The sequence below is a fragment of the Talpa europaea genome, assembly GCF_964194135.1.
Source record: "Talpa europaea genome assembly, chromosome: 15".
NCBI lineage: Eukaryota > Metazoa > Chordata > Mammalia > Eulipotyphla > Talpidae > Talpa > Talpa europaea.
The window spans coordinates 3,341,451-3,401,019 of NC_140083.1; the positions used below are offsets into that span (position 1 = coordinate 3,341,451).

At 55.3% G+C, this 59,569-nt stretch overlaps 3 protein-coding genes across 3 annotated transcripts; 2 read left to right on the forward strand and 1 right to left on the reverse strand.

Annotated features, from left to right (window-relative positions):
* Positions 1-3,041: 3,041 nt before the first annotated feature.
* Positions 3,042-9,952, forward strand: POLR3H (RNA polymerase III subunit H; the record flags this gene model as incomplete). The annotated part of the gene is made up of 6 exons (XM_084255428.1): positions 3,042-3,152; positions 4,755-4,851; positions 7,001-7,087; positions 7,418-7,481; positions 8,689-8,890; positions 9,685-9,952. 6 exons carry the CDS (start codon positions 3,042-3,044, stop codon positions 9,736-9,738), a joined length of 615 nt encoding a protein of 204 aa, XP_084111554.1. The 3' UTR covers positions 9,739-9,952.
* Positions 9,953-10,560: 608 nt separating this feature from the next.
* On the reverse strand, positions 10,561-47,029 carry ACO2 (aconitase 2). The gene is made up of 18 exons (XM_084255877.1): positions 46,979-47,029; positions 31,681-31,817; positions 26,508-26,766; positions 23,429-23,521; positions 19,869-20,027; positions 19,484-19,634; positions 18,187-18,291; positions 17,304-17,395; positions 16,182-16,287; positions 15,411-15,568; positions 15,139-15,212; positions 14,553-14,664; positions 13,782-13,904; positions 13,396-13,551; positions 12,448-12,639; positions 11,967-12,099; positions 11,358-11,479; positions 10,561-11,048 (listed from the first exon to the last, which is right to left on the reverse strand). Exons 1-18 carry the CDS (start codon positions 47,012-47,014, stop codon positions 10,914-10,916), a joined length of 2,343 nt encoding a protein of 780 aa, XP_084112003.1. The 5' UTR covers positions 47,015-47,029; the 3' UTR covers positions 10,561-10,913.
* Positions 47,030-47,526: 497 nt separating this feature from the next.
* PHF5A (PHD finger protein 5A) lies at positions 47,527-53,945 on the forward strand (the record flags this gene model as incomplete). Its single annotated transcript, XM_084254631.1, has 4 exons — positions 47,527-47,578; positions 48,001-48,024; positions 48,497-48,663; positions 53,856-53,945. The coding sequence occupies 4 exons, from the start codon at positions 47,527-47,529 to the stop codon at positions 53,943-53,945; spliced, it is 333 nt and encodes a 110-aa protein (XP_084110757.1).
* Positions 53,946-59,569: the final 5,624 nt, after the last annotated feature.

Here is a 59,569-nt window from a genome sequence, read left to right on the forward strand (position 1 = left end):
CATGAGGTCACCAGGCCTGGCCCTGAGGCCCCAACACCAGCGGGGAGAAGAGGAAGGGAAGAATGCAAGTGTGGGCTCCTGGCAGGCGGGTGGCAAGTGCTCTGGGCGAGGAGGGCGTGGTCAGCCCCGCAGGCTGAGGAAGGAGGTTTGCCACCCTCGACCTGGAGCCTGGAGGCCACCGGTGACCCTGTGAAGCAGTTTGGTTGAGGGGGACAAATGCCTGCCAGGAGCAGCAAACAGGAGGGGAAGGGGCCCCAGAGAAGATTTTTTTAAGATGTGAAAAAAAACTTAATGGTTTTTAACATTTTGATTTCATTCATCTTTGGACAAGTACACGAGTCGCAAGCCTCCAAGCATGAGCCCTCAGGGCTTTGCTAACAGGTTCTGCCTCTGGTCTCCCCTCCCTCTTTACCCCGCAGACACCCAGTGCCCCGAGGCTTGTGCCCCCTCCCAGAGCTATTTTATGCATAAACTGGCACAGGCTGTGCCCACGCAGTGGCAGTGTTTTCTCTTTTTTACACTAATGGGGACGTCCTGCGTGCGCGCATTCTGCACCTCGTCTTATCCATGTTTCCCCAACACCATTCCATAAGCAGTGCAGTGTTCTCGTGCCTTTTTAATGATGTCGTGGGGTCTCCCTGGTGGTGCAAGGGGTTAAGACGCAACCTATGAAGCTGTCCGCAGCCACTGCAGCATGAGTTCGATCCCCGGCCAGGGAGCAACCCACATGGCGCAGCAGACCTCTCCTGTCTCGCCTGCTGCTCCCCTCAGCAGTGTATTTCAGTCAGTCCTCCTGTTCTGCTCCCTACTCTGTCTCTGGTGAGTCCTCTCGCCCCCCCCACACCTCTGGCCTGCACCCCAGCTCTTGTATGCATAAATAAATAAATCTTTAATGACGTCATGTCATCCCACTGTACGGCACGCCATATACATGTAATTTCTCTTATCCATCCCTCCACTGATGGACAGTCTTGGCGGCTCCATTTTAACCTCCATTTTCCAGCGAGGCGCCCTGGCCGGCGGCGCAGCCAGTGTGCTCTCGCGCGGGAGCTTGTCCTTCATACCCGCTCCACAGCCGCCTCTGGCCCTCATTAGTTTCCAACCCTCGTTCCCCCTCACTGCTACCCTCTTAGCCATCGTTCTGCAAGCCTTTGTCTATTCAAATGACACACATTCACAAGCCCTGACCATGCGCCAGGTGGGGTCGGACCACAGCATGTGGAGAGAGGGACTGAGCCCTCTGCTGTCACAGACTCGCAGACCAAGTGCCCTGTGTGCTTTTGCGAGTCACCCCAAATTGTCCATGGAAAGACGTGGAGAGTGAATAAAAAGGCCTGGTCCCTGCTTTCACCAGTGAGTGAACCAAACGTGCCAACAAATCCCTGCAGGCTGAATACTGTGCAGGGGGCCTGGGAACCGGAACACTAACCCTGCAGAGCTGCCCCCCCCCCTTCCACCTCCCCACCCCCAGCCTGGCCTTCCTCCAGTTTCCCCTCTCAGGCAAGGCCTACCACCCCACCCAGCCGCTGCCCAGTGCCTTCAGGCTTGCATCTACCAACTTCCGTCCCCAGGTGGTCCACCCTGGGGCTGAGCCCACCCTTTCCACCCCTGAAGACAGCTGGCTTCCGCCCAGATTGGCTCAACAGGGCTACCAGCCTTGCTCAGCCATCTCTTACAGGAGCCACCCAGTAAGGTCCTCCTGGTCTCCACCCACCTGGTCCCACCCACTGATGTGTCTCGGTGTCCTTCCTCAGCTCTAACCTCCTGAGCCTTCCTGGCGAGGAGGTGACAGCCCATGGTTAGTTAGGCTGGTGGCTCTGCTGCCTGAATCCCGGCTGGCCCACCTGTTAGCTACATGACCTTGAGTGCCCTACTTAACCTCTCTGCCTTAGATGAGGAAAATGAATAATAAACGATAATATGATGAATGATACCTAAAATAGCTATTGTGAGAATATTAAGTAAATTATAATGAGAAGGCCCTTGTGGCCTGGCCCTGCCCAAGTCTCCAATCTCACCAGTTCTCATCTCCTTTATAGATGAACTGAAACGGGGCGCAGCGGCTGAGCGCTGGGCTGCGAGGCTGCCGCAGCCTCTGCAGCGCCGGTTCGTTCCCCGGCCGCCGGCGAGGGTTCCACACACACAAAAAAATAAATAAGTAAATCAACTGAAGTGCTTTTGATTCCTCGAAAGCATCACATCTTCTCTCCCCCGGCTTCTGCAGCCCCTTCTGAGATGAAGTTGGGTCAGGGCACCCAAATTTTCCCCACTGGAAAGAGGTTTTAGAGGCAGGGCGGCCGCAGTCAGACGCGCAGCTCTGAAGTGTGAGGCCGACGAGCCCGGCAGCCGCCCGCCCCTGCGGCGCCACCTCCCGAGGGCCGCGGAACGTCCTGCCCCCGGGCCGGCCCCGCCTCTCCAGACGGCCGCCCGCTTCCGGGGTGCTGCGGGGTGCTGCGGGGTGTACGCGCCCCGTGCCGCGCGCGGAGAGGCTCACTCTGGCCGCGGCGCAGAGACGGCTCGACACGGGCCAGGAGGGCGGAGGGCGGAGGGCGGAGGGCGGAGGGCGGGAGCGCGGCGCCGGTCAGACCCGCGACCCCGCGCCATTACGGCCCCGCGGTCGCCTGGCAACCAGAAAGCGCTTTCGGCGCGTGGGCGGCTCCCGGGGGAGCGGAAGTGGGAGGCCCCGCCCCGAGCCCGCCCCCGGCCCCGCCCCTCCGCAGCGGCGTTGGCCCCGCCCACGCCGCCCGCAGAGGCTCCTCATTGGTGGTCTCCCCGGAAGCGACCGGATGCGGCCTCTCGCCCCAGGTCCTGCCGCCGCCGCGGGCGGGTGCGGGGCGCGTGGCGCGCGGTCGGTCGGTCGGTCGGGCGGGCGGGGGCGCGCATCCCTGGCCTGGCCCGGGAGCCCCGCGCCCCAGCCTCGGTTTCCCCCTTCGCGGTGGCGGCGCACGCCCCACGCGGGCACCCGGGCCCTCCGCGCAGCCCCACTGCCGGCCGCGGCGCGTGACGGGCCCGACCGCCCCCAGGGCCCCAGCGCGGCCGGGATGTTCGTCCTGGTGGAGATGGTGGACACCGTGCGGATCCCGCCCTGGCAGTTCGAGAGGAAGCTCAATGACTCCATTGCCGAGGAGCTGAACAAGAAGCTGGCCAACAAGGTACCGCGCCCGGGGTGGCAGGACTTGGGGTAACCAGCCGTGGCACCCGAGGGCCCCGCACTGCCCACCGGCCGCTGCAGGCCTGGCGGGGCTTAACGCCTCAGAACTGTTTCTCCGCAGGTGTGTGTGTGGGGACTGCTTTCCAGGGTGTCGGGGGAAATCAAAAGAGAAACTGGGTTTCTCTTGTACCTGGCAAGCGCTAGACTCTGCACCTCCAAATGCCCTGGCATCTCGGGCAGACCATGTACCCCGCTGGGCCTCAGTTTCAATTTGTAAAATGAAGGTGATCTTCACTGCCCCTCCAGCCCTGCGCTCGCAGGCTCTGCGAGACGCACAGTACTGGTCGTGGAGAGCTAAGGTCGGAGGCTTATCCCTCAATCTCTGCAAAAATATTTGTGCCAGGTCTGTGCCTTGGTGCCAGCTGGTCAGAGCCCTTCTCAGTTATCCTGTGTCATCTCTCTTTTCTTCTTAGCATGTACCGCAGGTTCTTTTCTTTTTTCTTCTCTTTGGTTATTTGGTTAGTTTTCCTCTTTCCCTCTCCACGTCTTGCCTGAAGTGTGCTCGACATCTAGCCAGAGCCTAGCACAGGGTAGATGTTCCAGAATTGTCTGCTGATTGACTATGTTAACAGAGGTGGTAACTACAATTGATACATTTTCTAAAATATTATTAAAGATCACTTTCACAAGTTTGGATCAAAACCACATATATAATAAAGCTTCAAAACACATTATTGTCTATGTTGACAGAGGTTGTCTGCTGATTGAATAAGATAGGCAAGATCTTTCCTGTGGTGTGGTGGGGAAAGCCGCTGTCAGTGAGAGGGTGTGATGACAGGTTGAGATAAATTCTAGGAAGGACGAGCATTTACAAGCCTGTGGAACAAAGGAAAGAATGTGAGGGCGAGAGGGTGCTGAAGCTGAGATCTGATGGTAAAGAGGAACTAACCACAGCATTCATTTTCAGGGTGAGAGAGGGCTGTGCAGAGGAAACAGATATGCAAAGGCCCTGTGGCAGGCGGGAATATTGCACCTGTCATTGCACAGAGGAGGCCCATGTGGCCTGGGCAAGCTGGAAAGGGGGCAGGAACAAGACCACAGAGCCTGCAGGACTATGGGATATTGGTCTCATTCACTGGACAAAAGGAGCCAGAAAGAGGAAGATTGGCTGGCTTTAGAGAGGAGAAAAGTCCTTTCCGTAGAGGCTGAGGTCACAGAAGGAACTGGGGGTGTATGGATCTGGGATTTTTCTGGGGTTTCTTTTCTGAGAGTTTTTCTTCATAAGCTTTACCGATTTGCCAGTAGTTTATTATCTCCTTTATTTAACAACCCGATATTTGGTATTTCCATCTTTGCAGATGGGGAAAGTAAGGCTCAGAGAAGTGATCTCAGAGGTCACTCAGTGGTGGCGCTGGCGTTGTAACTGGGATCTGTCTGGTCACCAAAGACCTTGTTCTTTCCAGGGGTTCCTTACCCATGATTCCCTCGGGCAGCATCCCAGCTCATTTCCAGCTGTAAAACGGGCTCATCAGACCTGCCCTGTGGGGTGAGGGTGTCTGGGGGCCGGCTTCAGGGTCGCTGCGAGTGTTCATGATGCATACAGGTCGTTTACAGCGTGGGGCTCTGCATCTGCCTGTTTGACATCACCAAGCTGGAGGATGCCTATGTGTTTCCAGGGGATGGCGCATCACACACCAAAGGTGGGTGCCCCTCTTCTGGGGCATTGAGTTTCTTGGTGCTCAGGTTTCGGTGGTGGGAGTCCTGACTGGGGGGTGAGGGGCCCTGGGGTCTAGACCTGACTCTGCCAGGAATTGACTGGGTGACGATGGGCAGAATCTTTCCTCTCTTGGCCTCAGTTTCCTCATCTGTGAGGTGGACAAAGTGACCCTCCAGGCCTCTCTGAGCCTCATCTGGTCTGCTCTGCTACCAAGCTCTGCGCTTGCTCTCAGGCTGCGGGGTCCGGGGGAGGTCAGAGGGGCAGAAACCCTGCGTGTGGTCACGCCTGGATTAAAAGTGTGGGGAGCAGAGGAGAGCTGTCCCTGCTCCGGAGGCTGGAGGGGCTGGGGGACCTGCTGGCACCGTGGGACATAACGGTTAAAAGTTGGTCCTGGGTTCAGATCCCAACTCTGCCACTTCTGGCTGCACGCCCTGAGCGGAACAGGTCACCCCTTTGGGCCTGCCTCCTCACCTCTGAGATGCAGGTAACTGCGTTGATCTCAGGGCCGCAGTGAGTAGAGCCGAGTAGACTTGGGCCGAGCTCTCAGGACAAGGGGCTGATGGGTGGAGCAAGGACGGACTCTGAAACCCCAGACCAAGCAAAACAGGCCAGTCACAGAAGGCGACCGCGTGGTCTACTCTGTGAAACGTCTGGAGACGTTGCTCGAGGGAAGTCTGGAGACACTGGGCGAAGGGGACATGGAGGAGCGGAGAATGAGGCTCGGGGCGGAAACGCTCGGCCATCGGCGGGGGCGGTGAAGGGAGCGGCATGAGGATGACAGCTCACTTGAAAAACAAGAAGGAGGGCCCGGAGCAGCTGCTGGTTCACCAGCCAGGACAGGGCTGTAGTGGGGTCACCGTCCGCGAGGCTGACCTTCCAGGTCGAGCGCCCTCGCTTCCCCACCTGCCTGCTGAACGGCCCTTGGCTGCCCACCCTGGCTTCTGGCTGGGGTGGTTCCAGACCGGCGCTCCCGGGCACAGGCCCCGTGTTGTCCTGTGGGGCCTGTAAACCAGTGCCCACACTCGGCACAGACCCGGCAGAGGCCCCGTGGGCTTAGGTCATATGGGGGCAGGATTTTTACGTCCTGTGCGTCAGCGGCCCCTGGCTGCCCTCATGTGCCCCCTGCAAGGTCAGCACGAGGCTGTGCCTCTCCGTGTGGTCCAGAGGGCCAGGAGGGCCAGCTGCCCCCTCTTCCCCACACTTCTTGCCCATGGGGCCACGGGAAGCAGCCTGGCACCTCCCTGTGGGGTGGGGGAGCCCTGCTGTCCTCGGTCGGTGCTGGCTGACTGGCAGCCGAGGGCGCTGCTGGCTGAAGCCTGTGCTCAGACTAAATTGTCCAAGACAGGTCATTCCAGCCGGGACCCCATGTGGCGCTCCAGGAAGATTTGGGTCCCCCGGGACCGACAGCTGTGTGCTGTGAGCAGGGTGACCGGCCCCTCTGGGGAAGCGAGACCGCTGCCCCGGGCAGCGCGGCCGGGCAGGCAGTGGAGGTTGCGCCATCTGGGCTTTGAGCGAGGCGGGAGGGACAGGCGGTGGCTGCCAGCCCTGGGTCAGCCCACATGGGCACAGACCTCACTTCCCTGGGGTTGGGGGAGCGGGGATCCCCTCGGGCTGGTCCCGCGAACCCACAGGCTTTCTGCTGGGTTATCACTGTGTCCCCTGCCCCCATTCCGGGCATTTTTAGCTGCTGTTCCAGGTCACAGCGCTGCCTGGAGCAGACGCAGCGGGCAGGGGAGACAGGGACTGTTTTCAGACCCGGTTCCCTTGCCAGTTGCTTCTGCCCTGTTTAGAATTGAAAGGAGAGCGCCCAGAGGAAGGTTGGAACTGACTTTGGTGTCATGGATGGCCCAGAAATTGGCTCGGGGGTGGCTCAGCTGACGGGCTTGGGAGCCAGCTCTCAGTTCCACTCCGCTGGCCTCTTCTGGGGGCCAGGCTGCGGACGGGGTCACATGAAGGGCTGGTGGGGTCGTCTGGCTCAGCTGCCAGGTCTGGGCCCACAGGGCTGGCGTGGGGGCTGGCAGCGTCCTGGAGTGGCCGGGGCGGGAGAGCGAGGGTCAACCCCGGATCGCGGCCCCGGTCAGGGCAGCCATTCCGTACGGGCCTGCTCCTGAGCTCGCGCTCTCCTCCTGCAGTCCACTTCCGCTACGTGGTCTTCCATCCCTTCCTGGACGAGATTCTGATCGGCAAGATTAAAGGCTGCAGCCCGGAGGGAGTGCACGGTAGGCGGCCTCGACGCCTCAGGCCTGTACCTGGGTGGTCGCTGGGGGCAAGCGTCCAGGCCGGCCGGCAGTCAGGGGAGGGGTCAGAGAGAAGCCCTTTGTTCATGGAGCAGCACGGCCCTCAGCCGGCTGTGGGGTCCCCCCACAGCCCCCGCCTGTGATTTAGGACTCCAGGGTGGTCCTGGGCAGGCCTTGGCAGAGACGTGGGCCCAGGTGGGAGGGGGCCCAGGTTCCCAGGGGAGCACCTGCCCACGGGCAGTGCCGACCCCTGGGTGTTTGACCATCTGCCCTCAGCTCAGTCCCGTGCTGTCCCTTCTTCGTTCCTCCCAGTCTCTCTAGGGTTCTTCGACGACATTCTCATCCCCCCGGAGTCCCTGCAGCAGCCGGCCAAGTTGTATCCTCCCATGGTCTCAGAGCAGCTCAGGCCTCTCCGGATGAAGTCCCCTTTTCTGGGGTGGCCCCTGGGTCCCACATCCGACACCACTGGCTCTGTGCCTGCCCCTCTGGCCCGCAGCTCTGCTCTCCAGGTGTTGACTGCGGTGCTGCCCACACTGACCACGGTGTCCACGTCCAGTGTGCTCGCGGGGCTGCCGGGCCAGCTTGTGTCCACTTCCGGCTCACCTCACTCCTGAGGGCCGCCCGTCAGGACTCATCTCAAAGATCACTCCTCTCGAGAGGTTCCCCCTGGTGTGCCGTTGCGAGGGGCCAAGTGGTCCTGTCGCAGCCCTCACCCTGCTGCCCTGGGCTTGTCTGTCCTTGGTTCTCGCTGAGTGGGCTCCCTGGGAGGGACCCCATCCGCGTGCACTGTACCCTGCAGCCCAGCACAGAGGCCAGGCAGGGCCACTAGGGGGCAGTGTGGCTCCTCAGGGCCTGGTCTGGAGGGAGCCCTAGCCCACAGCTGACTGGGTCTGTGTGATTCCAGAACGCGTCAGAAAACCTGACTCAGCCCCGCCAGGCCTCCTGCGCTTGGGCCCTCAGGCAGGTGGCCTCCCCGCGGGCCCTTCTTGGAAACTAGGAGAGTCCTGCACTGTCCGCTTGTCGAGTGTGACTGGGGGCCAGCGCCGGGCAGAGGACAGACGGCCTCAGCCAACGCTGAGGGCCCACGTGAGGGCTCGGGGGCACTTTGTGGCTGTGATGTCGTCACCTGCCCACACAGTGCAGCCAGGAAAGGCCTTGCCACAGTCCCCGCCTGCAGATCGGGACCCTGAGCCACCGAGAGTTTGGGTCTGGCCACAGGTCACAGCCGGTGGGTGGTGAACTCAGCAGTTGGCCTCTGAGGACACACAGGCTGAGCAGACCTCACAGGGAGGGTCCCCAGGAAGCAAGAGGACGTGGTCATTGCTGCCTTGAGGGGACTCGTGCTCCATTTTGGAGCCTCCTGGTATCCTGAGGTGCGGGTACATGTCTGGCTGGGGTCCTGGTGCCCACGCCTGGCCCTGCCTGGCCTCTTGCTCCTGACCTGGGCCTGCTTTTCCTGTGACTTCCCAGACCAAGTGATCTCAGCCTGGGTTGGTTGTTCCTGGGGGTGGGTGCTATGGGAGGGTGGCCCTGCCCCCCAGGGCCCCCCATGTCTGGTTGTTGCCTTGACCTTGGCCCTGCAGCGACGAGGCGGAGCAGGTGTGGGTGTGGGAGTACGAGACGGAGGAGGGCGCGCACGACCTGTACATGGACACTGGTGAGGAGATCCGCTTCCGGGTGGTGGACGAGAGCTTTGTGGACACGTCCCCCACTGGGCCCAGCTCGGCCGAGGCCGCCTCCTCCAGTGACGAGCCGCCAAAGAAGGAGGCTCCGTACACGCTCGTGGTAAGATGTCCGATGCCAACGCGGAAACCCCAGGACCTGCGTCATGGGCGCAGCAGCGCTGAAGGGGTGGGGGCGTGGCCTTGCTGTTCTGTCCAGCAAGCCGGGGTCCAGGTTTTCCTGGGGAGCCTCAGCCTGTGTTCCGGAGGGCGGGAGAGTCAGCCCAGCCTGCACAGACAGAGCCAGAGCTGGACAGGGCACTCGCTGCCGGGGGCTCTAAGGGAGAAAGACGTAGGCGGGGCCCAGGGACTGGTCAGAGCCTGCAGCAACCAGGTCTTTGGGGGCAGCGAGGCCTCCCCCACACCACACCAGATGGGTAGAAACCCACACTTGGGTTTGTTCATGGTTTCACCCGCATGGAGCCAGTGACCCAGGGCAAAAGTGGGGCTTCAGGGGCCTGCCAGTGGAGGCTGTGGGTGCAACGCAGGTCCTGGGGGGCTTACTTTGTCCAAACAGGCGGCTCAGGGCATCCCTTCCTCATATCCTCGGAGCTGGGGTGGCTTAGGAGGGCGGGCCAGGCCCGGCATTGACCCTGTGGGGGGCCGAGGCCACGCCCTGGGCACATCAGCGCTTCCTTTGCTCTGGAGAGGCCGGGGTGGGAGAGGGGAGTCCCGGGCTCACCCAGCTGGGAACACGGGTGTGGCTCCCAGACTTCCCTAAATCCTCTTGGCTGTGGTGGGCGCCCCCACCCTCCAGGCTATGCCAGCCCTGCTGGGTGCCCAGAAGGGCCCCCTTTGTACTGTGTCCTAGCTGGCGCAGGCCCTGGGGCATGAAATGTGCCTGTTCTCCCTTGGCAGGGGTCCATCAGCGAGCCGGGGCTGGGCCTCCTCTCCTGGTGGACCAGCAGCTAGCCCTGCTGGACATCGGCCCCGCCCACGGCTGCCTCCGGAGGCAGCGAGAGCAACTGTCACAGCTGTGGACACCGAGAGGAGCGGAGCGCAGCAGGGAGCTGGGGGTGGGGGTTGCGCAGGAGAGGCCCCGGCTTGTTGCCACCCTGGGCCTGCATCCTCTGCACTTGTGACTTGGCGACAGCGGACAAGTAATAAACGGCAGCATCCGCTGGGAGGAGCCACCTGGTCTGGACTGCCATTGTCGTGATCTGAGGTCACCGAGTGGCCACAGCTCGTCTTTTCTCACCCCACATCACTTGTGGAGATGACACCCCCCCAACTGGCAGGATTGGGGGTCAAGAGATCTGGGCTTCGAGGCTGGGCTCTGGGCTGGCCGAGCTTGGTGGCACCATCGTGAGGCCGGTGCCGTGGGCCCTGCGAGCAGCCAGCTAGAGTCTGACCTTGAAGGAACCATCACCTTCCTTCCTGGGTGCAAGTGGGGTACAGGGGCAGGGGAACAGGACCAGGTGGCTGGCCTGAGCCAGACCAGCTCCACCCTCAGAGAAGTAGAGGCTTTGCCGGTTGCAGGTGAGGGCTGGTGCCAGCTGCGACCTTGGGCAGGGCACCCGTCCCTACCCTGAAGGTTCTGGAGGCTAACTCAATCCCTGGGGGACGGCCTGGCCCCCGGGGAAGCAACCCAACGATGGGGGTGGGCAGGAGTGGGCTGGGCAGGGAGGACCCGGAGTGTCCAGAGGTGTGGTCGCCCCCTCCGCCAGACACGCCCCGAGCCCCGGGCCGAGGACAGCGCAGACACAACTCACAACGTTCAACTGGTTTGGGCTCTTATTTTCCTGGGAGAGCAAAGGTTCTCTAAAATCCTTCAGCCACAAGTGAAATGATCAGACGGGAGGAAACTTTGGATGGGAGTCTCGTCATCAAAAATAAATAGTGGCGTGGCGCTGCCCGCTGCCCGCGATCCGAGCCGACTCGGAGGACGGCGGGGCCCGCAACATTCTTGTAAGAGCCCCCGGCCGCGGGTCACTTCGTGGGCTGAGGGGAGGGAGTGCAGAAGGCCGGGCGGCGTCTCAGAGCAGGGAGCCACGGGGGGTCGGAGGGAGGCCCGCCCCGGTGGCTCGCGGGCTGCACTTGGACGCGGAGCCGGGTCCGAGGAGCGGGGCGGGCAGGCGGCGGCGGCCTCACTGCTGCAGCTCCTTCATTCTGTTGAGCGCGCTGCCGGCGCGGAACCACTCGATCTGGGTCTCGTTGAAGGTGTGGTTCAGGAGGATGCTCTCCTGGGTCCCGTTGGGGTGCTTGATGACACAGGTCAGGGGCTGCAGGGAGGAGGCAGGTGTGAGCGGGATGGCGGGGCGGGGGGCAGGGCACCGCTCGGGACCTGAGTGCCAAGCCGGGGTCGGTGAGTTGAGAGCAAGGCGGCCTGACCCGGCTGCGCCCTCATCTCTGGAAAGACCCTTCCTTCCTCTCTGGGGGGACACAGGCTACAGCTGAAGCAAAGCTCATGGGCGGAGCTGCAGGCGAGACAGCTGTTAAGAGGGGAAGCAAGGTGGCTGCCCGCTACCCTCCCCTCAGGAGAGCTGGGGAACACAGGGTGTTGGGCCTCCCCCCTTCCCTGGCCCCCCGACCTTGCCAGGAGCAAAGTCCTTCAGGCCCTGGATGGTCAGCTTGTCCACAGGGTGAATCTTGTTGTAGTCAGCTGGGTCAGCAAAGGTGAGGGGCAGCAGGCCCTGCTTCTTCAGGTTGGTTTCTGGAAGGCAGAGGGGCACTCAGTCCACAGGGCGAAGGCCCAGTCTCCCCATCTCTGCATGGTCCTCACAAGCCCACAGTGCTTCCTCTTGGAAATCCAGCTGGGGCCACCCCTAGTCCTTCCTCCTGGGGACAATCCTGGGGCAGTGAACACCAGGCCAGGTCGGCTGCACCCCCACGACGCAGGGCCTCCACGAGGGCCCTACACAGAGTGTCGGGAGGCCTCTGACACATGTTCACAACTGAAAAAGCCCTGAGCGCGGGCCCTGGGTTTGGGCTGTAGGCCTCGAGTTTGGAGGTGAGACCAGCGCTGTGGGCATCAGACTCAAATCTGACAAGGGACAGAGGCTGACGGCACGGGCTGCAGTGGGAAACAGGCCATGGACATGGCCTGCCGGCCAGGCACGCAGCTCCAGGCCCAACTCGGCCACTGGCAGGCTGGTGACGGGCCAGTGAAGGGACTTGGGGGTGGGCCGGCTCCAGCTCACCGTGTATCCGTGCGAAGCTCTTGGTGATGATGGCCCGGCCCCCAAGGTGGCGAGGCTCCAGCGCCGCGTGTTCCCGGCTCGAGCCCTCGCCGTAGTTCTCATCCCCAATGACTGCCCACCGGATGCCGTGTTTCTGCCAAGCAAGTGAGGCGTGAAGTCTGGAGGCTGGCCCCTACCGAGCCCAGGCCTGGGGCTTCCTGAGGTCCCCAGGTCAAGGGTGGAGAGACCCCTCTTCCTGAGCTCCCCAAGGTGAACCAGGCCCAAACCAGTCCCCAGGGGACAAAGGTGATCAGAGAAGGGTTCTGCCTGTTTGTAGTGGGCACAGGAGGTGCCACCCACCCACATGCTCAGCTAGAGGCAGGAGGGCCCTAGGGCTAGGCTGGGCAGAACCCAGAGCACTGGGCATCCGGTCAGGGTAACAGGACATGGCTCCACTGCAGTGCCACGGCTGTGCCCACCAGAGTGCCAGAACTCCCCCCACCTTGTAGTAGCGGGCAGTGTCGGGGACGGGCCCAAACTCCTGGGTGACGGCATTGCGCACGGAGTTGGCCTTGCCATTCTCAATGTTGATGGCGCCGATGAGCAGGTTGTTGGAGATGTTGTCTAGATGCCCGCGGAACTTGAGCCAGGGGCCGGCGGCTGAGATGTGGTCGGTGGTACACTTGCCTTTGACCTGGGGTAGTAAGCAGAGGTCAGAGGTCAGGCATGGTCCGCGAGTGGTGGGTGAAAGGAGAAGCAGAGGCAGGCCTGTGTTGTAGGCCCAGGCCAAGAAGACTCAGGGGTGTCGCCCATCCCTCCATGACCTCTGGAACAGGACTCAATGGGCAGAGGCTGCCAGGAGGACAGAGAACCCTGTGTACTCAGCCTTCAGGCCAAGGCACCCAGGTAAGAAAGGCCGGGGCGGGAAGACCAGCACGGACCTCATGCCCGGCAGAGCGAGGAGCCCAAGGACGAGGCTGGGTCTCGGCTGGGGCCGGAGAGTTTCACCTGTTATGTGGGCCTTGCGCCAGCTGTCCCGGCCCACGGACCCTCAGTCAACAGCACAGATTCACGTCTGATGTCGGTCTGAGGCCCCTGGCCACACCATGAAGGCTTTGTCTGCTCAGTTCCCAAACACAGGCCATCCCCCCAGGGCCCAGCTGTGGGAACAGAGGAACCATCGCCTCTGGAGCCCGTCTGGTCAAGCGAGTGGTGCCTTCTCCTTGCCATGCCCCAGCACCATCTGAACCCACGGGGGCCGCCTCATCAGCAGGAGCACGCTGGGCCCTGCTTGCCAGGCTGCAGATGCCCTGGCTCCTCCAGGCCACACCTTCCTTCCTGTCCCCATCTTGATCCCGACACCACCTCTGGGGGTGCAAGGCAGAAGCCATGGTTTCACAGCTTCCTGCTGACCAGGGTCAGCCGGGGCTGGGCCGGCCTCAGCGCTGACCTTGATGAGGATCTGCAGGTCCTCCAGGTCTTTGCCGTCCCACTTGTCAAAAGGCTCCAGGAGCTGCAGGCGCTGGCTGGTGGGGCTGACATCCACCCGTTGGCCGCTGCTGTCCTTGGGGGGGTGCTGGTAGGTGTCCTGTCCAGGGTCGAACTCCTGCGAGCGAGGGGGGTACGAGCCCTCACTGCCCACATGCACGGGATCTCACGGAAAGCCAGCGCCCCTGAGCCCCAAGCCTTTCCCTCCCAGCGAATATCATCGCTTCCTGTCCGTTAGCCCGTCCAGGGGCCGGGGGTAATGCTGCTAACGGACAGGGCCGCACAGCCACCCGCACAGCGACCCGCATCAGCTGCAGCCAACAGCAAAAGGTGGCAGTGCCCGCTCACCGCTCGGGGAAGTTCATCGGCATCGGGGGCCTCCAGCTTGAACTTCTTGCCATCCTTGCCCGTCAGGAAGTCGGTCTCTGGGTTGAACTTGAGGGTGCCGGCAATGGCCAGCGCTGTGACAATCTGAGATGGACGTGGCAAGTCTCTCAGTTAGCACCAACCATCCCAGCAGAAGCCTCGACCAAGTGAGAGGGAGCCCAGGAAGCAGGTGTCGGGCACTGCAGGAGCCAGTGGACCACGCTGCACGGGAGAGGCCCGGGCACCGAAAACCTGGGCGGAGCCTCCCGCGCTGTTCAGCTAACACAGCGCGCCCGGGACATGCGCAGGCAAGGCCGACTGTGCCGACGGGCTGAGCCGAGGTGCCCGCTAAGTGCCTGGGTGACCATCCTAGCAGCACGGCGGCCTTCCTGGTCAGAGACTGCGGGGCCTTCCCACTTGCTCGGGTAACCCTAGTGGGGCCGGGGCTCAGGGCAGTGAGGGCCTGGCTGGGCAGAGGCCGGCTCGCATTCCTCTCGGTGGTTCGGGAGCTGCTACTCGCGCCAGTCATCACGCTGAATGTGACTCCTGGAACGTGAGGAGCCAGGCCGGGGCTCCAAGGGGTGACGCCTGGGACGGCATGGCCTGCAGCTCTTGGTTTCTGCTCCGACAACCCCTCGCCCTGCGATGCCAACCCTCCCCTGGCAGTCCCGGGGTCAAACACCTTTGCCCCCAGCCCTCTTCCCCTCCCCTGCCGGGCCAGGCCCCCAGAGGCAGTCCTGGGCTCGGGCTCACCTCAGGGGAGGTGACGAAGGCATGGGTCTCGGGGTTTGCGTCGTTGCGGCCCGTGAAGTTCCTGTTGTAGGAGGTGACGATTGTGTTCTTCTCCCCCTTCTTGATGTCCTTTCTGTCAGGCCAGAGGGAACAGGGTCAGGGATGTCTGGTCTTGTCACCTGGCCTGTCCTGAAGCCAGACCAGTGTCCTGAGATGCGTGCTTAGCTCATGACCAAGAAGGGCGGTCAGAGACCCTGAAAAAGTCACCTCCACCGGAGGACCCACACCCACGAAGCAGGAGGGAGCCTCAGGGGTCGCCACGGTTGCCAGAGGCGCCACGTAAGACAGCGCCCAAGGCCCATGTTCCCTGACCCGGTCTGATGCTTCCTCTCAAGTGCCTCAGGCAGAGCCCTGGCTGCATCCACTAGGATGGGGCCTCGTTGGCTCCCTCCCGCCAGCCAGGCCTCAGCTAAGTGGCCACCCAGAGCTGCTGCGGCCGGGGGCTCTTCCTCTCCTTACTTACAGCCCACTCTCCAGTCTAGCTGGAAAGGCTTCTGCAGTCCGTACCCCAGGATGCAGGCTGTCCTATCAAAGGGGCGCCTCTTACCTGTCCCACTGGCCAATGCAGGGGCCACAGGCGTTGGCCAGGACGACACCGCCCACATCCCTCAGAATCTGCGCCTGCAGTGGGAAGAGGGGGGCAGGGTATGGGCTGGGGGGCTAGTGGCTGATGGGAGGGAGCGGGGGCAGCAGCCCGAGAGATGAAGAGCTGCACCGCAGGGGTATGAGCCAGCCCCACCCTAGGAAGGCCGGGCCCAACCCACCCTGCAGCCACATCACTTAGGGAGGGGGAGCTAGGCAGGGAAGGCAGGCACGTACGTAGCCATCCCGCTCGATGGTGGCCCGGATCTGCTCAGAGCCTGGCGTGATGGTGAACAGGGATTTACACTTGAGCCCACGGGCCAGTGCTTGCTTGGCCACAGCTGCTGAGCGCCCCATGTCCTCGTAGCTGGAGTTGGTGCAGCTGCCGATCAGACCTAGTGCATTGTGGGTGAGGGGCCAGGGGTCAGGAGGAGCCAGTGACAGAGGACACCTCCTGACCTCAGACTGCCCAGACTTGGTGGCAAATTCACCAAATGCGGGCCCGAGGCTTCTCTAACAGACAAGCAGGAAGCAACTTGACCCCGCCACAGGGAAGGCCCAGACATTTGCCGGGAGACGACGCGGCCGCTGAGCAGGGCACGGCTGCCTGTGCTGGGTGTAAGGCCGCTCTTACAATCACACAGGCAGAGGGAGGTGGGGCCCTGCGCCCAGGGTCTGCCAGACTGAAACCCAGGGCACCTGGCTCCAGGGTTCACCTGCACTGAGACCACGGCAGGTGCCATGTCTTCTATGCAAGGCATGTCAAGGGAAACCGGCATGGAGCTGGCATGACAAGACGTTTGTACACAGACGTGTGTGCTCGTGATGCCCCACCTCTCACAAGCTCTTGGCGCCAGCTGAGAGGGGCTTCAAAACGCGTCAGTACTCTCTACAGCGAGCGCATCTCTCTCACGCATTTCCACACGCCAGAGGCGCTGCGGCAAGCACAGGTGAGCCCCGGGACCACCGGCCCTCAGGCCCGGCACCCCGGCCTGTGGACGTGCTCACCCACTCGGATGTCGAGAGGCCACCCTTCCTTCTCTGCCACCGCACCCACTTCCGCCACTGGGTGGGCCAGGTCGGGGGTGAAGGGCCCGTTTATGTGCGGCTTCAGCTGCAGAGACAAACACACGGGCGTAGAGAGCCGAGGGAACCAGCCTTGGAGCCTGAACAGTCTCTGCTCTTCAGCGCTGCTGGCTCCTGCGCACCAAGCCCCCCAAGCCCCTGCGAGCTCAACGACTGCTCTTTTGCCTCAAACCCCATCCCAGAATATGCACCAGCTCCCGGGACCCTTCAGCCCCGCAAGGCTCGTGTCATCTGCACTCTGCAGGTGAGGGAGCCGGCGTGCTCTGCGCAAGGTCACGCAGCTTGGAGATGGCACAGGCACGGGAGGAGTCAAGGTTGCCGGCCTGCCAAGCCTGTTCTCCCCCATGCTATGGCACTTGTGGGATCTTATGACAAGACAGACTTAAGAGCCGATACTTTACATGTGATGATACTTAACAGATGCACGGCTCTTAGCGCAGGCCCTGGCATACAAAGCACTCAACAAACGCCAGTAACTGAATATTTGAGCCGATTCCCATGACGGCCTTGGTTCCACACAATGAGGTGAGTCACCGGCCCAGGGTCCTGCAGCCTAAGTGGTAGAGCCAAGAGGTGAGCTCGTGTGACTGGCCCCTGGGCCTAACCCCTCGACCACTCTGCTGCTTCGCCTCCTCCAGCCTGCCTTTCCTCTGACCTTCCTGAGGCTCATTCTGGTCTGTCCGTCCTGGGATGCCAAACCCTGCTCGGGCCTGTACTCCTAGGCCTTGCCCCCTCAACTCTGACAAGAACGAAAGCTCCAGGTGAAACGTGGCTCCCGCTAAAGCGGAGGTGGGGCAAACGGACTGGAGTGCAGGAATCACCAGCCGCCACCACCCCACTCCCCTCCCGCCTCACTGCCCTTCCCCCACCCATGCAGGCAGGTTGCTCAGCATTTTGCAGGGTCACTCGGGAACCAAGGGCCACAAGCCCTGCTGGGTGTGTAGGCAGGGGCCCCCATTGGCCCGTAGTGCCCTCTAGAAGTGCCCAGATTGAGCCTGAGCTCCCCAGCCCCAGAAATTCCTTGGGCTCAATTCCCTTTCTCACCTCATTGAGGTTGATTTCAATCACTTGGTCATACTGGCAGCCAGGGTCCGGGACCAAGTGATCCTTGAATTCATCAGCCAGAGCGGCAATGTCTGAAAGCAGCGAGGGAGACTTCGTGTGAAAATTGGTTGCGAGACCTCAACCATCCACCTGTTTGAGCCACAGTCATCGGACACCTGCCGGAGCAGAGGGCACAGGACACAGTCCCCGCCCAGGAGGAGTCTGCCGCCCGGCGAAGGCGCAGGAGCTGCACCACAGAGGCAGCAGCGCGGTTGGGCCTGGGGAGGCCTCCTGGGGATAACTGCGTCTTGGAAGCGACTTGATAATGAAAGGGCAGGAAGGGGCGTCCAGGTGGGAAGCAAACTGACAAGCGCTATCAAAGCCTCAAAGCCCCCCGCCCCACTCTGGCTCTACCCATCACCCTCCCTCACCTCCCTTCAGGGGCCTCGGAGATGCCTCCTGCAGCCCCCTCCCCTCCTCTGAGCCTCACAGAAGCCAACTAGAGCCTCAAGGCAGTTGTCAAGGTAGGCTGGGAAAGTGGTTCTTGTTCCAAGCATTTTTCCTCCTCCCCTGCAGGGCAGGATTTTCAAAGGGAAGAGACCACGTCATTTCCAGAGCTTCTTGCAGGGGCGCCAGGGACCAGGCCGCGAGGAACAGTATTTACCCGCAACCTTTCAGGAGCAGCTCGCTGGGCTGCCACAGAGCAGGGGTTTCTCCAGCTCAGGCTCTTGGAGAAGCTGATGAGAGCAATGCACCCACCCAGAGACAGTAACCTCCAGGGCGGCAGGGCCTCCAAGTCAGGCTGCAGGCGAGGTCAAGGGCTCCTAAGGGGAAGGTGTGGCTGGGGACTGTGTGCCCCCATCCTGCTGCCCTCACAGCTCACCTGCCCGGCCCGTCTTGCTCAGGTACTTCTTCATCCTGTGGTTGTAAGGGAACACAGAGGTGGTGGCCCCGATTTCCGCGCCCATGTTGCAGATTGTCGCCATGCCTGCCGAGAAGGGAAGCGCCTGGCTGAGGAGCGGGATGTGGGTGCCACAGCCCTGCTCCATGGGCACACACCTCACTCCCGAGAGCTGGCTCATTTCTTCCCTCGCCTACACAGCTGGCCGAGTGGCAGCAGGCAGACGCCCTGGGACCAGGACTAAAACCAGGGCCAACAAAGAAAGCAGATTCGGCTCCAACAGGCCGAGCTCCGGCGCTGGGCCCAGCTGGCCAGTGCCGCCTACTGGACATTGCCGTGTACTGAAGGCTGGCCTGGCCAGGCTGCCCAGTCACTACTGAGTCTATGTGGCAGGTGCGAGACTTGGTTCTCAAGGTCACCGCATAAAGGAAATGCAGGTGCTGGCACTTGGGTCAAGGTCCCAGGTGCCAGGCCCACCCTCTCCGGAGAGATGCGGAATGTTTCTGGGTCTAGGGTTTGTGGTAAGATTGGGGTGATGCCCACCATCTGGACCATAGAGCCTCGCACATAACTGGGAAGCCTTTGGAGGCTGTGACTGCTCTCAGGACACCTGTCTCCTGGGGTTTCTGGGAGAGCCAAGCTGTCCCATGGTAGGAGGGGACCTGTGAGAGTGAGCCCCCAGCCTCGGAGTGGTACAAGGGTCAACGCAACAGCAGCTCTGGGGGCTGTGGCTGGCATCCATGCAAGTGTGGACTGGAAGACTCTCAAGCAGAGTCCAAGTCTCCCTGCATTTCTTTCTGAGGCCTCGAGGCCAGGTCACCTGGAGTGATGAGGACAAAGAGGCCGGCTCAGACCTGGTCTTGGGAGGGTATCAAGTGGTAACCACTCATCCAAGGGAAGTGAGGCGCACACCAGGGAAGATGGGGGAACAGGGCTGCTTTGTGAATGAAGCCCTGCTCTGATTCCCCACTCCCACCACCACTTCCATCCTCTGGGGTTCTCCTGAACCACCCAAGGCAAACCAATGCCATGGCAGGGCCCAGCAGCAGCAGTTAGCCTGGCCCCAACTGTGGCTGCAGGAAGTTGCCTGCCCTCCTTGAGGCGCCTCTGCCATTTAACAAAGGGTCTGGACTAGACAATTTCCCCTCATCCTCTAAGTATCCCAAATCCCCAAACTGACTGGACAGCTTCAAGGGGAAGGCATTCGCTGTTCACTGCTTGACAGCAGGCCCCCGCAGGCCCGGGGGGCAGTGAGGGTCCGCTGCGCCACCTTCCTCACCAGTGCAGGAGATGGAGTCCACGCCCGGCCCGTGGTACTCCACGATAGCACCCGTGCCGCCTTTCACCGTGAGGATGCCTGCCACCTTCAGGATCACGTCTTTGGGGGAGGTCCAACCGGAGAGCGAGCCTGTCAGCTTCACACCAATCACCTGAACAGGCAGCAGGGCAGCGATGAGGCCTCACGTGCCGTGGTCAAGAGGGGAGCCCAGGAGTCTGCCCGCTGGCTGGAATTCCCTATTTGCTTTTTCACCCCCACCGCCTCCCTCCCAAACACACCTGAGTCTCACTGATTTCCCGCAGTTTTCTTGGGGCCCACAGTCTCCACTGATCTCACCAATGGCCCTCTGCAATCACCCTGGAATCAGCCCTTCCCAACCCCGCACCTTGGGGCACTTGAGCTCCCAGGGGATCCCAGCCATGACATCCACAGCATCAGCACCCCCGACGCCAATGCAGATGGCTCCCAGGCCACCGCCATTGGGAGTGTGGGAATCGGTGCCAATCAGAAGAACACCAGGGTAGGCATAGTTTTCCAGGATGATCTGAAAAAGAATCCAAGACCTTCCGTTTAAAAGCCCTAAGCAGGGCCTCCCCGGTGGTGCAGCAGTTGAGCGCTGGGTTGCGAAGCTGCCCGCAGCCTCTGCAGCGCCGGTTCGATCCCCAGCTGCTCCCCGGCCACTGGAGGAGGGTCCCACATGGTGCGCAGACCTCTCCTGCCGCCCGCTGCTCCCCTCAGCAGTGTACTTCGGTCCTTCTGCCTGCTCTGCTCCCCGCTCTGGTGAATTCTCTCACCCTCCCGCGCTTCTCACTGTACCCAGTGCTTGTATGAATGAATGAATGAATGAATGAATGAATAAATATTTAAAAAAATAAATAAAAGCCCTAAGCAGAGAATGGAGATAGGGTGCAAGAGGGGTCTGTGAAGCTGCCCCCTGCAGATGCTGGGCCATGGGGCCAGCCCAGGCACCCCTCCAGGATGTGATGTCTCCAGTGTGGCCCAGAAAAGTCAGAGTGGGGAGGCAGGTGGGCAGAGCTCAGGGCAGCTCCACCATCCCTGAGGGCTGCAGGAACAATGGCAGCCCCTTCTTAACCCCAGGCTTGAGGAGAACCTGGTGAGCTGGATGCAACGATGTATCCAGTGACAGGCCCTGACGGGGTGGCGTTCCTGTGAGCAGGGAGGTGCCTGCTGGCATCTCACTGGGTAGACAAGTCTTTCACAAGCTGGCTCCAGGCCCCCTGAAGAGGTGCCGGGGATGCAGTGGGAGCACCGGCCCGAGGATCAGCCTGGACTGAGAAGCGGCACGGGGACACCACCCAGCCTGGTTCTGAGAACCGAAGTGACTGGCTAAAGGAAAAGGATGACTTGCCTCGTCGCCTTCCCTGTTTCTCAGTGTTCCCTTCTCTGCACAGGCAGCGAGCACTTCCCAAAACATGCAGGAGGTGATGGGCCAGCAGCCCTGGCGCCCACCACCCAAGCCCCTGAGGTGCCAACAATGTGGACACCACAGGGAAAGCCCAGCCAGGGGTGGGCTCTGGCCCAACCACCCACTGGTAGTTGTGAGACCTTGGGCCAGTCTCTTCACCTCTAAAAGCTTTACTTCCCTCAGCTATAAAAGTAGCCGGCAACTGCGCTCACTTCACAGACTGGGTGACTCAATGGGACCATGTGCGTTAAGCTGTAATAGTGCCGGGGCGGGGGTGAGGGGGTGGGGGGAGCAATCTTACTATTTTTTTGCAGAAAGGGCCATCATCTGAGGCTGTTTGCCATGGGTCAGGTGGAATTATTCCCCCCAACACACAGGCCATGGGAAGGACACAAGATCAGAGACAGGGAAGGCTCAGCACGTCAGGCCCAGCACATGATGGGCAGGGGCCCTGGAATTTTACAGAACCCCAGGGCCTCTGCCCAGCTAGGCATCCTCCCAGCAGATGGCAAGGTATGAGGGGTCTTGCGCCCAGGAACACACAGAGTCAGAAGACCTGGCTGCTTCCCTAGAAGGACGGCATCCAGCTGGGAAGAACAGGTCCCCAGTAGAGGAAATCCCTGGCAGACGAACAGCTGTTGGCAGGACGCTGTTTAACTTCATTTCTCCAGTCCTCCCTTGTCTCAGAGATTTAAAACTAGTTCATCTCTAAAGCCTGTAAAAGTCTGGTTCATAAGGACCCGGCGTAGTCAGTGTGGCCCGCCCGGCAGAGACCGAGTGTGGTCAGAAGGGAGGCGGGTGCAGACCCACAGACAGCAGGAAGATTTTCAACGAGGGCTGTTGACGACCCAGACCTTGGTGGTCAGCTAGACGCTAGCCGTGGCTGGGTGACTAGGGAGGGGAGGGGGAGTCTGAGGCTGGACTAACATCTAGAACATGAAACTGGAAACTCAGCTGTCCGTCCACCCAGAACACGTGTGCGCCAAGGACCTCCTGAGTGCTGACCTGGCCCCGCAGCTGGAAAGGAGAAAGGAGCTGCAGTCCTGTCCTCACAGCGCACGCAGGCTGTGGGGGGGAGCGGGGCCCCTACTGGGTGGGTCACCCTGTGAAGGAGTGTACAAGGGTCTTACAAGGGAGCCTCCATGACGGGCCAGGGGAGCCCCAGGGGCTTCAGAGCTAAGCAGGAAGTGCAGATGTGGAGAAGGAAGGGTCTGCCTGGCCTGGGGTCAGGACATGTGAGGCAGCGGGAGAGGGTAAGCGCTGGTTCTGACGTATGGATCAAAGCTGCCCACGGCCTGGTGGGGAGCAGGAGAGGAAGCAGAGGTGCAGCGGGATCACACAGCCCCTGGGGATTTTCTTTGTAAAGGAACAAATACTCAGGCCGTGCACTTCGCCGGTGGCCAGTGCAGTGTCAGTGGCCAGTGATCACGCCCACATCTGGGTCCCGGAGCTGCAGAGAAGGCCGGGGCACTTGTGCTGAGGTGGAGCAGGGGCACTTGGGTGGGGGTGCCCTTCAGGAAAGGCCAAGGCCGGCTCCACCTGACTCTCTAGCACCGCCACCGAGATAGGCGCCCTGGCCGCTGCAGAGCCACGTGACTGCCACTCCCAGGCAGCCCACCCCTGGCAAGGATAACGGTGTGAAAGGGCAGGGCAGTGACCTGTGGGCTCTGGTTTCAGAGTGGGCCACACTATGGCTAGACTCAGCTCCTCTTGAAGGAAGCTGGGGAAGTGAGGCCCCAGATGGAGGTAGTGGGAGGGTCACCTTGAAAAGGAGCAAAGAGGCAGGTCTCACATGTCCAGAATGGATGGCAGAGCCAAGACGGTGGTCCTTGGCAATCATCTTGGATGAAATCTTTGCACTGGGTCTCCCCAGAAACACATAACGCACTTAGAGGACAAAATTGCCCAAGAGAAAAACCCACCCTCGGGAAGACCCCAGAACTCCTGGCTGATGGGGCCACCTGACTAGGATACCTCCATCTTACAGAATACCCCAAGAGTGCTCTGTGCGCTGAAGGGCAGCCTCTGGTGTGGGGGGCCCTAAAGCAGCCCAGTGGGCAGCGTGCCGGCTCTGGCCAGACAGTGCACACCAGTCCTGACAGCAGAGGCCAGCTGGGTGTTCCTGGCAAGTGGTTAAGTTCCTGTGCCTCAGTCTCCTCGTTGGCAAGGGTGGGAGCGAGCACTGTAAGTCAGAGCCGCAGGGCGCACAGCGCATGCTCAGCGATGCTTGCTCTCCAAGGACCCCGCGCGCAAAGAGCAAGAGGAGGACACCTGGCCAGAGTTGGGTGCCAGGGACCGAGGTGGCCAGAGGGGCTCCTCTGATCTCATCAAGCGGCAGTACGTGCGGACATACCGAGAAGTCATTTAAAATGCAGGAGGAAGAGGAGCCTAAGGGCCGACAGATACCTCATCCAATTTCCCCTCCAGCCCCTGCCCCCCAGCCTTGAGCCGCCTGGCAGGCCTGGAGGGAGCCTGCGTCCCCCCTCCCCTCCCCAAAGGTAGGGGGTGCCCTGCTTTACCTGGTGAATGATCCCAGAGCCAGGCCTCCAGAAGCCCACACCGTACTTGGCGCCAGCAGTTGCCAGGAAATTATACACTTCCTGATTTATGTCCTAGTGGGATAAATCGATGACAGCATCAGAACACAGCCGGTGCCTGGGACGGTCGCGCCCCTCCCCGCCCTGACTCTGAAACACGAAGACAGCTCCTCTCCTCGGGCCTTCTACAAACAATTTCAGAAGGGCTTGGATGTCGGCCCATGGCTCAGCTGGCAGGCCCGGGGAGCGAGTCTAGGAAGCAAAGGCAGAGCCTTGACTGTGCGCCTGGCCAGGGAGGGGTCTAGGACAGGTCCTTCCCTGCCCAGGTCTCGAGTCCTCATTTATAGAAGGACCTGGGTTACTTCTTCTCCCAGGGTCCTCCGGCCCTCAGTCCTCAGCCAAGGCCAGTAATGAGGGGCACACAGGACAGTCTAACAGGGGGTGGGGGGTGTCAGTGGGAAGTAGGGGGATGGAGTGTGGCTCAGGTGGGGTGCTGTTTTCCACCTGGGCTTCATCTGCACTCCTGGCTGGCATTTATTGGATGCCCATGATGGAAACGGCATCATGCCAAACACCCTCACAGCCCATCCATGAGGGAGGGAGGTGTGGTCATCAAGCCCATTTCACAAATGCAAAAACAGAGGTTCGAGACCCCTGAGTTAAGGAAAGGCAGGGCTGAAACCAGGCATGTCCTCCAGAACCCAGGAGCAACCTGCTGGCATACAACAGCCCACTGCTTCAGTGGGAGGAGGGTGTGAGGCTGCCTGTGGCCTGGGATGCCACAGCTGCTCAGGATTTGGTACTGCGCTTGCTGGGTCTGGATGGAAGACTGTCAAATGCATGTGTTCTGGAACCTGGTTTCAACAAAGCAGCAGCTTGGGCTGTATCCCTTCTGCCGGCAGCTCGAAGGCAGCTGCGCAGGGGCAGGAGAGCTTCCAGTCCAGCTGGTGGGAGGCCAGAAGCTTCTCTGAAAAACGCGGCCTGTCCCTGGACAAATGAGAGGCCAGGGGCAAAAGGGATGGCATCAGGGTGGACAGCACAGAGTCCCAGAGGGAAGAGCCAGGAAGAGTCGGCTAGACTCAGCAGGGGAGAGCTGTGCCCCAAAGGGGAGCGCCCACTGTAGGTCCCCTGGGCCCTCCATACCCTACCACCCTTCATTTAAACTCTAGACCACAGGCATCCTTCTGAGGTCTTACTGGTTCCCCCCAGTAAAAGTAAAATGGCAAAAACTTGGGACCCAGCGTGGTCTCTTTCAGATTACTAACATGGGCCTCCTGGTGGCACAGGAGAGAGACAACACTATCAGATTAATAACATACCCTGTTGATCATTTACGAATCAGTCATGAGTACTCGGCACTGAGGCAGGAGGCCGTGGCGGGTACTGGGTGCGTGTGCATGTGTCTGTGGGTGGAGCGCGAGGGGCACAGCAGCCCAGGGGTGCTGAGCAGTCTCGGCCTGCACTCAGCCTAGATGCCCCGCTGGCTGGTTGTGGGACCCTGGACACAGCATCCTGTCTCCTGCACCAACCTGAGGGACCTGACAAATAGCTATGAGTCTGACCCTCTCTCTCCGCTGACACCCTCTGATGGCTGCAGGGATGGTGCCCACCTCACACCACCCTCTTCCACACACAGCTCCAGCCCCAAGCGCCTTTCAATTCCACAAAAGCATCATGCTTCTTTCTGCCTCAAGACTTAATCTATACACTGCTCCACCTAGAATGTTCTTCCTCCAGTTGACATCAACTTCAGTTTCCTTAGACCAGAGTTTAAGATCCATGAAGGCGGGGGTGGGGGTGGGGGGGTGAAGCCTAGTTTTTCTGTTCACCCTGAATCCCAGCACCTCGCACAGTGCCTGGAACATAATTGTTAAATGAATGAGGGAATGAGCTCCGGCCCCCGAGTCTGTGACTCTCATCCCCGGAAGGTAGACGTGAATCTGGAAAGGAGGGAGGGTCAGCCCCTGGAGGCGGTAGCCTGGCTGCGGGCACTCATCCCTAAAGCTGAGAGGACCCGGTGGCCGGGCCCAGGGTGCTGCAGGCACCCCCACAGTGCAGTCACCCCACAGCCACTAACACGGAAATGGCAGGCCGGCAGGGCTCTGGGGGAAGAGCCTGTGCAGCAGGACACACTGCCAGGCCGGGGGATGGGAGTGTGGCCCTGCGGGTTCCCAGGGGTCTGAGTGAGGGCTGTGGTGACCCTGGGAGCCGAGCACTTTCAACTGCCAGCCCTGCTCTGTGCCCAGCCAGGCCCAATCCTGCCAGCATTCAGCTCCTGCCAATGTCCCCCAAGGAGGGGTGCCTGTTTCCACGGCAGTGGGTAGGAAGGGTGGAGGCCCTGAGCTGGGAGGCCCGCTGTGCCAAAAGGAGGCACACGGGTGCCACAGGCAGGCCCAGTGGAGGGAGCAGGGACTCAGCTTCTTAGGGAAGGGTGGAGAATTTAAGGAAAAAGCTGCTGGGTGTGGCACAGAGTCCATCACCTCTAAGCACAACTCACAGGGGAAGAGAGCTCCTCCCCAGAAGGAGGCTGATGGCAGAGAGAGCACCGGAGTCGGGGGAGGCGCTCTCCAGGCCCCTGTGCAGTTGTGGGACTAGACTAGTGCCTGAGCAACCTCAAACTTACAAAGAGTGACACTATCTGCCTACCTCCCTAGCGGGGCGCAGGAGCAGGGTGTGTGCAGACGTGAGCAGGAAGAAGGCACACGGGTGCTGGCAGAAAGGGACTTTACATGACCCTCTCCCGCTGGCAACGTGCCAGACCCTGGGATCTGCATCACTACAATGTAACAGAGAAAAGGTCAGAAAAAAAATACCTTTAGTGGGTAAGACCAGGGAGGGTTTTTACTTTACGCTTTTTCTGTTTTCTAGCGTCTTCACAACGGGCAAATGGCATTTCAGAATTAGAAAAGAGTGAAGACAACTTTTAAATAAAGATGAAGCGAAGAGCCTGTGAGGCCCCGGAGGGAGGTCCTCGTGTGAAGACTTTGCTCCTTCCGAGCCCAGGCTCACCCTGCCAGCGCAGGCCTTCTCGCCCCCAACTGCCTCAGGCAGCCCAGCTCACCTTGGCCCGACGCAGGTCTTTATCGCCCCCGACCTGGGCCTCGATCAGATGGTCACAGTGGATGGTGGATGGCACGGCCACCTTGGGCAGCCCGCTGCTGATGAACTGCAGCATGGCCATCTGGGCCGTGGCGTCCTGCATGGCCACGCGATCAGGCCGCAAGCGCAGGTAGGTCTTGCCCCGCTCGATCTCCTGGTTGGCCGGGTCATCCAGGTGTCCGTACACGATCTTCTCCGAGAGGGTCAGCGGCCGGTTCAAGCTGGGGGAGGGGAGTCGAGGGTACTGGCTGAACCATCCCCGGCCCTCTCAGAGCATATAGTGGGGTGGGGACCCTGCGCTCCAAGGGGGTAGGTACCCCCAGACCAGCACCCAATAAGCAATAACAACAAACAAGAGGGGGCAGGGGCATTCCTGGGACGTCTGCTTTTCCAGCTGTTATGTGACGAGCCCCTGCAGGACGCCTCATCACCTAGCCCTCGTCATCACCGTGTCACTCAATAAGCCACCAAGAGGGACAGAGGCTCAGCATTGGAGCTACGCAGAAGTTCAAAGCGGAGCCTCACCGTGGCTACCTTCCCTGTGCCGCTAGACACAGGGTCTGCATAGGATCCCCACACCTGATCTGCACCCTACTATGCTAAAGCCTTGCCCATCAGTGTCATCTCACTAAGACAGGCGTAGCGGTCAGTTCTCAAGAACAGAAACCTCCAACCCCTTTCAGGTGCCATCTCCAGGTAGGTCCCACCCTTCCCTGCTGTCAGGCCCAAATGGGGGCCCAAGCCTGGCCTGGAAGCAGCACAGGCCGTCAGGACTCACCAGCCTCTTCCTCACCAGTTCCCCACACAGTATGAGCTCTGAGCAGGTCAACTCCTCACCACCTTGAGGCTCTCTGATGGCCCCCTGCGGCTGCCCACGCCACCCAGGTGTCCAAACAGCAGCTGGGGCTGGACCTCACACCACTCACAAAGTATAGGCCAAACCTGTGGCTTTTTGGGGCCTCCCTGGTGGTGCAAGGGTTAAAGTCTCAGCACTATGAAGCTATCAGCAGCCACTGGAGCCTGAGTTCGATCCCCAGCCAGGGAGCTACCCACAGGGCGCAGCAGACCTCTCTTGTCTCCTCGCTGCTCTCCTCAGCAGTGTATTTCAGTCAATCCGCCTGTTCTGTTCCCCACTCTGTCTCTGGCGAATTCTCTCATCCCCCACACCTCTGGCCTACACCTTAGTTCTCGTGTGCATCAATAAATGAAAATAAACCTTTAAAAAAAAATCTTTCAAAAATCTTTTAAAAAACCTTAAAAAAAGAGCCCTGTGGCTCTTTGGGAAGGAGCAGAGTTCCACTCACACCCAACAAGCTAAGAAAAAAGCATCAGACTAGGGGTCAGAGGTTCTGGGTTTGCATCTGACCCTACTGTTAAGCCCATGGAGTAAGCAGATAATCAGCTACCTGCTCAGGGAGCCAGGCCCTCTGCAAAATCCAGGGCCTGGACAGGAACGAGAACAGCTAGTATTTATCTAGCACTTACTCATATTTTAAATAACTTTATTGGGTGTAATGGGCATGTAATAAACTGTTCAGATTTACACAACTTTATAAGACTTGACATGTACACAGCAACTAAACCACCAGCACAGTAAAGCACACATCCATCACCCCCAAAAGTCCCCCATGTCCCTCTGGGTCTCCCCATCCCCAAGCAGCCCTGACCTGCTGTCTGTCACCGCCAGACCACTTTACTCACAACACTGACTTGGAGCTGGGTGCTGCCTAAGCCCTGTGCTGTCTTGTCTCGCTCTACCTTCCCCACACAGATGAGGAAGGGGCACAGTGAGGTGAGCAGGGAGAGGAAGTCACCTGCCTCTGGTCACAAGCTATGGCGCAGAGCGGCAGGGGCCAAGCAGGGCAGCTCCGGGTCCCTGTTCTACTGCTTCAGGCCCCCTGGGAACTCAGAGCAGGGCTCAGCCCCAGGGACAGGCTCCGCGCAGGTCATCATGGTTCTTTCTATCTACTCACCGGTACCACCATGGCCTCTTTGTCTGGGCCTGCCTTCTAGCCCCACACTCCCCAGTTTACCTCAGCCCTTGAGAGCAAGAGTACCCTAAGGTGCCGGCTCCATGAGCCACAGCAGATCAAGGTCAATCTGGACATCTCTACAGTTCTGCTGTCATGAGAACCTGAAGTAAAAGTCCTGGCCCAAGGCACAGCCTGGCCCTCTCGTGGCTGGAAGCTAGCGAACAGGCAGTGACTCACTGCAGGGAGCACGGCCCTTCTTCCTGAGCCCCTAGGGAGATGAAAAATAGCATGAAGGCTTGAAAACCAAAGGCCTTGACAGCAGATGCCTGAGTTGTGTTTAAAAGCCTGACAATGGGGCCTCCCCGGTGGCGCAGCCATTGAGCGCTGGGTTGCGAAGGTGCCCGCAGCCTCTGCAGCGCCGGTTCGATCCCCGGCTGCTCCCCGGCCACCGGAGGAGGGTCCTGCATGGCGCGCAGACCTCTCCTGCCGCCCGCTGCTCCCCTCAGCAGTGGACTTCGGTCCTTCTGCCTGCTCTGCTCCCCGCTCTGGCTCTGGTGAATTCTCTCACCCTCCCGCGCTTCTGACTGTACCCAGTGCTTGTATAAATAAATAAATCTTAAAAAAAAAAAATTTAAATGCTTGATTCCTTTAAAAAAAAAAAAAAAAGCCTGACAATGACCAAAGTCCAAGTTCATCATCACAAGTTCATCATCACATCTCCTGAGGAGAGCACAGAAACGGGTCCTCTACATCCGTCTGTCCTTCTGCTCCACTGGTTGAAGGATCCAGTTCCCCCTGCCCTGTGAGAACCTCTCCTCTGGCAAAATAAAAATAGGCACATGCCTTGTCTGGACTGGTGGGTTTTTTTTTTTTTTTTTAAAGATTTAGTTTATTTATGCACACAAGAGCTGGGGTACAGGCCAGAGGTGTGGGGGGTGAGAGGATTCACCAGAGACAGAGCGGGGAACAGAACAGACAGACTGACGAAATCCACTGCTGAGGGGAGCAGCGGGCGAATCAGGAGAGGTCTGCTGTGCCATGTGGGTAGCTTCCTGGCCAGCTGGGGATCGAACTCGTGCTGCAGTGGCTGCCAATTGCTTGATAGCGCTGCCCTTAACCCCGCGTCATCAGGGAGGCCCTTGATGTGTCTTAAAAATGCTGAAGCTACTAGACTTTTCTGGTAGTGCAGGTTGGGATAAACAGGCAAAGGACATTTTTCTGGTTCTGCCTAATTTTACTGAAAAAATTAGTATTAAAAAAATAAAAACCGGGCCTCCCTGGTGGCACAGGCAGTTGAGTGCTGCACTGTGAAGCTGTCCGCAGCCCCTGCAGCGCAGGTTTGATCCCAGCCGGCTGGCGAGGGTCCCACATGGCACGGCAGACCGCTCCTGTCTTGCCCACTGCTCCCCTCAGAGTGTATTTCGTCAGTCTGCCTGTTCTGTTCCCCACTCTGTCTCTGGTGAATCCTCTCACCTCCCACGCATCTGGCCTGTACCCCAGTTCTTGTATAAATAAATCTTTAAACAAACAAAAAAATAAAATAAAAACCTCCCAGGGACCTAAAGGACAGTTTTTCGGTAATTCTTTTAAAGACTGAAGAGTGAGCGCTACTCTGTGAGGCCATCTCAACACAGACTTCTACGACAGCGCTCCTGCCCCACAGGACAAGAAGCGAGGTGGATGTTCTTTGCAAATTAAAGGAAAATCCACCACTCCCCCCGAGCTATGGTCTGAGAGTGCCAAGAATGGAAAAGTGTTTCCTGGGAAAAGCTACTTGTACCAGGTCCCACATCGCGGGGACGGCGGCTCTCACCAGGACCATGCGGCAGAGGAGTAAGAACTGGCCAGCGCGCCCCACACTGGGCAGGCATCCCGGCCACCCAGGAGCACTGCACTGCAGACTCCAAATCCAGGGGTCTGGGTGGGCGGGTCAGACCTTCCAACAAGTTCCCAGTTGAGTCTAATGCTGCTACATGGGCCCTGTTTGGACTCCAAAGGCTGGAATAAATATTGCCGGGAGCAGAGCCAACGTGCTAGTGGTTTCAAGCCTATGTGATTCTACTGTGGGCCCAGAAGAACCCCAGCAGACAGAACACACACTGGGAGTAACTGGGGGAAAGACCTGGACTTGAATTTGGGTCCAATCACACAATGGAGTATGACCTCTGATAACTTCCCCCAAATGACACTCAAATTTACTTACTGGGAAAATGGGGGGAGGCGGCTACTGTTGGTGTGACAGCGACCCAAAGGGGTGGCTGGGAACAGAAATGTCAAGTGTCTACACTAAACAGGTCACTCAGGGAGCTACTCCTATTAGGGCCCTCCCTGACACACGGTTCCCGGTGCTTACTGGACCAGGTGACGTCAGGCTGGAGGCTGCTGGAGATAAAGACGGAGACCGTCCCTACCCAGGAAACTGAAACGAGGATCAGGGAAAGAGGAAGCAGAGGGAGTGTGGGACAGCGGCCGGAGCACAGGTCAGGGCAGAGACGAGGCCCCACTGCCTGCGCGCGGGCTGTAACTGGTACTCACGTTTCTGCATTCCTCCTAGGTGGGCAAGCCCACAGGCCTGCCTGCAGTCGTCCCAGTTCAAGAGGCAGTCCTGGCTGGTGTGTACAGCCAGCCCCCACTCCTCACCTCTCTGTGGTAGCTCAGTCATCATCCGGTGCCAGGATCTAGCCAGGACCTGACACAGGACAGCAGTTCAAAGATGGCTGCCATCTTGCCAAATGAGGAAGGACAGAAAAACACATCAGAAAAAGATGTGTTTAAGATCCCTGTGACCATTCTTTGGGTCTCAAACCTGAGCTCTCTCTGCGCCTGTGCACTAAGAGGAAAACCAGCTACTTCTTCAGCCACTGGGGCTGGCGGATCCCTCGGGTCAGTTGTCTGTCCTGAAAGGGTGGCTGGGAGGCTCAGTCCCTGACACCAGAGTGTCCGAGAGCCTCCTCTGGCCTGCATCTCCAGGCTTATCGGTGGGCAGGTGGCAGGCCATGGTGGGCAGGTGGCAGGCCCACCACCCACATGGAACGTTTCTCCTCCGTTGGGACCTTTGGACCCCAACACCTTGGTCAGCCACCACCATCAACCATCCTTGGCGAAGTACCGCTGACACTGCCCTTTGGCAGTCACCACCGCTCCCCCACGAGGCCCCCTTACCGTTTGCGGACGATGTTAATATTCTTCTCCAGAAGGTCGTAGCGGATGAACTCATTGGGCTCGAAGTGGCTCATGGCCACCTTGGCCCGTTGGCACAGGACTGAGGCCGCATGGTACTGCCGCACGCCCAGGGCTTTCTGCAAGGGGACAGAGAACAGGCTGTCAGTGGAGCACGGGGTGGCCTGCCCTGAGGGATAGCAGCCTGGCTGAGAGAGCCGGGAATTAAAGCACCAGCAGCCCCATTAGAGGCCTGGGAATGATTCAGCAGCCAGAGGGCACAGCCTGTGGCGGGAGAAAAGGCAAGAGACCTGTAGTTGGAGTTACTCAAAGTCAAGTTCTACCAAGCCAAGAAAACCCCATCGGAGGGCCACCAGGGAGGCCAGGGGGAGGGGGGGCTAACCGGCACCCCCCAAGTGGGAGCTGCTCCTCCCGCCCCGGGAGCCTCGAGGACCAGGGTCAGGCCTGCTTACTGTTTTGATCTCTGCCTCTGGACCAGGCACATATTAGCGATTCAATAAATAATTACTGAGTAGACAGAAGAATGAGGAAAACCCCACATGTGAGCTCTGGATGTTTCCTCATCCTTCAAAAGGTGGCGCCTAATTCCCGTCCCCTGAACGCGCGTGGCGGACTTGCTGACTGACCTCTCGGGAAGAAGGCGGCACAGCAATGTCGCATGACTTGAGACTGCGAGGCCACACGAAGAAAGACAATTAAACAGTCCTGGGAGAGAACCAGCCAAAGAGGAACTCTTGCCATTACCCAGCACCACCTCGCCAGGTGTGAGAGTGCCATCTTGCAAGCAAGTGCTCTGGCCCCTGCCCGCATGGGGCTGCGGCTTCACGAGCAACCTCGAGCCCGAACCACCCAGCCAAGGTGCCCCCAAATGCCTGGCCCCTCAGAAACCAAGAGTGAGAAATGTTGATGTCGTTTTAAGCCTAAGGCAGGGGCAACCTGCTGCGCGGTGACGGGGAAATAACTGCTGCTACGCGTGTTAGATCATTTTAAAGGGCAGGTGACAACCTTCCCGGGGTACGTCGGAACCAGGGAAAACAAATGACCCCAAGAAACAACAGTGGGAAAGGCACAGCTGCTTCCCCTCCAGGGGTGCGCCCTTTCTGGAGGTCAGCTCCCAGGGTAAGGGAAGTCACTGCCAAGCTCGGCACCCAATCCAGGTCACCCAGGAGTGAGAGCAGACCCTGTAAGGAGACAGGACTCCCAGCCACCGTCCACCCACCCACACAGCAGGAGTGACTCCCCCAGCCACTTGCCCTCCAGCTCAAGGTCCACCCAGGGAGCCGCACTGCCCGCCTCACTGGAGGAGTGAAGAACCCCCAGAGCCCAATGCCACGCACAGGACTGAACAGCACCCGGGCACTGACAGAACGGGCAGCGATGACCATGCTGCCACCGTGGGGCCCAGCGCATGGAGGCGAGTGGGCAGGCCTGGCCTTAAGTCTGAGTCACATTCGCTGCCTGGCCTTAAGTCTGAGTCACATTCGCTTTCTGAGTCATCTGAGACTGGCAGCCCCGTGAAAGCAAGCACCTCCTCAGAGCTAGGGGAGGATGGGGAGCGGTTACACCAAGCGCTTGCTGCAGTTTCTATTAATACCCCAGGGCACCTTGCAGCACAGCGCTCCCCCTCTGTGTTTTCCACACGGATGAGACGCTACACAAGCTGTTCTGCAACTTGCTCCTTCCCTTCAACAACACATCTCAGACATATTTCTCACATCTGTACACAGACCTCTGCCTTTCCAGAACAGCTATGCCTCGCTTCCAACCCAGCAGGCAGAACAATCCACTGTGATCCTCATTACAGAGAAAAGGTAAAACACCAAATTCCCAGCAGCAGGGGACTATTAAGTCATCTGCGAACACCCATCAATGCCTAAAAATAGGTTTAAGAAAAAATACTAGTTGGGGGAGAGAGGGCAAAATACCGTGTTCACACAGAATACAACTTCTGAGACGGGCCTCCCCGGTGGCGCAGCGGTTGAGCGCTGGGTTGCGAAGCTGCCCGCAGCCTCTGCGGCGCCGGTTCGATCCCCGGCTGCTCCCCGGCCACCGGAGGAGGGTCCCACCTGGTGCGCAGACCTCTCCTGCCGCCCGCTGCTCCCCTCAGCAGTGTGCCTCGGTCCTTCTGCCTGCTCTGCTCCCCGCTCTGGCTCTGGTGAATTCTCTCACCCTCCCGCGCTTCTGACTGTGCCCAGTGCTTAAATAAATAAACAAATGAATGAATCTTAAAAAAAAAAAAAAAAAAAGAATATGCTCTTTTAAAAAAAAAAAAAATGAATACAACTTCTGAGGAAAAAAGAAAACGTGTGAGTATGAGCCAAGCTGCCCGCACCCCCATCATGTAAACCTCACACCCCTCTGAAGTGACCTCTGCCCTTAGCCCATTTTCCATGTGAGGAAACTGAGGCTTGCAGAGAGCGACTAGGGTCACCCAGCAGCCAGGAGCGCCTGAGTGCAGCCTGACCGGCCCACTCACCTGTGCTGCCTTGTCCAGTGGCCACCCCCAACTGGAGAGAAGCTCTGGTATCAGTGACAAGTGAAGCCATCTCCATGTTCAACCCTTAGTCACGATGCTGTTTTCCAACAGATGTGGAAACACCTATCCCTAGCAGGCAGCACAGTCTGAGAGGACTGCCTGCCCCACATGCACACTGTCCAGTCAGAACATTCTCCTTCAAGTTTAGCCAACCTGCTCCGCTGCAGTCTCCCTTCTGAGGGCCTGCGCCCTCTGAGCAGGTGACACAACCCGGTCTCTCTCCCCGGGGACAGGGAGCACCTCCTGGGTCTGCCAGACATGTAACCCGAGCCCTACAGGTGGACAACTCGGCCTTGGGGTGGGGTCTCTCAGCTCTTTGGGGATAGCTATGCTCTCCATACGTCTTCTCTCAGCCAAGGGCAGCCCTGTGCTTCTTCCAACCATCCCTTTCCATGGCTCAATTCCAAATCCTGCAACAGCCTGACCATGCCCTGCGCTTCTGAGTGCAAAGGGCTGCCAATTCTGTTGTAGGCCATCACCAGTCTTCCGATCGCCCACTTCCCTCCCTGACATCCTCACACCTCATTGGCATCTTCCTCACTGGCTGAGCTTTCGCCTCACTCTACTGCGGACTGGGTTTTCCGGGCAGAGCACCGCCTCAAGCTCGGTTTACTTTCATCATCAGTGACTGTGCACCTCCAGCCCTCTGGCCTCTGGGAATCCGGGTCAGCCACCCCATGTCCTACAGGCTGGCCCTCCCCCTGTGTCAGTCACATATGCACTAAGCACAGGTCGCAGGTCACTCATCCAAATCTCAACTCAAATGTACCCAGCGTGGCGCCCTTGGGCAGACATCCGGTGAAGCCAGCTGTGATCTATTTGGCAACACAACTGAGTTAACTGTGGAGGCCTTCAGTTTTTACAGCTGTAGGACTTCCCAGGATAACAATAACAAAAAAAAAACAAAAAAAAAAACAGCCATTATTTACTGAGCCTTTATTCCAGGTGTGACAATGACGGTAATGTCCGACAGATGTAGAAATCCTACAGATGTGGAACTGAAGACCTTGGAGGTGAGTCACACGTCAACAGCGTGTGAGCTCAGGTCTGACCTTCCTGAGTCCCCTGGACTCTGCTACCCTCTTATCTCCCACAGCCCCCACCTCGCTCCCCATTTGTTTTTTTTTTTTTAAAGATTTATTTATTTATTTATGCAAGCACTGGGTACAGTCAGAAGCGCGGGAGGGTGAGAGAATTCACCAGAGCCAGAGTGGGGAGCAGAGCAGGCAGAAGGACTGAAGTACACTGCTGGGGGAGCAGCGGGCGGCAGGAGAGGTCTGCGCGCCACGTGGGACCCTCCTCCGGTGGCCGGGGAGCAGCTGGGGATCGAACCGGTGCTGCAAAGGCTGCAGGCAGCCTTGCAACCCAGCGCTCAACCACTGCGCCACAGGGGAGGCCCTCGCTCCCCATTTGAAGACAGCCCTGTGTGATGGCTCAGATTGAAGAGCGGCAGTTTGGCCTGCACCGCATCCCACCACTAACTGCCATGGCCCTGGTCAAATTACTTAGCAGGCAGATGAACGTCACAGTGTGCGTGTCCAGTGGACAAGGAGCCCGCTTGTGTAACTGTTTTCCTACATGGGGCGCTCAGCCGGGGGGGGGGGGGGCTGTGAGGGGTGGGGGTGGGGGCTCCTCTCTGGACCCAGCGCAGGCAGCACGCCCTTCTTGTTTTGTAAGCACAGGTCTGAAAGCCCTTTTGGTGGGTCACTGTCTCAGAAGCCTAAGCTCATCGGAGCCTTTGGCAGGCCTGACCCCTTCAGATGTTTTCCAGGCGCCTCTGTGCTTCTCCGAGGCTACTTGCCTTCCTTCAGCTTTGGCCAAGTCATTCTGAAACTCTAAGGTGATGTCTTTGGGAGCACCTCCTTCTCTCTTCAGCTTACTTGCAGCTTTTCAGAATTTGCCTTAGAAAGCCTGTCCTCCTCCTGCATCTCTTCTACTTATGGGGGCCCAGCGGTGGAACCTCATCTGTGTGATCTCTGAGCAATTCAGCATTTGCCTTCCTCATGAGCACCCAACATGTTGAACTTTCTTGGTCAGTACAAATGCTAAGGGATCTGCCACATGCTGTTTCTGTTGCTCAGAATGTTCTCTGCCATTCCCAATATGGCCCTTTCAGTAATTCCTTCAAGTTCATTCATTCGTCAAGTTCCAGATTAATTTCACTTCCTCAGGGAATCCTTTTTAAACTCCCAGATCAATCAGTGTCCTTTTAGATATGCCCATTTACTACTTATTGACATTTATTTATGAGATGGTATCTTCCACTAGTTTGTAAGCTCCACTAAGAGAGGGACAGTGTTTACACATAACTAACCCCCCCCATGCCTGATACACAGAAGGTGCTACAAAATTAATTAAACCAATGAATGTGGCTTCTACTTCATCAACCAGCTCCTTCCTTAATGAACAGGGTTAAATACACAGCAGGTTTGGTTAGCATTGTGAGAGCATTTAACAAGACAAATCAAAAATCTACCAGCCTCAGGTGCTTTGGCTAGAGTGTAAACAGGTCCAAAATTTCTGAAAGACAATTAGGCAACACCTATTAAAATGCAAAATGTCTGTACCTTTTGACCAGCTTCCCCGCTCCCAAGAAGCTATCTTAAAATACTCACAAAAAAGTACACTGAGAAAGGCAAGGGTGTTCTCTGCAGCACTGTTTTTAAAAGAAGGAGCCAATTGTCCAAAAATAGGGCACTGCTTGAACAAATTCTGGTTCATCCAAGAAACGTCATTCCACAAACTGTTTAAAAAGAGTAAGACAGTGGCGGCGGCCCACGGCACTGTGAACGTATTAATGGCATCGAACTGAACACTTAAAAGTCATTAAAATGTCAAATTTTATTCTCTATATTTTTCCATAATTGAAAAAAAAAGTATGACAGATCTCTTCACTGGCAGGGGAAAAGCTCCATGACATATTCCATAAAAGTAGTAAGTAGCAAAGTAGTATTAAAGTATGAGCCCAATTCTGTGTAACAGTAATGAACAAATATAAATGTGTAGGGAAAAAACAGAAATGATACGCCTAAACTGTTCACAGCAGTTATCTCTAGGGATTAGAATTAAGGACACTTTTACTTTCTAGGCCAAATATTTCTGTAACTTTTAAATGTTGCATGATCTGTGAATTCTCTTTATAATCAGGAAAAAGAATGACGCAGGCAAAGAGATGCAGAAGAGGAAGCCGTCTACAGCACAGAACAGCCCAGCACAGTATAGTGTGATCCAGTATAACACAGTACAGTCCTCTAGTGGTAACTTGCCAATAATTAGAGTTTTGGTTTTTCAAGTGTGCGAACCCTTTGTTTCTGTTCGTTAACTTACAAGGATTTGTGACTACCAGGAAAAGGGGGGCTGTCTTTCTCCCAGTGTTACTGCCAGTAGCAAAACAAGCTGTCATTTGTGTTTCCTGATAGGATGGCATCACCTACTAATTATTCCTGTCAAAAAATTTTCACCCAATCTAAGCAAGCTTTGGGAACTAACCACCAGCTTAAGAGAAATGTATCGATCAACAATTTTGAACAATCAATTAAATCTACACAAAAGCTAACCTAAAGAAGTCACACCAGGGACTCCCTAGTGGCCTAGGGGTTAAATTTCAGTGCTAGCAGCACGATGGCCTGGCCTACCGTGATGACCTGAGTTCCATCCCAGCCAGGGAGCTGACCCACACATGGCGCAGCAGACCTCTCCTGTCTCGCCCGCTGCTCCCCTCAGCTATTTCAGTCAATGTATTTCAGTACAATCCGCCTGTTCTGCTCCCCACTCTGTCTCTGGTGAATACTTCCACTCCCTGCACCTCTGGCCTATACCCCAGTTCTTCTACGCAAAAATAAAATCTTAAAAACAAACAAACGGCAAGATAAGGTGCTGAAATAAACAAAGGCAGAGCCTGTGATCTGACACTGGTCTCCACCGTGCTTTCAAATTCAAGTTGTGAACACATGGCAGAGGCTGTGCTGGGCCACCAGTGCCCGTTCACAGAGCCAAAGCTGGGGGGCAGGGGGTGGGGGTGTCATGCGCACAGCCACCTAGAGCTCTGGCCTCCCCACTCGGCCAAGGTCAGTTGTGCTCCCGAGAGGATGGAGGGGCTTCCCATGGGGCCACTTGTATCTAGAGGACAGTTCACACCAAAGGGACTGCCATACCCCTGGGCAGGAAGTCAGCCTGGCTGGGCGAGCGTGACCTTCCGTCTGTCCTGAGATGGACACCAGCACCAGAGCAAGCCTGGGAGAAGGTGGCTGAGCTGCCAGGGCTCCAGAAGGCTGGTCTCTTGAGGCCAGCTGCTTCAAGAGACAGGCCCATCACCAGCCCCTGTGGAAATCCCCCAACCCCAGGGCCAAGGCACAGAAAGGGCATCCACTCTACAGCGAGCTTCGAATTCAAAAGCAGAGATTTTTATGGGGATTAGGGAAGAGAAAAAGGCTAGCATGATAAAATTTCTATCAGTGGTTGCCTCTGGGAACCAGAAAGGAGGGAAGAAAAGAGAACTTCTGTGAATATGTCACATTCTTTAAGGGGAAAAAATACATGAAAAGCAGAGCTCTGTGCCAGGCCCTGGCAGGTGTTCGGGCAACATCAGCTGGCGTCCTCGGTCCTGCTGCAGCCGAACAAGACTGTCTTCCCGTCCCAGCGGCAGAGACAGACCAGAGCCCAGAGCAGGCCCAGGTACCAAGCCAGGCCTTCTCAGCACTGAAACGAGTCTGGAAAGTCCCATCTCTATCCTCCGTCTGCCCTTGAGCACTGAATCTGGTGTCGCCGCGGCCTGCGGCGAGAGTTGCACTCACATCTCATAGGGCAGCCCCGTCACCAGTAGGATGACCTCGAGGTCCCGGTGAGGTAAGGTCCCTGGGTCCTCTGACCATGACCCTGAGCTGCCTTCAGGCTCACCACTCCTAGCCGGGAGCTGCCCAGCCCCTCCCAGCAGGGGGACCTCAGGGGGATCACCCAGGAGGTTTGTCAGCCAACACCCTCCTCAGAAGCACACCTTCCCGCACCTTCGCCATCCCTCACTCCCCCTGGCAGGCGATGCCTGGCACCTCTCCTATGAACCCCAAGTCGAACAACTCCCACCGGGAGGCAACCAGCTACCTCGGTAGCTACTTGACGGAGGTGCCAGAGTGGTAGACCTTTTCAGAGGCTTGGAAGGGGCTGGGGAGGCCTGTCCCTCCAATTCACAACCTACAAATGGGCTCCAAGGAATTGGGGGGTGGGGGGCCTTTAAGGAATCAGTTAATATTCTCTCATGCGCCTAATTTGCCCTGGCTGCTGCTGTCAGCAACAGGCTCTGACCCTGGGAGGTGCACACAGCATCCAGAATCACAGAATCAGTCCTGCTCTGTCTAGGCAGCAGCGGCCCTGCCCACCACACCTGGGAGGGGTCTCCCCTGCAGGCTCAGCAGGAGTCTGTGAGCTGACTTGGCTCAGACAAGCACAAACCTGCCTCTGAGACCCACAGCTCCAGCCCCTCCCCCTGGAGCTTTCTGGTATTTGGGGCAGAAGGTGTCACACCCCAAAGAGACGTATCTTCAAACAGGGCATGGAACCAAGTGACCTGTGGCCCCTAGATCTAGACCCTTCCCCCCCAGGGGAGCATTGTGGGGCAACACTCAGGTGAAAAGCCTGGGTTCTACAGTCGGAAGAGTCTGTGCTGTGACCCGGGACAAGCTGTTTGGCCTCCCTGGTCAGTTTCATCACTGCGGAAGCAGACACATACCTGTGCCTCGGGGCGCTTGTGTCTGTAAAACAAGACCTAGCTCAGCGAGTGGCATGGAAGACGTCGTGTGGGGCAGCCCAGACAGGCCACACCACATCCAAGCGCCAGGGTGCTCCAGACCAGAGCATCACAGCGAAGCAACGTCCTCCCACCCGCGTCTCAGCCTACCACAGGCAGGGTCCTCGCTGTCAGCTCTGCAGCTCCGTGCACACATGCGTGTGCATGTGTGCGTGCATGTGTGTGTGAAGGAACGCCTAAGACCTCTTGGGTGCCTCTTGAAACCTGCAGAGCTGAAGCTCCCAAAGAAAATGCCTCAGTCTCTGTGGGGTGAAGGCAGAAACACGCTCCCTGAGCTTCAGTTCCCCACCGGGCAAGATGTGCATTAGCAAGCATGATTTTTGAGCTAATTTTCCCAATGCTGCCCTTCAACTTAGACAAGAAAAAACAGGAAGCCAGCAGACTTGTTTCTACTTCTTCCAACTCTCTTAGAGCAGCAGGAGAAAGGGATTCCTGACCCATGACTACATGCCCAGTTATCAGGGCATGAGATTAGGGAAGGAGCCAGAAATTTCCCCACAGTCAGCCTTTTTGAAATGTAAGAGCTGAGAAACAAAAAAAAAAAAAAATGTATGAGCGGAGGGAGGCTCTGTCCTGGGCCACCTCCAGGACGGAGACAGAACGACATTCAACCCATACCTACACCCGGCACCAGCTCTGCCCTGAGCACTCCACACACAACCAAGTAACACTCACAACTGCCTTGTGAAGCTGAAAGTAGCATGCCCATTTTACAGGTAAGGAAACTGAGGCTTGGAAATGTTCATTGTTTTGCCCAGGGCACACGCAAGGTGGAATTCCAGACCTGGCTTCAAGCAGGGGCCCCTTCCTTTCGTCTAAGCTTTGCAGAATGAGCCCAGGAAACCCATTCTCCGTGCCTTTCAGGATCCCCAAAATAAAAGAGAGCTTCTATTTATACATTCTGGGGCTATCAGAAGAAAAAGTCCATCTCTGTTCTCAATATTAGGGCCTACTAAAACAACATCAGAAACCTTTCATAAAATTTTATAGCACAGGGCCTTCCCGGTGGCATAGCAGCAGGTTGAGCGCAGCACTGTGAAGCTGTCTGCAGCCTCTGCAGCACGGGTTCGATTCCCAGCCAGCCGGGGAGATACCCACATGGCGCGGCAGACCTTTCCTGTCTTGCCCGCTGCTCCCCTCAGCAGTGTATTTCAGTCAGTCTGCCTGTTCTCCTTCCCGCTCTGTCTCTGGTGAATCCTCTCGCCCTCCTGTGCCTCTTACCTGTACCCCAGCTCTTGTATAAATAAAATAAATCTTTAAAAAAAAAATTATTTATTTATACATACAAGAACTGTGGTACAGGCCAGAGGTGCGGGAGAGTAAGAGGATTCACCAGAGACAGAGTGGGAAACAGAACAGGCAGAGCGACTGAAATACACTGCAGCAGGCGAGTCAGGAGAGGTCTGCCGTGCCATGTGGGTAGCTCCCTGGCTGGGGACTGAACTTGTGCTGCAGTGGCATAGCTTCGAAGGTTGTGTCTTAACCCCTGGCGCCACCAGGGAGGCCCTTTAAAAAAAAATTTACAGCACATTAGAGTATAAAGAACTTTTCAATTATTATTAGGCCTTTAAAGCCTAATAATAGCTAGTAATTGTCTCATCTTGCAGGTGTAACCCGAGGGCCACAGAGGGTAGATGCCACACAGTAAGTCAGTGGCAGAGGAAGTCACCTTAATATTCCTGATATTCTATATGTTGCTTTCTTTTTTTTAATAGAGGCATGTTTTATTTATTTGTTTGTTTGTTTGTTTGTTTATACATGCACTGGGTACAGTCAGAAGCGCGGGAGGGTGAGAGAACCCACCAGAGCCAGAGCGGGGAGCAGAGCAGGCAGAAGGACCGAAGTACACTGCTGAGGGGAGCAGCGGGCGGCAGGAGGGGTCTGCGCGCCATGTGGGACCCTCCTTCGGTGGCTGGGGAGCAGCCGGGGATCGAACCGGCGCCGCAGAGGCTGCGGGCAGCTTCGCAACCCAGGGCTCAACCACTGTGCCACCGGGTAGGCCCTGTGTTGCTTTCTTAAAACCCCCCAGCAGTACGCCCCTTCACGCTGAGAGGCCATGTTCCGCACCAGGTACTGGGAAAACCAGGTGTGCAGAGGAACACTGGAGCCAATGAAGACAGACTACCTAAGCACAGCACTTGTTCTGAACACTACCCAGAGGGCCTCCTCTGGACAGCGGCTGCTACGGTAACACCAGACACAACACGCGATGCTCAGATGCAATGAGGGACCCGAGGCAAGGCACCTGACCCCATCCAGTTTCCTCCCTGGGAAACACCATGCTTGCTGGTGTTGTTGAAAGGAGGATTTATGAAAGGAGCTTCAGCCTTCACCTGTGCCTTGCACCACAAACACATGGATGCTGGATCCGGGTTCACCCCGAGTTGCTCAGGCTCCAAAGGTAGGATTCACCCTCAACTACCCTGTTCCTCACACTCTGCATCCAACCCAACTGCCCCCAAAATATCTCCATCAGAACCCCAGTCCCCACATATTCCCTTCTTCCTGGATGCCTCCACTGCCCCAACTTCCACACCCCCACCAGTGTCCCTGCCTCCTCTTGGGGCCTGCTGTGGTCCATCACCCATTTAGGCGATGCTCCCCACCTAAAGCCTTCCAACATGCTCTCATTATACTGGGAGTCAAACCCAATTTCCTCACCAGCGCCTCCATGGCCCTGCCCTGCCACCTGCTCAGACCCTCCTCCCCACAGCAAGCCAGTCGCACTGGCCTTATTTCTCACCTGCCACACTCGAACCTCATGCTTCGCACATGCTGCTCCTCCAACTTGAATTCTCCCTTCCCAAAGTGCCCAAGGGCTGCCTTCAATCATTCATCCACTTTATTCAAATCGACAGCTGACTATGAGCTGGTTCCCTGAGAAAGCACCACAGCAAGCATGCAACCAGAACTTCCTCATTCAAAGCAAGATTTTTTTTTTTAAAACATGGCACCTTATAGAGGACTTAACTTCTGCCAAATATGTTGGTCAGACATCTTTGCAGTTAAATGTCACTCATGATATACACACAAGAGGTGACATGACCTCCCCAAAGTCACAATACCTCAGCACCTCAAGGCAAAGGATCTAGGAAATGTACTGGCAAATACTGAACCCCCTTTATTTACCATTTACAGTATTTTGCACCTAAAAAGAAAAAAGAAAGAGAAAAACCATAAAGTAAGAGAAGCTTTTCAAAAATCTCACCACTCTCCTGTTCCTATACTGACTGCCTAGTGGCAGGGCTGTGAAACAAGAGAACACTTTCAACTTAGAAAGCACCATTCTCAAGTCGGCGCATCAGTAGCACCCTGGCTGATGCCAACAGGAATGGGTGCAGGCGCTAGGACCTTGGGCTTTGGAATCAGAAAGGTGCAGATTCAAATCACGTCTGCCCTAGGTAAGTTTATTTTATTTTACTTAGCAATTACATACACTTACTAGTTGCAGGCAGGGCTCTAAATAATGTAACTATGGTATGATTATTTGAGAAGTCAGATGTACCATTACTTGAATTTTACAGGGGAAGAAACAGGCACAGAGGTGAAGTAACCTGCCCAAAGTCACAGCCAGTGGGTATAAGAGCAAGCATTCAATCCATGTTCTTAGGTTAAACGGTGCACCCACCCTAATTCTAGTCACCCAGAAGATAGGGCTAACAGGTCTGCTTATCTCGAGAGCCAGGTGAGATTACTAGCACCCAATTAGGTAAATGTTAGCTACTCTTATTGGTAGTAGCAATTGTCATCATTCTATTATCTACCTTTATCTTTTATAAAGCCAAGGGCTGAAGAAAAATATTTTGGCTGAAAAAGGCCCTCTACAGTAGAATACATTAGAATACAATGGAAGCTCCATGAGAAAAGGAATTGTCTGGTCTGCCTATCATTTAATCTGGGGCACACAGTAGTTGCTCAGTAAATACACATGAATGAAGTAGGACTAAATTGAATGCACAGACAAGGTTTGCAGACATGACAACTAAGGTAGTACCTTAGGTGGTACTACCTTAAATGTAGCTAACCACAGAAAGAGGTAAAGGTACAAGGACTCAGAGGACAGTGGTAGCTGGCCATTACCTAAACAGCCTGGCTATAGGGAAACAACATGGTACCATGTTATTTGTTCATCTTAGCTGCAGGAGACCTGGATTTTAATCCTAACTCTGCTACAAGGTGTCGCCCAGGCTCTTAAGGTCCTGGACTATGCATCTACAAATAAGGAGACTCAACTACTGAATGGCTATAAACGAAAACATTCTGCTTTCTCATGACTTTATAACAACCATCCATGACTTTATAACAACCATTCTTTATAACAACCACCAGAAGCTGATTCCCAAGTACTCAAAAAATGTTTGTCAATGAAGATCATCCCCGATGGATAGATGACCAAACTAGGGTTTAGAAGTAACTTGCTTGGGCCTCCCCTGGTGGCGCAGGCAGTTGAGCGCAGCGCAGGCGGTTGAGCGCAGCACTGTGAAGCTGTCCACAGCCTCTGCAGCGCCAGTTCGATCCTGGCTGGCCAGCAAGGGTCCCGCATGGCGCTGCAGACCTCTCCTGTCGCGCCGCCTGTTCCCCTCGGCAGTGTATTTCGTCAGTCTACCTGTTCTGTTCCCCACTCTCTCTGGTGAATCCTCTCACCCTCCTGCAGATCTGGTATGTACCCGAGCTCTTGTATAAATAAATAAATAAAAATCTTAAAAAAAAAAAAAAAAGTAACTTGCTCAAGGTCACAGGGTCAGGGTAAAATATGAACAATGCCCCAGATCTCTTCTATGCTGGTTTAACACTCATGCTTTCCAAGATCTTTATTTAATTCAAAAATACCATGCTATTAGCCAACTCCTCCAATCTCAAAAAATCTATTATTTGATAATCCTACCAAATAATCTTGTCTGACTTCACTACATCATGGTTAGCAGGACGAGGAAGAAACAACTATTTCCACATTGCTAACCTACAGACTCAAAAAAAACCATTAGGGCAAATTCCTTCAAAGACTACGCCTTGTCTTTGCTCAGAATTGAGAGGTCAGACTACTTTGAGATAAATAATGATTTCACTGTAAACCACAGGATTTAAATTAAAGCAGTATGATTTTCGGGCCTCCCCGGTGGCGCAGCGGTTGAGCGCTGGGTTGCGAAGCTCCCCGCTTCGATCCCCAGCTGCTCCCCAGCCACCGGAGGAGGGTCCCACATGGCGCACAGACCTCTCCTGCCGCCCGCTGCTCCCCTCAGCAGTGTACTTCGATCCTTCTGCCTGCTCTGCTCCCTGCTCTGGCTCTGGTGAATTCTCTCACCCTCCTGCACTTCTGACTGTACCCAGTGCATGTATAAAAAAATAAACAAACAAATAAATAAATAAATACAATACGTGCCTCTTTAAAAAAAAATAAATAATAAAAAAAAAGCAGTATGATTTTCAAAACTAAATGTCTAGTAATATAATGCTCCCTGAGTACAGCACATAGCTTTTAAATTTTATTTTTTTTTAAAGATTTATTTATTTATGCATACAAGAGCTGGGGTACAGGCCATAGGGTGTTGGGGAGGAGGGTGAGAGGATTCACCAGAGACAGAGTGGCGAACAGAACAGGCAGATTGACTGAAGTCCACTGCTGAGGGGAGCAGCGGGCGAGTCAGGAGAGGTCTGCTGCACCATGTGGGTTGCTCCCTGGCAGGCCGTGGGATTGAACTTGTGCTGCAGAGGCTGCGAACAGCTTCATAGGTTGCGTCTTAACCCCTTGCACCACCAGGGAGACCCAGCTTTTAAATTTTATAATCAAAGTTGTGCCACTTGATTCAAAGTAAATTTACAAGGTAAAAGGTTTACAAATGTTACAAATGCTTGCTTTTTTTTATTTTTATTAACAAAATACAAGCTTGACATTGAATTTTTGAATATAACATTTTGTCAAGTTAGGAGTGAAAAAAACCATCTGGCAGTCACAGTCAATTTTCTAGCTGGCTCATAACAAGAGAGTCAAGGTCAAACTGTTGAGTCTCCTTACCCTCCCATAGAAAGGCAGCTAATTGTGAACTCAAAATGTAACAGGTGGTCCCCAGAAAAAAATACTCCATATTCTGGTACTCTGACTAATACAAATGTCAGCTTCAGGATCACACTGGCTCAGAAAATTCTGCGAGGGAAGGTTGACATGAACAAGAAAAACAGGGATAGCAGGACAGATGCTCAAAACACAGTACTCTGACACTCAGAGAATAGGAACTTTCACTACTTTCTAGTAGATCATCACCTATCAGTTGAGAGTACTCAGGCTACCAAATGACGACATGAATCAAATGATGATACGATAAGGAATTAAAATAGTCTTGCAATCATGGGTAAAGATGAGAGATTGTTAGGGGGAAAGGATGACAAGATGACTGTGGACATTTCTACGTACTACTACATATGGGGCTGGAAGACCCCTCACATTTCTGGCTCTGTATTTTGAAGTCCTTTCAATAACGGAATAGGGAACTAGATTTTTCTCCAGACTTTCGGTCCGGCAACCTAGCTAGCAAGTCTCTGCCGCTGAGCGATAAGAAGGGAGGTCTTCAGGCTCTGGGCCTAGTGGGCTCAACAAGGACCGCGCCCCCAAGTCACCTTGCCCTCACCTTGAGCAACAGAAAGGAACCCTACTGGAGAGTGGAACTTAGTCCTCAAAAAGGAGAATGGGGTGTCGGCACTCTTCACCAGGCCGCCGAAGTTTGGACCCACGCTTCCCGCAGGGCGGGGACAGGGACGGGGAAGCCGACTGAACCGGGGACGCTTTGACCTCGGGCACCGGCGGAGCGGGCACAGGCGCTAGGCCGGGACAGGTATAAAACTTGGCCGGAGGCCGGGCCCGCCTCACCTGGCCTCGCCTCGCCTACTGCCGCAGGCACAGCAGGAGGCACCCCGCCCCCGTGAACCCAGAGGGCCCTGAGTTCGCTCACCTGCAACCGGGTCACCAGTAGGCTGTAAGGCGCCATTTTGTGCACTGACAAAGATTAGGTCGCGTGAAAGTGACGTCCCGAACGGCGCATTTAAAGCCTTCGGGCAGGGGGCGTGGCCCCCGTCATGGCGAAGGCGGGGCCTCCATGGGGCACTAGAGCCCGGGGAGCGCGGTGGGCGGAGCTTCCGCGTTGTAACCGACGCGGAAGAGGAAAAAGAGCTGCTTAAAAGCCTGGAGGAAATCAGTGCCAGTACAAAGCTGTCTTATCAAAGTGCAAATTTCATTTGTCTCTTTCACCCAAATTGGGGATAAAGGATTTTTTTTAAGACTTTCCCGCATCTGCCAGGACCTGGCTGCCCAGCTGGGCGGAAACGCCTCTTGGGAACGAACGGGCTTTGATCGCGCGAGATCGCGCGGGGCTTGGTGCGAAGAGGGTAAAGCTGATGGACGCCTAGAGGACCAATCGCGGCGGCCGGGAGGCAGGGCAACAAGGGTTAAAGGTCGAGCGGAAGTTCCTCGAGTTTCCGGTGGCGGGCTTGGCTGGGCGCTATGGCCAAACATCATCCGGACTTGATCTTTTGCCGCAAGCAGGCCGGTGTTGGTGAGCCTGCCTCCTGTCCCCGGCCGTGGGGGTGGGGGTGGGGGTGGTCTCAGGGGCGGGGAGGCCGCGGATCCCGCCTGTCCTTGGGATCGTGCCTCTGGGCGCCACGTTTCCCGCCTCCTGGCCGGTAGTGGAGAAGCGCGGGTTCGTGGCCTCTGGTGAAAGGAGGGCGGGGGCTCGCGTGCTGGGAGCCCCGGCGGGGGCCTGGGTGGGGCCGGCAGAATCTAATTTCCCCGGACCTGGGAGGGGCTTCGGGAGGGTGGGGGTTTGGTTCGGAGCTAGTTTGCAGGGCTGAGATGAATAAGCTTCCCCAGGACACTGCAGCTCCTGCTGCTGTCTCCACCCCAAGCTCCTGGGTGGGCTTCACCGATTCGTCAAAACCTTAATTCTAATGGTTCTCTTTTCTGTCTTTGATCTTGCAGCCATTGGAAGATTGTGTGAAAAATGTGAGTGAAACACACCTTCCCAAACACCCCGCCCCTGCCGCACAGCGTTGCCGTGGAGCCAGCAACAGGGCAGTTCCAGCGGTGCCGCAGAGGGCTTTGCTTAGATGGGCCCTGAAGCGTGTCAACACAAGGCCAGGCAGCAGCCACAGCCCCTTTCACAGTCCCCCCCTCCCCCCGCACGTTTTAGACGCTGTGTTTGGGTTTCGAGGCAATCTCTTAACTTTTGGAGTAGTCTTAGCCCTCCCAACGTGCGTTTTTTTCCCCCTGGAACTACATGGGTTTGTCACCAGATGCTGTGCGGGCTCTTTACATATTAATTGATGAGCTTTTCCTAAGTGTTGTGGGGTATGCCAAGTTTTGTGATCCTGAAGTAGAGGGCCCTGAAGTCATCTTCAAAAGGAGACTAGTGTGTTTCCTCATTGCGGAAGGGGGTAATTGCAAGTGAGTTACCGCTGCTCTCTTTTCCTCACAGGTGATGGCAAGTGTGTGATCTGTGACTCCTACGTGCGCCCCTGCACCCTGGTGCGCATATGCGATGAGTGTAACTATGGCTCTTACCAGGGGCGCTGTGTGATCTGTGGAGGCCCTGGAGTCTCGGATGCTTATTACTGTAAGGAGTGTACCATTCAGGAGAAGGACGTGAGTATATCCTAAGATTTCCATCCAGCTTTCCTTTTACTTAGTAACATTCTGCCATCCATGGCAAACCCCCTATGGTCTCTGGAGATAACTATGCTCAGCTAGATACCGAGGCTATAATTTCTTCGAGCCCTGTAAGCCAAACTGGGTGTCGTCCCACAGCAGGCAGTTATTTTAAATCAAGGGGGGAAAATGCAAAAGAAGCAAGTCTTTGTCAACACCAGCAATTTGGTGTAGCTCTTTCTAGTCCTTTGATGTTTCTCTGTGATTATTTTTACTCAGAAGCAACGTCCTGCACTTTAAGGCCTGGCAGAGCTCATGGTGTGGAATAGCCACTCAGTAATTCTTTTTACTATCATTAAGGAATGTTTGGGTGATGTGGAATTGGGGACAATTTGGGTCGCTTGCACCTTGAAACAGCCACAGAATGCCTTGATACTAACTGTGATAAGTCTGTTTGTGATTCTGTCTCATGGCATTTTTGCCCCTTGATGTTGTGTGGTGACAGTGGCTGTTTATTCAGCTCCTTGAACCAAATGCCAAGCAGCAGGCCTGTAGATCTGTAACAAAGAAAGGCCTCACAACTTCAGATTGGAAGCAGCAGGCTTTCAGGGGCAAGAGGGGCTTATGACACAAAAGGAAGTGTGATAGAGTGCCACCAGGCTAATAGGAGGTATCTGGTTACTTAATCTAGAACAAAGCAAAAGATATGTAATTCTGAATATTTTCACATGCAAAGAACAGGCAATTCATAGATGCTATCTCCCTTATTCTTCACAATAACTTTAATAGGGATTATTATCATGCCCATTTTCCAGTCCCTCACCCAGCTAATAAGTGGCCAGAACAGGCTGTCTGACGAGACCTAGTGGTGTCCCCATTACACCGTGTTGTCCTTGTGTAAGTCCTTTAATTAGAACGTGCCCACGATGGGGAGAAACAACCCTTGCCACCTCAGCAGTCTAGGCAGGCGCAGCCTTTATGCCCCCTGTGAGTGGGATATATCTGCCAGATAATACTCTTGCAACATTAAACCTTCTGTTACTTAGGACAATGAGAAAGGTCACAAATAATGTGTCCAAAACATAATCTCAGTTGGTGATTTGAACCATCTGCCCTAAACTCTGCTTTGCATGTCCCTTTAACTGTCAAATCATGTCCAGCTTGATCTGATCCACCAACTGGGTCACGCTACTTTAGAGACAGGGCCTTGGTTTGTGTGTTTGTCTCTCCTTTCCCCAGCTCTAAGCACAGTGCCTGCATGTATTGTAAGCACAGTCCACGTTCTGGGCCCCACCCATAGGAATTCCCACGTGCAGTGTCTGGTATAGTAGGCCTTTGGTAATTGCTGAGTCTCTAAGCAGGGAAGCCACAGTCAGACAATAGCCGTGAAGAGAAATTCCACAGCTCTTGACCTAATGAGTCCACTGAGGACTCATTTTCTTGGACTTGTGCTCAGTTGTAGCCAGAATTCTTGTCTGGCATAAAGTTGCAACTGAAGTGTGCTCAATTGATAATTGCCATCTGACTTGTCTGTGTTTCATGTGTGACCTGATACCTGGGGTTCTTCAGGCCTTATTCTTTCCCTGGGAATCCTAGACATCACTTCCTCTATTTTGCATTCTACCGCAGTGTTCTAAGGATATTTGAGAGGGAGTCTAGCTTACATTTACTCAGCAGTAGTTTCCAAGAAACACAAAGCAACCCAGTGACGCAATCCAGCCTCTCAGCTTTACAGGTCACCACACAGATTCGGCTTTTTCCTATGCAGAACCTCCCTGCAGCCAAAGCAGCCCTGCTTTGTTTTCCTTCTCCAGCAACTGTAATGGTTTATAAGGGAATTAGGCCAGCAAACTAAGCTGGCCGCTGTCAGAGCTTTTCAAAGCCTCCAGAATACTCAGAAGTCAAGCTGGTAACTGCAGGTGTTGCTGTCGAATTAGAGAACACATAGTTTACGGTTTCATCCTTAATTTCCCCTGGACCCTCAATCGTCCATTTTCTTCAACTCTCCCAACCAGCAAATAAGAAAAATAGCTTCTAATATTGCTGGAGCTCCTACTGTGCCAAGTACTGTGCTGAACACGCTTTCCCAAAAGCTCTGAGGAGACAAAGGCTTAGGGGTGTTTGAGTGACCTGGCCCAGGGCCTCAAGATAAATCTGGCAGGGGCCTCCCCTGGTGGCGCAGCAGTTGAGTGCTGGGCTGTGAGGCTGCCCGCAGCCTCTGCAGCGCTGGTTCATTCCCCCGGCCGCTGGCAAGGGTCCCACAAAAAAAAAAAAGATAAATCTGTGGCAGATCCAGGTGCTAGACCTCATGTCTTTTTCTCAACTTTTTTCCAAATGCCCGTTCCCCCATGAGGAGAAGAGTTAAATATTAAGGAGTAAGTTTTTGTAGGTGAGCTTCGAATCTTCAACCTGTAATCTTCAGCCGGAGGGTTCATCCCCTCCAGATGCACGATTTAACTCAGCATTTATTCCAGGGTGGCTGAGAATGTGCCTCCCCCTCGCTGTTTCTCCTCTGCTCCCCATTTAAGTGAATAGCACAGTCGTTAAATTGATGAAAAAGATATTTGATACTTTTTTAAAGTTAATTCATAAATTTGCCATTCTCTTCAACTTCCTAAAACATGGGAAAGTTTGGGGCTTGCCTCGGAGAAGCCCCTGATCAAGTCTTGGCTTTTCTACTCACATGCCAGGTGTAACTTTGAGAAAATCCCTACCAAACAGGAAGTAATATTCCCTGTTACCTTGTGAGTGTATGTTTTAGACCTTCGAGATCTCTGAAAATAAAGATTGGGGCAGAAAACATGATGGTGTCAAGTCCGCACTGCTGCACCCTCTGGCTTTCACCTCCCTGTGTTTACAGGACAGTTGTCCAAAGAAGGGGCCATGTTTCCCTTTTAGTTCCTGTGAAGGAAGCAGGTCTGGCCACTGACTGGTCCCGTTTGTGAGGAATAGCCGTGTAGACACATTTTCAGTGACTGTTTGCCTGATCTCGAATTGTTTAAATTTCCTTCTCTTGCGTTTCAGTTCTGTACAGATTTCCCTCTGGTATATTACTTTTGAGCACATGATTAATGTTGGTTTGTAAAGATACTAATTGTAGAGACATGGGTTTTCATCACTGGTTCAGGATAAATTTTGTAGCTTGCAGTCCTGCCCTTGAAGTGGACTCGAAACAAAACCTTCCTCAGGAAAGAAATGCAAGGCATTGAGTTCGCCTTGGTTGTTGCTCTGGAAGCCGACTTGGGGTCCTCCTGGTGATGTTTCTGTGGCCATGATGAGTAGAACGGAAGCAGGAGCGGCATAGTCTAGCGTCTACTTCTCTTGTGAAATCTTAGAAATTAGGTGGCCGTGAGATGTATTTCCCGTGGGCATTCACTCCGGCGACAGCTGCCTGAAATAACAGCTCCCTGTGCTAGGACTGGGGACATGTGTCCTCTGGGTGGATTGAGAGGATGACATTTTCAGTATTCAGGCATGCGCTTGCTAAAAGAGCTGTTACCTCAGATAGACATTTGCAGGTATTTTTAGAATAGCCTCAGGCTCAACTCACAAACACACTCCTAGACCTTCCAAGGTTTCTTAACAGTCTTTGCATCTTCCTTTCCACATCCTCACAGCAGCCCGGCCCCGGGCACACAGCCGCACCTCTCACAGTCCTGGTAGAATTGGGGGATGCCATGAGACCCTTGGGAGATGTGTGGAAAATAAAATGCCAGGGAGTTTAGGTGAGAAAACAGGAAACCTGTGAGTCAGTGAGAGCTATAAAAGCAAGAAACTAGGGAGGATTTAATAATCTAGTGTGCTGGAATTTTCCAGCTCATTTTAATATGTTGCATGCTAGTTTCAAAGAAGTACAGAAGTACTCTCTTATCTGGAGGGGGGTCCATTCCAGGACTCACGGTGGATGCCTGACACCGCAGCTGATACCAAACTCTGACCATCTCTCTATGCTGTTTTTTATCTGTACATACTTGTCATAAACAAATTTATAAATTACACATAAGAGATTAACAACAATAGCTAAATAAAACAGGACAGTTCTAACAGCAAGCTGTAATAAAACTTAATGTGAATGTTTTCTCAGAACTTTTTTTTTTTAATTTATTGATGCATACAAGAACTGGGGTGTAGGCGGTGAGAGGATACACCAGAGACAGAGCAGGGAGCAGAACCAGCAGATCCACTGAAATCCACTGCTGAGGGGAGTCAGGAGAGGTCTGCTGTGCCATGTGGGTAGCTCCCTGGCCGGGGATCGAACTCGTGCTGCAGTGGCTGCAGAGAGCTTCATTGGTTGCGTCTTAACCCCTTGCGCCACCAGGGAGGCCCCTTGGAGATTTTTAAATAGTTTTTTTTTTTTTTTTTTATAGAGGCATGTTTTTATTTATTTATTATATTTGTTTGTTTGTTTTGTTTATACATGCACTGGGTATAGTCAGAAGCGCGGGAGGGTGAGAGAATTCACCAGAGCCAGAGTGGGGAGCAGAGCAGGCAGAAGGACCGAAGTACACTGCTGAGGGGAGCAGCGGGTGGCAGGAGAGGTCTGCGCACCATGTGGGATCCTCCTCCGCTGGCCGGGGAGCAGCCGGGGATCGAACCGGCGCCGCTGAGGCCGCAGGCAGCTTCGCAACCCAGCGCTCAACCGCTGCGCCACCGGGGAGGCCCCCCTTGGAGATTTTTAAACAGCATGCATCGGTCCCGGGAAAGAGGTGTTAGCGGAACTAGAAATGAGAGGGCTGTGGGGTGGGTTTGACGACGTGCTACAGGCCAGTGTCACGGGAGCAGCCTCCTGTGCAATGGGATCAATCCACTAGAGGGGTTTTCCAGAAGCAGCTTCCCCAGTTTCCTTTCTTCACCCCAGATTGACACAAGTGAGCCGTCATTTTGCAGAACAGCTTCCAGGGGGCACTGCTCACGGCAAGGCCAGGGGAACGTGTCATTACACATCAGAGTCAGCAGCGTCTCTAGCACAGGTGCAACCCCCCGCCAGACTGTGTGTCAAAGTCAGAGCACAAATAAGGAAACAGCAAACCCCAAGTGCAGGCCGCTGGGCCATCACCTGGTCAGCCAGGCCCTGCTGGTAGCCGGAGCAGGTGGCTGACTGGCAAGGTGACTAGATCCACTGTCAGTCCAAACGTCCTCTCTGTAAAACCTCTCATGTCACTCAGTGAATCCTCTATTCTGTTTTCCAGAGAGACGGTTGCCCCAAAATTGTCAATTTGGGGAGCTCTAAGACAGATCTCTTCTATGAACGCAAAAAATACGGCTTCAAGAAGAGGTGATTGGTGTGCCGCCTCTTCCGTGCCCCACCAAGCTGCTGCAGCTGCCCAAGAAGACGCCCACGGCCTCTCCACCTTCCTCTCCTTCACCCAGACGGGGTAGAAACGGAAAAGGATTCCTCACACGCGCTCTGACAGACTGTATCAGAGAAAAATGGGTAGATTAGTTCATGGTTTTCCTTGAATTCGAGAAGCAAGGCTGTTTTCCACATCGCGGCGTCTGTCCACCATGAGCTTCTAAAACAGAACGGCATCGGTTGGGGTCTCCTGGGGGGGGTGGTGAGGAGCTCCCTGCTGTGAGAAGCACGTGCCGGCAGCCGCTCTGGTGGCTCTGTCCTCGGGAGAGACCTGCCGCTCTCGGCAATCCCAGAACAACCATGTGGACTTGGGATCTTGTGACCCTGACCAGGTCTTGCTGGTTCTGTTATTTTCGCCTGAGAAATTGGAAACCTTTTCTGTTGCTATTGTATTAATAAAGTGGGTGTTTATTTTCTGATAGTCACCTCCCCGACCTAAGCCTAACTCTAGGACTCTGTTGTCCAGGAATTTGTGATTCAAAGTCGAGGTAATGGAATTCATTAAGCACCTGTTCTCTTACTACTGTCTGAAGGAATTCAGAACCACCCATGCCTTTCTGTAGAGGTAAACCAAAGTCATTTTTAGATACTTAGGATTTTTATTTCCTGGCCAGCCTCAGTTTTGAACTGTAGAGATGGTTTCCAGCCATGGTAAGAGGTGAGATCAACAATAGCTGAGTGGATGAGTGCGTGCACTTACCTGAGCAGATGGTTCATACTTTTCAAAGCAAGTGAACAGTGTAAGAACAAGCTCAGACTTTACCCTTACTCAGCCGTCTGCTCTCCACCTGCTACCAGTGATCAGCAAGCTACCCCAAGGAGGCACAGCCACATGTGAAAGGTTCCTCCAGTGGATCTTTGACGTCCTCAATCTGGAAAAGCTTCCAAGTGCTGAGGAATCCAGGGTTGGGCCCAAGGTCACACTGCAGTATAGGGGCAGGGCCAAGGAGGAGTCCGACTTCTCAGGTTTGGGTTGAGATCAGCAAAACTCCTGATTGCACGTGACATAGTGATTCTCTGAAACCACCTTTGCCTCCAAGGAATTCAGTGAGGCAGCCTGATGAATAGTTCCAGTACAGCTTGAGGCTGCACAAAGGGTTCTTGGCCCAACTTTGGGGTGCCTCAGGAGGCCATAACCCAGGGCTAAGGCCCCCTAGGCTTCCCCATCTCCTCTCCCACCCCTCCAACCACTTGGGTGCTCAACTCCAAACTACTGCTCTCCTTCCTACTATGCTTTCTACACTGATGCTAATGCACAGCCCTTGTTTTGCTCAACAAACCTGATCTTCAGACCTTGGCTGTTTCCCCAACTCCAGACCCCCAGTCTAAGTCCCCTTGCTGTACCCGCACTAGACTGAGAGCATTTTGTTTACAGCATTTGGTGGTGATTGATTCATCTAAGCCGAGTTCCATTGTGGGAGGAGCCGAGCTGTTCTGCCTGGCAGACGTCAGGTGTTGGTGCTCACTGAATAATTGAAGTCCAGGAAAGCAGATAATAAGGTGGGCTTTGAAGGATAAACCACGCGAAGGGAGCGGGGTGGCAGATGAGGCCATTGGTGTGGGGAAAAGCTATTTGGACAGGGGGGTGTGTTTGGGGAGCTATCTGAGCACTTCTTTTTTTTTTTTTTTTTTTTTTTTTTAATCTTTTTTTTTTTTATATATAGAGGCATGTTTTCTTTCTTTATTTTGTTTTTGTTTTTTTGTTTATACATGCACTGGGTACAGTCAGAAGCGCGGGAGGGTGAGAGAATTCACCAGAGCCAGAGCGGAGAGCAGAGCAGGCAGAAGGACCGAAGTACACTGCTGAGGGGAGCAGCGGGCGGCAGGAGAGGTCTGCGCGCCATGTGGGACCCTCCTCCGGTGGCCGGGGAGCAGCCGGGGATCGAACCGGCGCCGCAGAGGCCGCGGGCAGCTTCGCAACCCAGCGCTCAACCGCTGCGCCACCGGGGAGGCCCTATCTGAGCACTTCTAAGGCAGCAGGTGGTTATGTCAAAGAAATGGCAGAGGCCAGGGACCGCTTCAAATTAGAATTGTAACTGACTCCATAGTAACAGTCTTAATGTGTAACATGAGTCAATGTTTTGTCAAAACAAATTCAATTTTTAAAGTTTGCTTACAAAGCGTTCAAATCCACACAACATCTGCAATTACAAATTTTTCAAAAACGCCTTAGTTCCAGCAAAACACCTTAACTGTTCCCTCAGCCTCAGCATGTGTGCCTCTTGCCAGGTGGTTTAAGGTAAATGCCCAGTAGGATATCAAAGGACTTATCCCTTCCCCTCCGATGAGCTGCAGGCCAAGGTCAGCCTCAACCCAGTGAATTCCACTAGCCTCTCTTCCCTGTCACCTAATTTCATAATCCCAGTCTTTATGTTCTTTCAGAGAGTTCAAGAGAGCAATACAGTGGATGCGTTAACCCCTGAGGAAGCAAATGGTCTTGGAAGTTCAAATCCTTAATTAGTGTCTACCTTGAACTTTAATTCATTTTAAAAATTAGAGCGATAGTACCCAAATCTGTGGGGAAAAACATCACAAGTTGAATTTAACCTCCCTTATGTGAAAAGAATTAGAATAATAACTGCAGCCAACTGTATGGCCACAGAAAAATAAGAATGGCTTTTATTAGTGTTGATGTTTTTCTCCATTGTTCAAATTAGCACTGTCTATGTAGATCTAGTTGAAGTAACTAAACTCATCATGGTCAGTCTAAAAAAGGGCTTCCTTTTCCTAGACTAAGTTATTTAAGTGTTCAGCGTTGGCTTTGTACTTAGTTCTGGGTTCTAAAAAGGATAGCTGTCTCCTAGCTCCTCTGGTACACGCTGTACACATGGTAATTTAATCTTTAAAGCAGGGCACTTATTACTTATGCGCTTGTTAAAAAAAAAGAGTAAAGAAATGTGTGGGTTTTATAATCAGACTTGTATTTGAATTCTGCTATTGACCTTTGCCAAGTCTTTTTTTCCCCATAGGCCAATAATGCCTGCTTCTGGGTTGTAAGGATTAAATTTGACCTTGCGAGTGCCTGACCCTCACTGGAAAGACTAGTCCTTTCACCGTGGTTCCCTGCTTCTTCCGAGTTAGATTTAGGTTCTGGCATAGAAGGTCCTCCAGAAGGTTCCCTCTCTCCCCTACCCCCAAGGTTTTTCTTCACTCCTCCCAGTGCTCTGCATCAAGCAGTTGAAGAACATTCCTTGCACACTCCCCGTCTTCTGGGTTAGTTCCCTTTTTGAAACACCCTCCCACCTCTCTAGCAGCTAGCTCCCTGGGTACCTCTTCCTGCCAAGCTGCCATCCGAAAGCTTCCCGATGGCCCTCGAGCTGCAGCCATCTCTCTCACTTGACTGTCATGCCTAGTACATGCATAGAAGAAACAAAAGGTTAATAATATTTACTGGATTGAACGCCAATATTTTCACTTTATTCCATTGTACTCTAAAATTTCTGACTGAAATTCATTAAACGAGAGGACTTTATGACCCCATGAATGATCCTGACCCAAAGTAAAAACGGTGAACAAACGATCAAAGGTGAGTCCCTTGAGCTCCTTTTGCCTCTCCCTCCACTGCAGGGCACGAAAGAGGCAGCCACAATTACTACACTGAACTAAAACGAAACGGGCCACAAACTCAGGAGGAGTCCGGGTGATAGAGCTGTAGGGGAGGGCTGTAAGAAGAGCCCAGCTGTGATGGTAAATGGTGTGTGACCTCCAGCCTCAGTGTCAGGGAGTAATAGGGGGCGGAGGGGCCTGGCAATGGAGGCACCTGCTGTTCAACTCCAGACAATCACCAGCTTAAAGGCCTGGTGTTGCCAGATCTTTCAAATTTAGGACAAGTGGCAAGTTAAGATATTTTTGTGCAATCTCCCAACTTTAAAATGTCAACTCATTGAAAAAAAAAAATAGAATGTGCCAGTATTTGCCAAGACACTACATTCTACCCATCCCCGCCCCATGTGGACCTTGGCCGGCCAATAGCAGCACCCTCTAAATGAAGAAAATGAACTTCCAGCCAGTCAAACCGAGCTGACTGCGTTTGAGAGAGACTGTATTTTGACCTGTAGCTCTTTCACAGTAGCTTCAAGCTAGTACATAAAGGTGAGAGAGTCTTTGCTTTGGGGAAATAAAACCGGGCTCCAATTAGTCCCTTTTCCCAATTAATCGGGTCCTCATCAATTCCGTCCCCCAGTGGGCTACCTGCCACCACCAAGGGGAAACTGTTACTTTTTTCAAACGCTGTCTTTTAGCTTCTTAACAAAAGACAGGTGTGTGTGCTGGTTACTAGAATTCATCCACATTAGTCGCCATGAATAACTACCAAGTCATTTGGCCTCAGCATCCAAAGCACTCTCCGTGGTGCTGTCTGCCCCTGCCCATCTGAAGAGGGGGGCCCAAGAATCAAAAGAGGAGTTATCTTCTTGGGTAACTTAAAAGTAACTTCACAATTTCTCACCCTGGCATGTGTGTGTGACTCATCCGGGGAGTTAATTGGGGCTAATTAGGACCAGACTGACTCTTCACCGCAGCAGAACATCTGCCATAACTTGCGTATTCTCAGGCCTAGGGCTTGTCCCGCCCTCTGCCCCCACAGGCTTACTCCCCAAGCACCCCACTTGGGAATCCCGCACGTGCTCTCCACATGTGATTATCCAGGTGGGGTGGGGATGCTTGAGTAGTAATTTAGCTCACAATTAAGCCCAGGCAGGATGAAATCACACCTTGCGGAGAGAAAAAAGCCTCCTCACCAGATGATAAACGCAGACATCAGCACTTAAGAGGGGTGACTGCCTTTCTCCCTCCATTATTTCCTCACATTTTATTCATTTTTTCGGCTTTGTCTTTCCCCTAGCTCGGCTAACCTTTTGTCCAGGGCTCCCATTTGCCAACGAGGCTGATTTCTCAATTTTGTCTTAGGGATGTTGCTCTGTCTGGTGTTTCCAGGGGAGATTCCCGAGAAAGCAGAAACTCAACCCCTCACTTGCAGGGATTCAGTTCCCCCCTCAGGCTGCACGGACTGATAGAATGGTAGATGTCCACGCTTTACCTGCCTGTGTGCACTCCATGCCTCCTTCCCGGGACGCCCTAGGAGAGGTGGTCTGAGCCGCCCGCGCCTTGTCCATCTTTCTCTGGTAAGGTTTCTCACACCAAACTGACAGGACATGTAGGGTGCAATCTGGTCAGAGCGTATCTTTACAGCAGCCATTTGAGCAAGGTTGTACCTCAGTATGTGATCCAGATTTGGTGAAAAAAAAGGTTTGGAGAGGTAAAGAGATTCGCTGCCATTAAGTCAAGATAACACCGTTAGTGGCAGAACAGGGATTCAAACTCACCTATTTCCATGGCCGCCTCTAATAAAAATGACTACAAATACCAGCATCCCTTGCGAAGCGCGCTGTGCAAACGCGCTTCGGCTCTCGCCCCTCCCTTCCTTAGTCCGAGGGTTGGACCCCAAAGCCCAATCACACGCTGCCGCCCCAGCGCCCCGGCCAATGGGAAGGCTGTTGCTAACTCGCCGGGTCTATTTTTAGCCTTGGGCGCTTAAGCGCCCTCGGGGCG

Bases quoted from the DNA above. Each gene is read 5' to 3' on its own strand.
- ACO2 (XM_084255877.1), bottom strand. From the start codon at position 47,014: ATGGCGCCTTACAGCCTACTGGTGACCCGGTTGCAG. The intron at 26,767-31,680 runs GTAAGGGGGCCT...CCCCTCCCCCAG, and splicing joins ATTAACATCGTCCGCAAACG to CTTGAACCGGCCGCTGACCC. The intron at 11,049-11,357 runs GTCGGGGGGCCA...TCCTCCCTGCAG, and splicing joins AGGACTTTGCTCCTGGCAAG to CCCCTGACCTGTGTCATCAA.